Source organism: Schistocerca serialis, chromosome 1, assembly GCF_023864345.2.
Source record: "Schistocerca serialis cubense isolate TAMUIC-IGC-003099 chromosome 1, iqSchSeri2.2, whole genome shotgun sequence".
Taxonomy (NCBI): Eukaryota; Metazoa; Arthropoda; class Insecta; order Orthoptera; family Acrididae; genus Schistocerca; species Schistocerca serialis.
In genome coordinates this window covers 457,115,376-457,187,464 of record NC_064638.1, presented here as the reverse complement: position 1 = coordinate 457,187,464, position 72,089 = coordinate 457,115,376, and positions in this window count along the sequence as shown.

Here is a 72,089-nt window from a genome sequence, read left to right as displayed (position 1 = left end):
ACAATTTTTTAATCACACGGTTAAATTTTGTGTACTTTTTTGTACGTTATGCTGAATTATTTTAATTATAAATAAGTTTATGTTCCTCTTTTAGCCCAGTAGATTCAGGATATGTATGTTATTACTCCCTGAAAATTTGAATAATCTACTCGAAGTGGTATCTGAGATTTTGGGAAAAATGCAACAGTAAATTTTCAGAAATGGCTTCTACAGTTTCAAAAGACTGTAACTCATTTAATATATGCTTATTTTTTTATTTTTAGTGACTCAGAAGCAGCCTGCACAGTACTGTATATCATCCTCTTCACCTTTTTCATGTTTTTCTTCTTTTCTTTTTTCTGCACTCCTTAGTGGCCAACTGTGCTGCATACTCTGCTTTAGTAGTGCTAACCTTGTCCATCCGTTCAAGTTCTCTGATGCTGATTGCTCCTGGATTAATTGCCAATGTTGCCATCATTAAAAGTAATAACAGCATCACTAACCCCACCCCCCTTCACTTTAGTGTCTTCATTCCAACAGAAAACATTTTTGGGTAAGCGAGTCCAAATATGATTATTGAACGACTCATTAGGATTTTGAGTCTGACCATGCAGACACTCCTTCAGTAATTCAGGATTTCCCAGATCTCTATAAACAGGTTTTATGGTATCCATGACGGCTGCTGGGATGGAATGTCTATAGCTGTATGAACTGTTTGAGTACTGGGCATTGCGGTAATTGCACCAAGAATCAGGTCCAGGAGGGCAAAGGTGGTGTACTGATTTTCCATCAGCTGACAGTCTGTGGAAGAAGGTAGCCCGTACTGTCTGCTTCATTTTCAACTAATCCCCAGTATTATTTCTAATGCCCATCCCATAATACTGCTTTAGTTCATCAATTATTTTATCTGTCAGCCAGCCTCTTATGGTTTTACGATCAGAAAGTTTCTTGTCTTTCAAACTTTGTTTCAGCTTTCTCACCTGGTGCCCGTCCTCTTCTGGACATGACCAACACTGATATACTTTATAACACAGCAATCCACAGCATTCTATATAAAAAGTTATCGATTTTACTACATCCTGAAGTAATGCACGTAAAAATGTCAACATTTCCAACTGGTGTAGATTATATTTAAAAAATAAAATAAAATACTTTCCATGTGAGTTTATAAGCGATATATATATATATATATATATATATATATATATATATATATATATATATATATATCATTTGTAGACTTAGAGAAAGCTTTTGACAATGTTGACTGGAATACTCTCTTTCAAATTCTAAAGGTGGCAGGGGTAAAATACAGGGAGCGAAAGGCTATTTACAATTTTTATAGAAACCAGATGGCAGTTATAAGAGTCGAGGGGTATGAAAGGGAAGCAGTGATTGGGAAGGGAGTCAGACAGGGTTGTAGTCTCTCCCCGATGATATTCAATCTGTATATTGAGCAAGCAGTGAAGGAAACAAAAGAAAAATTCGGAGTAGGTATTAAAATCCATGGAGAAGAAATAAAAACTTTGAGGTTCGCCGATGACGTTGTAATTCTGTCAGAGGCAGCAAAGGACTAGGAAGAGCAGTTGAACGGAATGGACAGTGTCTTGAAAGGAGGATATAAGATGAACATCAACAAAAACAAAACGAAGATAATGGAATGTAGTCGAATTAAGTCGGGTGATGCTGAGGGAATTAGATTAGGAAATGAGAAAGTAGTAAAGGAGTTTTGCTATTTTGGGAGCAAAACAACTGATGATGGTCGAAGTAGAGAGGATATAAAATGTAGACTGGCAATGGCAAGGAAAGCGTTTCTGAAGAAGAGAAATTTGTTAACATCGAGTATAGATCTAAGTGTCAGGAAGTGGTTTCTGAAAGTATTGGTATGGAGTGTAGCCATGTATGGAAGTGAAACATGGACGATAAATAGTTTGGACAAGAAGAGAATAGAAGCTTTTGAAATGTGGTGCTACAGAAGAATGCTGAAGATTAGATGTGTAGATCACATAACTAATGAGGAGGCATTCAAATGGTTCAAATGGCTCTGAGCACTATGGGACTTAACATCTATGGTCATCAGTCCCCTAGAACTTAGAACTACTTAAACCGAACTAACCTAAGGACAGCACACAACACCCAACCATCACGAGGCAGAGAAAATCCCTGACCCCGCCGGGAATCGAACCCGGGAACCCGGGCGTGGGAAGCGAGAACGCTACCGCACGACCGCGAGATGCGGGTGAGGAGGCATTGAATAAAATTGGGGAGAAGAGGAGTTTGTGGCACAGGTTGACAAGAAGAAGGGACCGGTTGGTAGGACATGTTCTGAGGCATCAAGGGATCACAAATTTAACGTTGGAGGGCAGCATTGAGGGCAAAAATCGTAGAGGGAGACCAAGAGATGAATACACTAAGCAGATTCGGAAGGATGTAGGTTGCAGTAAGTACTGGGAGATGAAGAAGCTTGCACAGGGTAGAGTAACATGGAGAGCTGCATCAAACCAGTCTCAGGACTGAAGACCACAACAACAACATCATTCGGAAAATTGTAAATTTTATAATGAGATAAAATTCCGAAAATGTGAAAAAAAGTTTTCCCTTTCTCTCTATTTTAAATATTTGTGTTTCTATGTCTCTCAGTGCATATTTTATATATGCCAAGAATTTTGTTTTCCTGCTGAAATTCTGAGACCATATCTATGTCCTGTTTTTACCAGAAGGTGTATTTAACTGTTTCTTTCGGATTTTCTGGAAGTATTGCAAATACATGAGCGAAAACCAGAAAGTTTATCTTAATTCTATTTCTTTTCCTTCCTAGCAATATTGAATCAATATTATGATTATGACTATTATTATCACCATTGTTATCATCAGTAGCGATCCCTCATGTAGTATGCACATTGTAATGTTGATTCATTTAACAAAATCAGGTGAGCCGTTAGAGAACGCGTGAAGGCCCTCATATCGGCAAGTGAACCACATTGACTTGACTGAAGTGTGGGATACCTCTTAATATAGTGTGGGATCTCCTTTCACTCAGCGCAGTGCGGCAGCACGACGTGGCATGAACTCAACATGTTGTTCGAAGTCCACTACAGAAGTAATGAGCCATGCTATTTCTATATCCGTCCTTAATTTCGGAAGTGTTGCCAGTGTAGATTTTGTGAACGAACTGACCTCTCTATTATGATCCATAAATATTCGATGTGATTCATATTGGGTAATCTGGACGTCCAAATCGCTCGTGTAGTCCAGAATGTTTTTCAAACCAATGACAAGCAAATTTCACCCTGTGTCATGGCACATTATCGTCGATGAGAATTCCATTCGTGTTTGGGAACATAAAGTCCGCGAATGGCTTAAAATGGTTTGCAAGTAGCCGAACATAACCATTTCCACCAGATGACCCAGTATAGTCATTGTAAACACACCTCACACCATTATAAAGACACCACCAGCTAGCACAGTGCCTTGTTGATAACTGGAGTCCATGTCTTTGTGGAGTCTGCGCCTCACTAGAACCCCATCATCACCTCTTACCAACTCAAATCAGGACATCTGACCAGGCCACGTTTCTCCAGTCTTCTAGAGTCCAACAGACAAGGTCACCAGCCCAGGAGAGGCGTCACAGGCAATATCTTGCTGTTAGCAAAGGCACTTGTGTCGGTCGTCTGCTGCTATAGCCCACTGACGACAAATGGCCAAACTGTCATAACGGATAAGTTCGTCGCGTGTTCTCCATTGATTTCTGCGGATATTTCACGCAGTGTTGCTTGTCTACCAGCAGTGACAACTCTACACAAACGCCGTTGCTCTTTGTTGTTAACTTAAGGCCCACGGCCACTGCGTTCTCCGTGGTGGGAGATAATGCCTGAAATGTGGTATTCTCTGCACGCTCTTGAGACCATGGATCTCGGAATAATGAATTCCCTAACGATCTCCGAAATGGAAGGTCCCATGTGTCTAGGTCCAACTACCATTTCGTGCTCAAAATGACAGTTCCGCCACAGCACTTTCCCTTCGTACCTTAGGTACTCGATACTACCGCCATCTGTAAATGTGCATGTCGGTATCCCACGACTTTTGTCACCTCAGTGTAAATGCGTCAATAAATTAAGTCAGTAAATAATATTTCAGTTACTGTTGTTGGGAATCGTGTGCGCAAGACCAGCCGGAAGGTACAAAACTGCACAGAATCGACCGGAAAGGGTGCAGCTCGGCGAATAGGCCGTGCTGTGCGGCCTGAGTCGGTAGGTGCGAGTGAAATCAGCGCTGTCCGGATTTATGCCCGGTATTAGCGCGCCGACGCCAGTCGCCAACTTTATCGGCTGCTCTGCGCTCCACTGTGCTGCTGCTTCCCCCGACACCACAGCTCTCCTCCCCCTCTCCCCCCACCCCCGACACTACCCGCCCGCCTACCACCATTGCCCAAATAATCCCAGCATTACCACCGCCCCCGCTAAATCACATTGTCATACTTGTTGTAATTCTCTGGCTACATCGCTGGACGGAGCATCATTTAGGCTCTGTCCGCCGTCCTTATCGCGCCTACGGTGATTATCTCGTCGACTCGCTTGACTAACGCTTAAATGATAGCGAAGCTGCCGCTGGAAAGGGCAACAACGCGTCTGCAGATGCGTACGCATTATGCTGCGAAAGCTGGATACAGCTAAAATAACGCGGTGTTTCAATTCCGAAAGTGACGGCTACTGTACTAGGTCATCATTTAGATTGTTAGACAGTCAGTGCCAAAAAAAAGTAACGTTGTCCGTAGTAAGACATTATTTAAATAGCAACGCCCTGCTCTTCATTCTTCCACTACGCTATCGTAGCTGGTGCATTGGCGGGATAAGAAATACACATAGATGTCACGTGAAAGAACAACTCGTCTAAATGTCCGTAAGGTGGTAAAGCTTTCGGGTTAGTTGCAATGTACTCCTAGAAAACCCTTACTATTCCCTTATTTCTAGTTTCCTTACTCTTACATAATCTAGTATTCTAGTTAGGTTAGTCAATATACAATGGCGGAAAAAAATCACAACACCAAAAAAATAATCAGTGTAGAGCAATGACATTTCTGGGATATATTTGACTATTAACATAGTTAAATAAAAAACACTTCAAGATCACAGGTTAATGTAAATGTGAGATTAGCCATTGCATTGTGAAGTGCTTGTAAATTAACCAACAGATTGTTGAATGTAAGCACACAGTGCCTGCATTCTGCTGCACAGTTTGTGGAATGCAGCTACATTTCAAAAATGGTTCAAATGTTTCGCAGCACTATGAGACATAACATCTGGGGTCAGCAGTCCCCTAGAACTTAGAACTACTTAAATCTAACTAACCTAAGGACATCACACACATCCATGCCCGAGGCAGGATTCGAACCTGCGAGCGTAGCGGTCGCTGGGTTCCAGACTGAAGCGCCTAGAACCGCTCGGTCACACCATCCGGCAGTTGCATTTCGTCGGTGAATACAGGGACGTTTAATGCTAATTGCGGATGTCGCCTGAGTTGTCGTCCGATGATATCCCATATGTGCTCGACTGGAGACAAATCCAGAGATCGAGTTGGCCAAAGCAACAAGCCTACACTCTGTTGTGCATGTTGGGTTACAACAGCGGTATGTTGGCATACCTTATGCTGTTGTAGACACTACCTGGAACGCTGTTCATGAATGGCAGTACAAGAGGTCGAATCATCAGATTTACGTACAAATTTGCAGTGAACGTACGTGGGATAACCAAGAGAGTGTTCCTGCTTTCATACGAACTCGTAACCAACACCAGTACGTCTAGCACGCAGTCAAGTTGGTTGCGGACCTTGATCTGGCCTCCTTCCAACTAACACACTGCCATCATTGGCACCGAGGCAGAACCAGCTTTCAGCAGAAAACACGACCGCGAGCATATTCTCCAACGAACTCTCGCCTGATACGACTGAAGTCGCAGATGGCGGCGGTTTGTGGTCAGTGGAATGCACGCTAAAGGAAGGTGTCCATTAAGTACTCAATTTGTAACAGCTCAGTGTCTCTCTGGTGCCACCTGCTAGAAAAAGGGCCGCTGATGCACTAGGATCTGCCAGAGCCACACCCGAACACGGTCTTCCGTCTTGGTAGCACCACGTGGCCTTCTGTAGCTGGCCGGCCGGTGTCGCTGAGCGGTTCTAGGCGCTTCAGTCTGGAACCGCGCGACCGCTACGGTCGTAGGTTCGAATCCTACCTCGGGCATGAATGTGTGTGATGTCGTTAGGTTAGTTAGGTTTAAGTAGTTCTAAGTTCTAGGGGACTGATGACCTCAGATGTTAAGTCCCATTGTGCTCAGAGCCATTTGAACCTTCTGCAGACCAGTCTTCTTGCGACCTTACGTTTCCGTGACCACCGCAACTAGGAACCATTTACAGTGGCTACATCCCTGCCAAGTCTTTCTGCAACATCGTAGAGAAAACACCCCAGAGTCTCGTAGCCCTATTACACGAACCCATTCAAACTCAGTGAGGTGTTGATTACGGTATCTTCGTCATCTTAAGGACATTCCTGACTCACATCAACACACGAACTCCAATCTCAAAGGTAACTAACGCTCATGACCATTAGAGCGTGTATTTAGAGCAAACCTGATCTTCATCCTCATATTGGCTCTACTCTTATGCGACTGGTACCATCTTTCGGATATAAAAACACGTCTATCAGCGTCGCACAACTATTTCTTGGTGTTGTGACCTTCCTTCAGTGTATAATCCACCTACGCTAAACTATTAATTTACGGGAAATATGTAATATTGGCACCTAGAAAACTGTTGATACTCTCACGGTCAGTTGTTGACGTTTTGCCTGTTGCCTTCAGCCTCGGAATCTTCGAGATACTTCTATTGGACGTTTCATCTGAAAATGTGAATGACATTGTCAGCTGTTGACTTTCCATTACTGTTGATGAATAGTAGTCGAGCCTGCAACAGCAGTGTATTATATAATAGAGCTTTTCGTAGGTGACTTTCTGTAGCTGTTTGATAATGTGCAAAATGCATATTTGTGTCATCAGTTGTTCAGTTGTATGTTCCGATTATTACAATCATCTACACTATTTTTCTCATGAGAAATAATAGAAACCGGTAGAGAATAACCATATAATTGTACAGCTGATGCCACATGAACGGTTTTCTGAAAATCCATTATGTAAGTTACCCGTCGCGCCAATGTCTGAGAGATTTTTCCTGGTCATTACCATCGTCGTTCTCCAATTGGTACCTGCAACGGTCGTCGTCTGCTGCACGGGAACCTAGGAAGTGTTTATTTCGAGACTTTTTTGTTTCCTTTTGAAACCATTGTCATGTTTGAGAATTTCTATGGATTCCCCGAACAACTGGGTGTGGTGCTGTTCTGCACAGCGAGAACCTCTAAGTCGGCGAATTTTATTATGTGGTTGTTTCACACAGCGCATGCTCTCCCACGGATGGTTTCTCTGTCTGTCCCAAATGAGCAGAAGATACGTCAACTTGTAGACCAGAGGAAGTACCAAAAGCTAAGCACAGATCCGATGCAGCGGGTCACACGGAATAGAAGTCGGTTGATCAGGGCGTCTTCTCCCTCTCAGCCTTTGTACTGGGGAATCGGCACATCGTAGAAGCCCCTAGCACCTCGGCTGTATGACACAGCACATGTCAACATTGCGAAAAGAAAAAAAGGCACGTGAGCCTCTATGACTCATATGACATATGCTGGCATGAGACATAGAGGCTCATAGCCTTTTCATTAATTTTATTAATATATTTCTGTGTTTAACAAAATAACTTTTATAAAACAGATCTGAAGACGGTCATTGCTGACCGAAACTGGTAGTCTGAGGACCTACATGTTTGCGGTCATAGACGTGAAATTAAAGAAATTTACTCTACATTTTCGGGTCAATGTTTCAGCTTGTATTTTATTGATGTCGACGACTGCTGTGTCTTCCACAGCTTTTGAACACTTGAAAATGACATAAGGAGAAATTGCAATCTTGGAAATTGTAATAAGTGGCACAGTTAACCGCAAATACTCTGTCATTAAAAAAAAAATTCTTTAAAACTGATTCCACAATAAACACATTGTGTTTTCTACAATAGCTTCCATGTGGTCATTCATATTTACTTCGCTACGGTCTGGTACTGAGAGATATCTTACCGTCTCACCAGCTGAAGACGTTGCCGTGCCGAATCTGCCGTTGCCCTGCGTCACACCGCATTGTTCAAGTCGGCCGCAGTCCAAGTGGGTTACGCTGCTTGGTCTTCCGCAAATCTTTCTTTGAAGCGCCAGATCGTCGTTGAATCCTTTTTCACGGATTCTTGCCATGGTCAATACTGTGTTCAGGTGGTGTGCAACGATTCATCGGAATGGAGCTTCCAATTTAACTGGCACTGCTGGCTGTGAATGTGGAACTGACGAGTAGTTGCCGTGAGAGGTGGACCGAACAGTGTAAAATCACCAACAACTCGTTACCAAAATTTGAATCTAAATCTTCTTGAAAGTCAAAATCTTCAGAGGATTCAGGGGAAGAAAGTTTCCTTTCCCTTCTTCGGTTTTCACGACCTGTACTTTTTCTTTTTGCTGATTCCTGCTTGTTTTGCTTCTTCTGATGTGACTCTACAATAATATCTTAACAAGGCAAGCCCGTATAGGATATCTGAACCTCGACAGGTGGCAATACTTGGTTCTTTGAAAGGTATAGATCGAATTTCCTGATGTGATATGAAACGGTTATCGACCGCAGAAGCAGGGTCACACTGCCTAAATTATGCGTCGAAAATACTTTACCCAATATGGCTCCAGGTCCATAATTAGATCCGGCAAGGAGGCCATACTTGGAAAACAGCATGAATTGTAGTTTCTTTTTTTTGTATGTCGATTCTTCTTATTGGAGGTTTGAGTTACTTCTGCTATTCACTTATGTAATGAAATGGAACATCCGCAGACGTCCTTACGATGTCATTTATTATAAGGCTACCAGTTTCAGTACTTCATTACACCATCAACTACCACCTGACTGGATTAACATTCAAGACAGAATGTTCGAAGGTATGAGTCAGAGTATTCGCTGACTCATATCTTTGGACGTTCTGTTTCGAATATTTCTCCTTTCAGCTGGTAGTTAATGGTTGGGCAACCATCGTTGTTACAGGTAGTCCGCGAAAACAAATGGTTGAAATGGCTCTGTGCACTATGGGACTTAACATCTGAGGTCATCAGTCCCCTAGTACTTAGAACTACTTAAACCTAACTGACCTAAGGACATCACACACATCCATGTCCGAGGCAGGATTCGAACTTGTGACCGTAGCGGTATTGCAGTTCAGACTGAAGCGCGTAGAATCGCTCGACCACATCGGCCGGCCCGCGAAAACAATTTCATAGATGTTGGCCGCTGATGATTAGTGTATACGATTAGATTTAACCACGTCAGTGTCAATTAAGGCCAGAAGATGGTGTACTGAAGCACCGAAACTAGTAGCCATATAATAAATAACATAGCAAGGGCGGTTGTAGGTGTTTCGTTTTATAAAATGAAACACAGACAGTGCTGATTCACAAAGGTACCGAGGATATGTTAAACAAATCCAAGCTAAAGCATAAAATGCCGCCCTTCTGGGACTGAAAAGCTGGTTTCCCAATATTTATAACTCACTGTGAAAATCATTCTGTAACTAAAACGTACCACAAACTCACCTCTGTTCTGAAAGAAAACACGAGATTCAAGACTGTTTTTGTTCCACGACACTGCTTGACTAACCACCGCCTTCTGGAGATGATCGTGCTATTACCATGTGAGTGCGCCACTTGCTGGCGAGTTTAGATACGGTGGCCGTGTTTGGATAAGAAATCTAGTCTGATTTTAGCTATTGAAGAAGAATGGGCTCCTCCACAGATAAACAGACATTTGATTGACAGTATACCCAGCAGAATACAAACCGCCATCAAATGGAATGCTGGGTACTCCACATATTAGTGTCTACTGATAGATTTTCGGATACTTTAGGATAGGTAGCGTATTGTGAAAAGCGAGGATCAATAACAGTCGTTAGCTATAATTTCAAAATTACCTTCACATCCACAGATTTCGTCCCATAAGAACAAAGTAAATTTTAGTAACTTGCTTGTTGGACAGTGCTTCAACGTTATATGGAAACTGGATGTAGCTCCTAACTTCCTTCTTGCAGATCCCTCTGTCCATCTCCTTCTCTCTCCTATATTTACCTCCTCCCCCTCCCCCTCCGTCTATTAGCTCTTCTACCTATTTGTCTCTACCTCCTCCTCCCTCCTCTCTCTATCCATTTCCAGCTTCCACCCCTCTATATTCTTCCACCTAACCTCCCTGACCATTTCCTCTTCACCCTACCATTGACGTCGAAACTCCTTTATTGTTTAAGCCAACGAAACCCTGATTGGGAGTTGAAATCGCTTAAAATAAGTGGATGAATCGGTTAGCATCATAGACATACAGGGTATGAGAGAGACTCTCCTCGTATGTTTATTTATCATATATATTAAAAAATAAGTAGCCTATGTATACATAAAAATTTGAAGTGGATCGGTGAAGAAATTTTTGAGGATATTGTCAACGTTTTCCCGTTATACAGTACACACACACACACACACACATACACACACACACACACACACACACACACACACACACACACACACACATATATATATATATATATATATATATATATATATATATATATATATATATATATATATAAAAAATCGCCTATGTCCATCTGTACGTCTAGATACTAAAAATGTGCTACCTATCTCTGATACAACATTTATTAGGGTATGACGTAAACATCTGAAGGAGATTTTTACTAACAATGTTTCCTCTTTATGTAGTTCACGTATAGCTTTATTCCGTATATATTAAAATACGTATCATTTATCTGTCCTATTACAGTATCGTGAGGAAATTTGAAGTAACTAGCTCAGGAACTTTTCTAAATATCTGCCAATAACCTTTCCCATTTGTATAGTATGAATGGACTATATACCATGTATATTTAAAAAAAGTGTAGCCTATGTCCAAACGAATGTTTATGAGAGTATTGTGTAAAAATCTGAGGGAAATCGGTCATTTATACACTGGTCTCACAAATGTCATGAGATAGCGATCTGCATTTATACACATGGCGGTGGTATCGCCTACACGAAGTATAGAAGACCACTGCATTGGTGGAGGTGACATTTGCGCTCAGATGGTTCATACGCAAAGGTTTCCTTCGTCGTTATGGAAGCGCGACTAAAATTAACAGACTTTGAACCAGTTATGGTAATTCAAACTAGACAAATGGGACAGTCCATTTCGGAAAACGTTAGGGAATTCATTATTCCGAGGTCCAAAGCGTCAAGAATGTGCCGAGAATACCACATTTCAGGCATTACCTCTCACCACGGGCAACACAGTGTTCGACGGCCTTCACTTACCGATTGAGATCAACGCTGTTTGTGTAGATTCGTCAGTGCTAACAGAAAAACAACAATGAGTGAAATACCGCTGAAGACTGTGGGAAGTACGACGAACGCATCCGTTACGACAGTACCGCGAAATCTGAGGTTAGAGGGCTATGGCAGCAGACGACCGATGCGAGTGCCTTTCCTAAAAGCACGACGTCGCCTGCAGCGCCTGTCCTAGGCATCTGACCATTCCGAGTGGGCCACAGACGACTGGAAAACCGTGGCCTCCTAAGATGAGACCCGATTTCAGTTGGTAAGAGTTGATGGTAGGGTTCGAGTGTGACGCAGATCCCACGAAGCCCTGGACCCAGGTTGTCAACAAGGAACTGTGCGTGCTGGTGGCGGCTACATAGTGGTATGTGCTATATTTACATGGGTTGAACTGGGTCCTCTGGTACAGCTGAGCTGATTATTGGCTGGAGAGAGTTCTGTTCAGCTACTTGGAGACCATTTGCAACTACTCAATAACTTCACGCTCCCAAACAAGCATAGAATTATCTCCGGGCCACAATTGTTCGCGATTGGTCTGAAGAACATTCTGGATGACTCGAGCGAATAATTTGGCCACCCGGATCACCCGACGTGAACCTTATCGAACGTTTATTTGTTTATTTATTTACTAAAATCACAGACTGATGATGATGTTTGATTTGTGGGACTCTCACCTGCGCGGTCATCAGCGCTTGTACATGGTCTCAATCTTTACATAATCCAATCAAGCTACATTCACGAATGATGAAGATGAAATGATGAGGACAACACAAACACCCAGTCCCCGAGCAAAGTAAATTCCTAAACCAGCCGGGAATTGAAACCGCAACCCCGTGATCCAGAGGCAGGAAAGCTAGCCACTACACCACGAGCTGCGGACAAAATTACAGTGTGACCCACCACCTTGGTAATTATAGTGGGTCATCTGCTACTACAAACTAGACAATTTTCATAATTTTAGAACATTTGTTTTCTTATGTAATTACATAGTTAATAAAAACACAAGATACATCAAGTACAGTTGCAGAAAAACAGATTTTCCTATACTCTTAAGAAGAAAATAATACACGAAAACAAAGATTTAGATGGCAAAAGAGGTCCCTTTACCCAGCTATTTCAAGTAGGAGGGCTTTGGAAAACACTTAGAGTTTGTCTCTTCTGGGTTAGCATATTCTGTTGTAATGTATCTACTTCTATATTTATGTATGTTGTGGTATTAACTACGTGATATGTTATAAGATATAACAGTAGTATTTGTTACTATAATAGCTTCCTCCCACCCCATAAACCATGGACCTTGCCGTTGGTGGGGAGGCTTGCGTGCCTCAGCGATACCGATAGCCGTACCGTACGTGCAACCACAACTCAAGGGTATCTGTTGAGAGGCCAGACAAACGTGTGGTTCCTGAAAAGGGGCAGCAGCCTTTTCAGTAGTTGCAAGGGCAACAGTCTGGATGATTGATTGATCTGGCATTGTAACACTAACCAAAACGGCCTTGTTGTGCTGGTACTGCGAACGGCTGAAAGCAAGGGGAAACTACGGCCGTAATTTTTCACGAGGGCATGCAGCATTACTGTATGGTTAAATGATGATGGCGTCCTCTTGGGTAAAATATTCCGGAGGTAAAATAGTCCCCCATTCGGATCTCCGGGCGGGGACTACTCAAGAGGATGTCGTTATCAGGAGAAAGAAAACTGGCGTTCTACGGATCGGAGCGTGGAATGTCAGATCCCTTAATCGGGCAGGTAGGTTAGAAAATTTAAAAAGGGAAATGGATAGGTTGAAGTTAGATATAGTGGGAATTAGTGAAGTTCGGTGGCAGGAGGAACAAGACATCTGGTCAGGTGACTACAGGGATATAAACACAAAATCAAATAGGGGTAATGCAGGAGTAGGTTTAATAATGAATATGAAAATTGGAATGCGGGTAAACTACTACAAACAGCATAGTGAACTCATTATTTGGCAAAGATAGATGCGAAGCCCACGCCTACTACAGTAATACAAGTTTACATGCCAACTAGCGCTGCAGATGAAGAAGTTGAAGAAATGTATGATGAAATAAAATAAATTATTTAGATAGTGAAGGGCGACGAAAATTTAATATTCATGGGTGACTAGAATTCGGTAGTAGGAGAAGGGAGAGAAGGAAATGTAGTAGGTGAATAGGGATTGGGGCGATGAAATGAAAGAGGAAGCCGCCTGGTAGAATTTTGCACAGAGCATAACTTAATCATAGCTAACACTTGGTTCAAGAATCATAAAAGAAGGTTGTATACGTGGAAGAATCCTGGAGATACTAAAAGGCATCAGATAGATTATATAATGGTAAGACAGAGATTTAGGAACCAGGTTTTAAATTGTAAGACATTTCCAGGAGCAGATGTGGACTCTGACCACAATCTATCGGCTATGATCTGTAGATTAAAACTGAAGAAACTGCAAAAAGGTGGGAATTTAAGGAGATGGGACCTGGATAAACTGACTAAATCAGAGGTTGTAGAGAGTTTCAGAGAGAGCATAAGGGAACAATTGACAGGAATGGGGGAAAGAAATACAATAGAAGAAGAATGGGTAGCTCCGAGGGATGAAGTAGTGAAGGCAGCAGACGATCAAGTAGATAAAAAGACGAGGGCTAGAGGAAATCCTTGGGTAACAGAAGATATACTGAATTTAATTGATGAAAGGAGAAAATTTAAAAATGCAGTAAGTGAAGCAGGCAAAAAGGAATACAAACGTCTCAAAAATGAGATCGACAGGAAGTGCAAAATTGCTAAGCAGGGATGGCTAGAGGACAAATGTAAGGATGTAGAAGCGAGTATCACTAGGGGTAAGGTAGATACTGCCTACAGGAAAATTAAAGAGAACTTTGGAGCTAAGAGAACCACTTGCATGAATATCAGGAGCTCAGATGGAAACCCAGTTCTAAGCAAAGAAGGGAAAGCAGAAAGGTGGAAGGAGTATATAGAGGGTCTATACAAGGGCGATGTACTTGAGGACAAAATTATGGAAATGGAAGAGGATGTAGATGAAGATGAAATGGGAGATACGATACTGCGTGAAGAGTTTGACAGAGCACTGAAAGACCTGAGTCGAAACAAGGCCCCCGGAGTACGCAACATTCCATTAGAACTACTGACGGCCTTGGGAGAGCCAGTCCTGTCAAAACTCTACCATCTGGTGAGCAAGATGTATGAAACAGGCGAAATTCCCTCAGACTTCAAGAAGAATATAATAGTTCCAATCCCAAAGAAAGCAGGTGTTGACAGATGTGAAACTTACCGAACTATCAGTTTAATAAGTCACAGCTGCAAAATACTAACGCGAATTCTTTACAGACGAATGGAAAAACTAGTAGAAGCCGACTTCGGGGAAGATCAGTTTGGATTCCGTGGAAATGTTGGAACACGTGAGGCAATACTGAACCTACGACTTATCTTAAGGAAGGGCAAACCTACGTTTCTAGCATTTGTAGACATAGAGAAAGCTTTTCACATTGTTGACTGAAATTCTTTCAAATTCTGAAGGTGGCAGGGGTAAAATACAGGGAGCGGAAGGCTATTTACAATTTGTACAGAAACCAGATGGCAGTTATAAGAGTTGAGGGGCATGAAAGGGAAGCAGTAGTTGGGAAGTTAGTCAGACAGGGTTGTAGTCTCTCCCCGATGTCATTCAATCTGTATATTGAGCAAGCAGTGAGGGAAACAAAAGAAAAATTCGGAGTAGGTATTAAATTTCATGGAGAAGAAATAAAAACTTTGAGGTTCGCCGATGAGATTGTAATTCTGTCAGAGACAGCAAAGGGCTTGGAAGAACAGTTGAACGGAATGGATAGTGTCTTGAAAGTAGGATATAAGATGAATATCAACAAAAGGAAAACGAGGATAATGAAATGTAGTCGAATTAAGTCGGGTGATGCTGAGGGAATTAGATTAGGAAATGAGACAGTAGTAAAGGAGTTTTGCTATTTGGGGAGCAAAATAACTGATGATGGTCGAAGTAGAGAGGATATAAAATGTAGACTGGCAATGGCAAGGAAAGCGTTTCTGAAGAAGAGAAATTTGTTAACATCGAGTATAGATTTAATTGTCAGGAAGTCGTTTTTGAAAGTATTTGTATGGAGTGTAGCCATGTATGGAAGTGAAACATGGACGATAAATAGTTTGGACAAGAAGAGAATAGAAGCTTTTGAACTGTGGTGCTGCAGAAGAATGCTGAAGATTAGATGGGTAGATCACATAACTAATGAGGAAGTATTGAATAGGATTGGGGAGAAGAGGAGTTTGTGGCACAACTTGACTAGAAGTAGGGATCGGTTGGTAGGACATGTTCTGAGGCATCAAGGGATCACCAATTTAGTATTGGAGGGCAGCGTGGAGGGTAAAAATCGTAGAGGGAGACCAAGAGACGAATTCACTAAGCAGATTCAGAAGGATGTAGGTTGCGGTAGGTACTGGGAGATGAAGAAGCTTGCACGGGATAGAGTAGCATGGAGAGTTGCATCAAACCAGTCTCAGGACTGAAGACCACAACAACAACAACAACAATAGCTTCCTCTAGTTAAGCGCGCCGTATGCGGTAGAGCAGCCACGAGAGGTGACGGTGAACCTTGTGTCCCAGAAGGGCGCTTCTTATCTATGTTGTGCGCCTAGGTTCGTGTGTTTATGCATAAGTATACTGCATATCTATTTTTATGCACAATTTTATAAAAATCACATTATTTTACAATTCGCATCTTATGCAGTTCACAAATTACACATTTACATCTTTGAAAATAAAGACCCAAAGAAGTAAATAATTATGTAAGTCTGCATGCTTTCGTGGCCGTTGTCATTAAAGTTAAAATCTTCTAGGTAGTCGGGCTACATCATATCTCCTTCTAAAATAATCGACGTTTCGACCCCTCTGCTGGGATCATCTTCAGAATGTTTCGGTGTCCACTACTGCTAGAACACTGTCAGAGACCAGAGACGCGTTCTCTTATAAGAGGTACTTTTCCCGTGTTTGTTTTGGAGAAGGGGGTCTATTGGTTAAAATTGTTGTGGGTACCATTGATGGGCCTTGGTCATAGTCTTCCGTTCCCGCGCTGATGCAGAAGAAGGGACATTATTGGCTAAACTCTTGTGAATACTATTGGTGGCCTATCCTCATTGGATAGAAAGACAGTATTCAGCACTTACGCTGGAGAAGGGTTCACCTCAAAATCAAATTTACCTTGGAGTCTGAGAGCGAGGTCGGTATCCTGTTCCTAGGTGTGTATACCGAAGATCTGGTAAAACACTAGCTCAAAGAGTGTATAGAAAGCCGACCAACGTAAACAGTTAATCTAACTTGATTCTTACAAAGAAGAAGACAGCAACCTGCCACTATTAATAATACTATTTATTTAAATAAATAGCACCGTAATCGCCCAAGTTCATCATTAGATGGCTGATCACAAGATTCACTAGATGCGCTTTACATAATTGTCAGTTTATGATTTTTTTCTCCCACTGTAGCGAAATATTCTTGGTGTGTTGGTGCCCTTCGGTAGAAAACAATGTTAAAATCGCCCTATGTCAACATAACTAACCTCCAAACGATGTAATACTGAGGAAACAGATATGTGAGGTTAAGTACTTACATCGAAAATTCGGCGAAATTTTGTTGCAAAGTTGCAGGATTGTAGTTTTGAAATATTGCAAAGTATATGCAGAACTTATATGATTTGTGTATCACCATATTGTGCAAAGCACCACACACATACACATACAAAAGTATTTGCGACACGTAAAGTTGACACAAAGATGCCAGTTTCACAAGTGCAACAGTGCCAGAGATGTTCTCTCTCAGAAATATTACAAGATATGGATTACTTTGATTTCACAGTATGAATGAATATAAAGAATAAATATAACGTCATGAACAATTAAGACACAGAGATAAACCTTATATTATGAGCATATAATATTACAGATGGAGTTGACAGATGTAGTAACCAGTTTGTGTGAATGATTCTTACATGGTATTAAGTAAATGCTTTGCTGTATACAGGGAACAACATTGAGATGAGATAAAATGAATAATATGACAGTAGAAATTATATTAACATAGTATGGCGCACTGAAATTTTGAATCAGTTTTACAGTTGCTATAATGTATAACTGAGAAAGCACCTATATTTTGGTGTAAAACAGTGCCAAAGAATTTCATGTACTACAATATATATATTGCTTTGATCTGACAGTGGAATTTCTTACAATGAATCACAGTAATATTACAAGCGTTTATATTACAAAGAATAAACGTTACATTGTGAGCATAAAATATTCAGTGAGCATTAATTATGAATAAAGTTGGAAGGTGTAGTGACAAGTTTGTGTGAGTGTTACTTAAATGGTATTGATTCCTTTTTAATCAGTTTTACATATGCAGTAATGTGTGACTGAGCAGGCAGTCATATTATGTTGTAATATTTTGTTTGGATTATTGATTGCATATTGTTGTTAAAACGAGTAGTGTTGATTTATGTTTTAAACTTGAAAATGGGTGAGTGCAATTTTGTAGAAAGGTTGCTTTAGCTAGCTCTGTCTTTTCATCGAGGATATGGTGTGGTGATTTGCTTTTATGTGTATACATTTCTATCTCTTCAAGCAGATTCATGAGGCTACCTTTTTCAGTTTGATGCAATATTTGGATTTGGTCTTCAGTGGTTTTTATTCCATGTTTACTGAGAGTTGTGTGCATTGCAAATGAAGATTTTGAAGAATTGTTGAAACGTATGGCATCTAAATGTTCTTTGAATCGGATCTCAAAGTTTCTCCCACTTTCCAATATAGAAAGAGGGGCAATTTTGGCATCTGAGTTTATATATATCTGATCTTTCCTATCTGGGGTTGTTATTCTTTATGTTATAAATGGTTATGTGCTGAAGTTTATGATTTGCGTGGAAGCTTATGTCTATGTTTGTGTATCTGAAAAGATATTTTATGGGATATGCTCCATAGAAGTGAGACATATTTTTTGCTGCTTTCTACTGTCTTCTGTGTTGACTGCATAGGTGTCTGGTGTAGGGCTTCGTTGTCTGCTTTTTTTTGGATTTTTTGTGATAATTTATCAATCATGTGAGCCTTATATCCATTGTTTAGAGCTATAGCTTTGATGATATTGATTTCTTTATGTTGTTCAACTGGTTCAAGTGGAATTTTTTGCAGGCGATTCAGCATGCACCTGAGGTATGCCATCTTATGTTGATTTGGATGGCAAGATGAACTGTTGATGCACACATCTGTGGCTGTTTGCTTTCTGTAAATTTCAAAGTGATGTTTCTGGTTTTTGCCAGAAATTTTTAAAACTAAGAAATTGATTCTGTTGTTGGATTCATGCTCAACAATGAATCTTCTTTTGCATGCTGCTCAGTTTGGTTCCTAATGTATCGATTTATTGATTGGAGCCATCAAGAAGAATAGTTGTATCATCTAGATACCTTTTATAGTAGATGACTTTGCTGTTGATGTGAGTGTTAGTTTTGGAAAATGTGTGCTCTAAGTGGTTTATGTAAATGTCTGTTAACTTCCTAGCTGGGCTGCTACCCATTGCTAACCAATCATTCTGTCTGTATATTTTGTTATTAAAACTTTTTTAAAAATCTCGTAAACTGATGATTATGTATAGTGCATCCTGTAAATCTTGAGAACAGCCATCTGATGATGAGCTTCTCTGTTTGAAACCAGTTATGACGCTATTTAATTAAATAAATAGCATTATTAATAGTAAACAGTAATAGTATAAGTATTTCTGAACAAAAAATGTTGTATGAACATAGGTCCGCAAATGCTTCGTTAGGGATGTACGGGTGTTGAAATGAACCTTAATTCTACAAAACTGATGTTTTGCACCTAACCAATGATGTCCAACCAATAGCAATTGGAGGAATTCGACCAATAACTCTTCTCCAGCGTAAGTGTGGAATAGTACCTTTCTATCAAATAACAATTGGCCACCAATAGTATCCACAAGAGTGTAGCCAATAACGCCCCTTCTTCGGCATCAGCGTGGGAAGATTAGCTTATAACGATAACCCACCAATGAAACTCATAAGAATTTCAACCATTAGTCCCACTTCTCCAGCGCAAACGCGGGAATAGTCTCCTTTACAAGAGAACGCTTCACTGGGCTCTGACAGTGTTCTAGTAGTAGTGGACACCGAAACATCCTGAAGAAGATCTCAGCAGAGGGGTCGAAACGTCGATTATTTTAGAAGGAAATATGACGCGGCCTAACAATACCGAAGATTTTAACTTTAGCATCTAAATAATTACTTGTTTTTTTGTGAAAACAGGAAAATACGTTGTTTTGCAGTTGTTACAAATTTATTTTTAAATTCCATGTTTGTATTACTTGTAATATTGTTTTAGAATGAAATTTTCTCTCTACAGCGGAGTGTGCGCTGATATGAAACTTCCTGGCAGATTAAAATTGTGTGCCGGACCGAGACTAGAACTCGGGACCTTTGCCTTTCTCGGGCAAGTGCTCTACCAACGGAGCTATCCAAGCTCGACTCACGCCCCGTCCTCACAGCTTTAATTCCGACAGTACCTCGTCTCCTACCTTCCAAACTTCACAGAAGCTCTCCTGCGAACCTTGCAGAACTAGCACTCCTGGAAGAAAGGATATTGCAAAGACATGGCTTAGCCACAGCCTGAGGGTTGTTTCTAGAATGAAATTTTTACTCTACGGCGGAGAGCACTTGCCCGCGAAAGGCAAAGGTACCGAGTTCCAGTCTCGGTCCGGCACACAGTTTTAATCTGCAAGGAAGTTTCTTGTAGTATTGTTGCTGTCGTGTCATCTGCTACTACGCCGTATATGTATCTGATGTTAGTGGAGTGTTTACGTCATCATCTGTGTCTATCTGTTCATCTGTTTCCATAACAGTGTTAGAATATCTGCTGTCCCATGCATCATGCTGTGGTGTAGAGTGTGTTTCGGGTTGCGATCGGTTTGCGATCTTGGATATGGTCGTTGCTGCTTATAAGTCTTGTGCAGGGCTCTTGATATTTCAACATTGATGCAGTTAAGCCTGCTCCAGTTATCTGTATCTCTTAAAGCTTGCGCTATGTCTTCGGTATCTGACGACAGCCTTAGGTATGAGAGTGTGGCTCATTTTAGGGTTATGTTTCCGGGGGATCCATGTTGGCCAGATTCACAAATATCACTTTGGTTGACGCGAAAGCGGTGCAGGTGTGTAGGGTAATGGCCATCTCCCCTCAGGACTCGGGTCAACGTATCTGAGCCTCAATCATTCCGGGATATTCTGGATGAAGGAGAAAACCCTCATTCATGGAACATCAAGAGGTGAGCTCGTGCGCAAAATCCTTCAGCGACACCACTTGAACTGTTATGGATAGGTAAAGTAGCAACATGGCGAAGTATTTCTACAGGGGACTTCCAACAACTTGTTGAGTCCAAGTCAAGTCAAGCTGATGCACTATACTGGGCAAAAGGAGGTCCGACACGATATTAGGAGGCATCCCATGACTTTTGTAACCTGAGTATGTAAGACACGTAATGATGTCATACGGCTAGCATCGGGTTAGCTGTACTAGCTTTGCAATTTCTTAATTACTTCGTGTACCGTTTCCCGAGCTCAGAAGAGAGTGCTGGAATCCTGCTGCCAGGCAGCGGACTTCAGAGGCAGGTTTTTATTTAAGTGAGCTTCCGCGCCGGCTGGCGGGCCGCGCTGCCACGCTTTGGCGCAGCCGGAGGCCGGCTCTGGAGACAGCGGCGTGACGGAGCGTCGCGCCCCGAGCCTCAAAGGCCCGCCACATGAAAGACGCCGCGCTCCTTTTGCCGCCTGCTTCTTGTATTTCTTTTAATCGCGAGTGAATTCGTTAGCAAGTCGGCGAGTGGAGAGAACCTCGCCGCCGCCGAGGAGAGGCGCAGTCTTTATTAAGAGATCCGCGCCAAGTTTCGCTGCACAAACACAGTCGCGACCCCGACCGGGGCATTAGCCCAACTGGCTGCGACGTCGCATTTACATATCTAGCCTCGCACACAAAGAAAATCTGCTCTAATTGCGCAGCTTCTGAGGCTCGGGATCCATTAAGAAAAATAAGATAACGCTTCTTTGAATACCAATCCTGAGTACCAGCGAATGTGTAAAAACGTACGTTTCTCGAGTTTACATTCTGGAAATATTGCATGAATATTCAAAAATGCGGCGTTGAAATTTTCTAGCGATTTATTCAAAGATTTCCGAAGGTTAATATTAATGAATCTCTGCAAACTTTTAATTACGTAAAAAGAACATGGAAATTTTGCAAGGAAAAAGATTTGTAACTTGCATTCATTCTCAGCATGGCACTTTGTGCTTCGATACTCTTTTTCAGTAATGATGGTCTCAGATCTTTGCCTTCGCTTCAGCGTACCTAAAATCAGACTTTAGGATTATTGTCACTCTCATTTAACAACCTGAGGTGAAACAAATACATAAGGATACTGAATGAAAGATCGAAGTAACAACGTTTTCCTATGGTCGTTTGTTTTTGATATTCACTGGTAATGAGGATGCAGAATAAGTAACTCTGCATTTTTGAAACCATTATAAGTGTTTTCATACATTAGCATAAATAGACCAGATGTGTTGCAAACAGACACTATACCCCCTTCCAGTAAATACATAATAGATGAAATAATTTTGAAGCAATAAAAGTACTGTGATATCAAGAACGGTATCCCATTAAAGTAATCGAAGCCGAAGATGATGGCGCCGACTGCTAAGGCGTGAGAGCTGCTAATGGATTAGAGCTTTGACTGCGTGAATCCAGAAACATCATCTTATCGAAACGACGTGGTTGAATAATATCTAAGTTGCGAAAAAGTTAACCTATGTCTCTTAAACGAAGACCAGTCACTAAAACGGTCAAAGTGAACCGTCAAACCCAGTCACGAAAAATGGTTCCCTGTCTCCCACTATATAATTTAATGTGCATCAACCAATGAAAACCGTAGTTTCAGTAATGAGCAGGGGCCGGATGAAGATTCTCAAGGCCAATTCTCCACGGAAGGTGAACCGACAAGATTTCTGAAGAGCTCTTGGGAGAGTAATTCTGGCTTATAAGACGACACCACAAGAGCAAACATGGCAGGCTGTATCCCAGTGAACGGCAAAAACCGCCCTTTGATGGCTTCAATGAGGTCGAGTTTCAAACAGACCACTATGAGGTACCAGTTGTCATTGTACGGAAAGTGCGTTTCAGGTCCGTTTCCCATTGACCAGACGCTACCATCAGGTAATCTACGGGCCGCTGCTAGCCATAGTGCCATTTCCTCGAGAAGGTAGATATTAAGGAAAGCGGCATTTGATGCACCCAACGCTCCGTGGGCCGTGGCAAGATTCCTGTTCCACATATAGGAAATCCCACTTGCCAAGCCAAGATGTGAACAGATAAATCTGAACGTTAACAGAAGTGAGGCTAAATTTCCTTTACTTTACGTCTATGGTCACAAACTTTTCGTCAACAGATAACCGGTTTAGGTCTATAATGACCGATAATGTCGCAGCTTGAGAAGTGAGACTGTTAACAAAACGCAGCTGTATCCTAAACTAGAATTACGCCCTTAAAATTACTAGTAATGCATGGTAATCACAGAGCGATACGGAAATAAAATGAAGTAACGGAAGTTCGATATGCTAATAGAGTGTGAGGTAAGGCTGGGAACAGGTCGCCGCCTCGCAATATTTTCAGCATGCCTCTAAGTTCAAAAAAAGGTTCAAATGCCTCTGAGCACTATGGGACTTAACATCCGAGGTCATCAGTCCCCTAGAACTTAGAACTACTTAAACCTAACTAATCTAAGGACATCACACACCTCCATGCCCGAGGCAGGATTCGAACCTGCGACCGTGGCAGTCGCGTGGTTCCGGACTGAGCGCCTAGAACCGCTAGGCCACCGCGGCCGGTATGCCTCTAGGTAGACGGGGGAAAATTAACACGGAGCTAATTAGACTTAGAAGTTACTGGATGACGATGTGCACCTATAAAGGTGGCGGTAATATCGCATACATAAGGTACAGAAGCGCAGTGCCTTGACGGAGCAGTCATTCGTACTCAGGAAATACATGTGAAAAGGTTTCTGACGCGATTATGGCATCATGACGGGAATTACTAGACTTTGAACACGGAATGGCAGTTGGACCCAGGAGCATGGAACTTTACATTTTGGAAAACGCTAGGGAATTCAATATTCTGAAATCTACAGTCAGAAGTGTGCTGAGAATACCAAATTTCATGCATTGCTTCTCACCAGTGGCAGGCGGCCTCCAGTTAACGACCGAGAGCAGCGGCGTTTGCTGACATCTCTATTGTCAGTGCTAACAGACAAGCAACACTGCGCGAAATAAACGCAGAAATCAATGTGGGACGTACGTCGAATCTATCCTTTAAGACAGTGCGACGAAATTTTCCGTTCGTGAGCTATGGCAGCGACGGGAATGCCTTTGCTAATAGCAGGACATCGGCTGCAGCGCCTCTCCTGGACTCTTGATCACATCGATTGAGCCCTAGACGGCTGGAAAACCGTGGCCTAGTCAGATGCGTCCCGGTTTCAGTTGGTATGAGCTGATGTTAGCGATCAAGTGCGGCGCAGACCCCATGACGCCTAGGACCCATGTTGTCAACAAGTCACTACGTATGCTGGGTGTGACTTCATAAGGGTGTAAGGTGTGGTTGCATGGAATTGATTCGGCCTTTTGGCCCAACTGAATGAGTCATTAACTGAAAATCTTAATGTTCGGCCACTTGTAGACCATTAACAGTCATTTATGTTCTCAAACAAGGAGGGGATTTTTATGGATGACAGTGCCCCATGTCACCGTGGATTACAATTGTTCCCGGTTGGTTTGAAGTATTGGACAGTTCGAGTGAATAATTTGGCCACCCAGGTCCTCATACATGAGTTCCATCGCAAATGTATTGGACATAACAGATCAGTTGGTGCACAAAATCCTACACCGATAACACTTTCTCAATTATGGTTCATTATTTCTGCTGGGGACTTTCAACGACTGGTTAAGTCCATGCAGCGTCGAGCTGTTGCTCTGTGTCGCGCAAAAGGAGGTCCTACACGAAATTAGGAGGTATTCCATGACTTTTGTCACCTCAGTGTAACGTTTTTAACGAAAGTATATCATGTGGAGAAGCAACCGAAGCTTATGATAAGACTAAGCATTTCTTGGTAGGAAGGATTCAGGTTGAATTACATGATGAGTCATTGACAGAGATAGAATTAACATCAGCCAAGCTCCAGAGAAGTGTATTGATACCTTGGCTGTCCATGTTGTATGATAATAAATTGACAGACATTACTAGCTGTAAGCTCTCAGTTTATGAATACAGAGGACTTACCTATACCGAAGTACTACCTGTAAAAAGCTGCACTAATATCAAGGCAGAGCTTGATATGATTTCGTAGTGCCACAATGATTAACTTCTCTTAAAAGTTCAGGATATGTAAAACTGTTTACTATACAAAAGCAGGAACGTAGCACACTATGGGTACATCGTCAATGTCACGATTGCAACTGTTCATCGCAATACAGAGCACTGGGTGTAGCAACTGGCGCTGATGTGAAATGGAATACAGCACAGATATAACAGCACGTAGACTTGTGTTTATTGGTAGGCTACTGGGAAAATTCAGTCTCTCTACAAAGGAGGCTGCTTAGAAAACAGTAGTGCGTCTAACCCTATGATATTGCTTCAGCGTGTGGGATCCATACCAAACAGATGTAAAAAGGAATATGGTGACAGGCTTGTATGACAAACACGAGATCGTCACTAAAATTCTAAAAGATCCCAATTATCAGATCTTTGAAGACAGACTTCAAATAATTGGGGGAAGCCTATTTACCAAGGTTCAAGAACAGTATTAGGAGAAGGTTGCTGTCATTGGGCCGCCTAAGGAAAATATGTAATAAAATCGTGAAATATTCTAATAAGTATTTTATTTTCAGTGTAACTTGAACCTTATATGCAGCATTTCACTATGGTAGACGCATAAATACTCATTGTTAAAGAAATATTTGAAAATTAAAGACGTGTGTCACCTGCCCAATCAAGGCTACTGTTTCCTTCATTGGGTCAGGCAGTTTCCAAGATTGGACTACAGTGTTACAGCCGTTAAGCACTACATACATCTAAATAAGTATCAACATATTTTTCTTTTTTCTTTTAGAAGAATTCTTTGCGTCTGAAATCGTATAACATGTATTTGAAACAAAGGCGACTAAAAAAAGAAATGTCGCCTTCGAAGGTAAAAAAAAGGCACATTTCTTTGATTATCAAAACGCAAACTATTGGAAAACATGTAATAAGAACCATTACTTAAATTTTGTTCATAGTGGTCTACCTAGGCCAAAAAATAGACAGAATTCGAGATGGCTCATTGAAGGCAACTCTCTCAGGATCACTAAATAATACCTAGTCTCCGTCCACAGAACGTGAATTTAAATTGTGAATATGAAAAAATGATCTGAATTGCTCTTACTTTCCAACGAGGGCAGCAGAAATTTAATCATCACAACCATAACCGTACGATATTTCAGTCATCAATACCAGTCAGTTACAAGAACAATATGCAGCTCCTACATTTCTTTAGTGTTGCTTTTAGTCTTCGCGAAACAACCCACAACTAAGATGGAGAATCTATCTCAACATGGGGCACACTTAGTAACTGACTGTCTGCCATGCGCTTCATAGTAGTTTACAGTAGCAGTTATTTCACTCCATTCCCAAACTTTGTGGCATTGGCAATGCAACAACAATAATCTTATAGAAAGAATTAAGTCATGTTTGGAATAAAGATAGTATCACTAGGTTCTCATTTGCGGTCGGTTTCATATACATGGAAAGACGTCTTCAGACAATCTAGGAAAACTACAAAACCCGGTACAAATATAATGGGCATATACAAGAACTCCATGACAACAAAACCAAGTAAAAATTCTGTAACTCTACAACACAAAAGTTACAGGTCCTAAACTGCATTTTTGGGTGAGAGGGTTGTACTTAGTGAGCGTACTAGGTCCCATAATATGAAATATGAAATTTAACAGTGTCTTAACTACGGGTAAATAATAATCTCATGAAATGAGGAGTCAAACGCTAAAAATTGCAACCAGGAAAGATAATGTCAAGTGCATTACGACGCTTAAATACGGATCTGTGTCGCTGGTAGCAATTTATTCTTAAAACAAGGACGACATTAGGTCGTATACAAGATTATTAGCAATGGTCATAAAAGAGAAACAGGCAAATACCTACCTTGTGAAAGTTAACAGTAATGTGGTAACGCACAATAATAAATAATAAAAGAGAACTCTCATATGGTAAGATCAACTGTGACTTCCCTAAATATACAGGCTCTGTCAACCGCATTGAAAAATCGTATGGAGAAGGTACACAACACAGTTAAAATACGTAAAGCGTCGCTTTATATAACAGGAGGAAGAAAATTCTCTGCATGCCGAAAGCGCTAAGACACAGACATTATTTGATTTGACATATGGAGACGACGCCCCTTAAACACAACATAGGGTCTATTTACATCTGTCATATATGAACAACATATTACAACCAAGCCTATGGAGTCATAATACTAGGAAGCTCGCCAAACGTTGACGAAACGGTTTCTGACTATGGAAGGCTGTGTGTATATAATCGGGAAGAACGTCCAGAGTCTGAACTAATACAAATTCATAAACTTATTTGAAGATGCGCATCAGAGCATCGAAAAACGCCTGATTTTTCGACAGTAACTGTTCGTTTAAAAGCCTCGTAAAGGTAATATGTTTCGTAATTTCGAATTCCTCAAGCCAATTTTATTTTCGTCATTTACTTTATACTTGTACGGTTATCAGGTTATCCAGACTGAGGGACTGATGGCCTGAAAGTTTTATATGTTCAGCGAAAGTGGAATGTTCCTCAACTTACCCTTTTGTTTGCTAGCTAGTGTTCGCTGACGCTAATAGTGACTTCTCCATCAGTCCGGTATATTCGTCCGCAAAACGTAGTGCTGTGCATATATGACACATGTAAACGGGCCCTATTTTGCGTTTAAGGTGTGTCGTCTCCATACCCTATGGCAGGTCAAATAATGTCTGTCTCAGCTCTTTCGGCATGCATTAGTTTGCTTCCTCCTGTTATATAATGTTATTTTTCTTCTCCAGCTTACTTTTTATGCAGTCGAAAGGAGCTGTTTCTTAAAAAAAGCCACATTCGAAGTTACCACATGAGAGTTATACTTTATTACCATTATAGGCTTGTTTCTCTTTTATTGCTATAGCTGTTCGTGAATACGACCTAGTGTTCTTGTTTTACATACAAATTTGCGACCTGCGGCATTGTTCCGTATTTTTAGCGTGATAATGCACCTGACCCATTAAATCTTGGGTGTAATTTTAAGGATTTGACTCCTCATTCCATGAGATTATTATTTACCCACAGTTCGGTAAGTGTTAAATTTCATATTTCTTACATGGGAGCTAGTACACTCTTTAGCTACCATCGCCGTTCTCAAACGCAATTTAGGACCTGTAACTTTTATGTTGTAGGGTAAAAGAAATTTTCCATGGTTTTATTGTCTAGCTATTCATAACAAATACTACGCCCTTTACACCATTTTCTGCTGCTGTTGATATTACCCTACACTCATCTGAGCAGCACTCCTTGTCTTTTTTCCATTTCACTTCACTGACCCCGACTATATAAAGATTGAGCATTTGCATTTCGCTTTCTACATTTCCTAGCTTCCCCACCACATTCAGGCTTCCGATATTCCACGCCGCGACTTGTAGAACGTTATCCTTTCGTTGAATTTCAATCTTTTTCTCATGGTCACCTCTCCCTACTTAGTCTCCTCCCAAAGGTCCGAATGGGGGGCTACTCCGTAACCTTTTGCCAATGGTGAGATCATCATGACACTTTTTATTACATGTAACATGCCCTGTTGATACACTTATGTGTCTTTAATGCAGTGGTTTTCATTCCCTTCTGCATCCTTATGCCAATGACCATTCCTGATTCTTCCGCGTTTAGGGGCAGCTCCCCACCCAAGGGAAAGAGAGTGTCCTGAAACTCTGTCCGTTCCTCTGCCCTCTTTCACAAGGCTTTTAGCAGAGTGAGGGTGACATTTTATGCCGATTGTCGTCGACCGACTAATTATTAATCATAATTTAAGCAGTAGCGAGTTTCTATCCCGAGGACCGAGTACGTTTTGATTATGAATCAAAGACGCTACCCCTAGACCCCGGGTATACCTATTACGTTATGGAGCCCAATTATTTTCTTTCGTTGCTGCCTAGACATAGCAAGGCAATACGACCTCCACTGATTAACAGTTTTATTTATTTATTTATTTTGTTTCTCTATGCTCCACTACTTCACATTACCATGAGGATGTTCAGAATTTCCCCTCTGATTGACGACCCTTCTGCTTCCTACTGTTACCTGAAGTGATCTGTATTCCTGTTGCTCACCTCTCCTCTCTTGCCCACGTTCCCAAGCATCCCAAAATTATTCATGAAAAGGAACATGAAGCAATCTCACTTATTTCAGTTGCTGACCCTGGTGAGTGTTCATGCCTGGTAGTGTGAATTAGTGGGTGTGGCAAAGGGCTATCAGTTTTGTGGTCAACTGTATTGCCTATTGGTTGAAGTTCAATGTGCCAGGGGGTGGGGGGGGGGAGGGTGTGGGGGGGGGGGGAGGGCAGGCTTTTTGATCGTCCTGCCAGTCGAATCTTTCTATGGCAAGTATTAGTGTTTCAGAAATGATGTCGTGTCTTAGGAACCGTGACCATTTTGTTTCAACAAATAAACAAACACAGTCTGACTCATAACTTTTTATTACTGAATACCAGTTTCATTCTGCATTTCACATCATAGTCAGGTGTAGGCAGGAACAAAACAGGCAACAAAATAAATTTTCACATATGTGTTTGTAATATTACACTTTTGTAAAAATACGCTATGTGATCAACAGTATCCGGACACCTGGCTGAAAATTACTTACAAGTTCGTGGCGCCCTATTGTGCCCCATCCCGACCTGGAAATTGGCGGGAAAAAGACTCAGCTGATTGACCATAATGCGGGAAATCGATTACAGTGTATGGAATATTGTTTAAGCAATTTAGACAATGTGCGGAATATTGTTTATTCAAACAATTTATGGAATACATGTTTGTGTGTGATACTCAAACGTTGAAAACATGTTTTACTACAAAGAAGGATCATCGTAAGTTGGAGGTGTGCGTTTTAAGTGATCGGTTTGACTCCTGACAACTGTTAAACAATTAATTTTATAGGGTAGTGTAAATGGCTTGTTTCAGTCGATTTTTTATATCTAAATTGAATCAGCTCTCCCTTTGGCTCCAGAATTAGCCAATAGGAACACTGTATTCTGAGGAGAAATGCAAACCTCCACCTGCATATTTCAGGACGTTGGTTCACACAGACAAACAGGGAATGGTCTCTTGAGAAAAACAGCAACAGGGAGCGAGTCTTGAATTTCCCGATCAGCAGAACGCCATCACCTGATGCTTAATTTGGGGGCACGACACCAGAGGAGGTGGATATTTGATATGCGGTTCGCGGTGGCTACTACACTCCTGGAAATGGAAAAAAGAACACATTGACACCGGTGTGTCAGACCCACCATACTTGCTCCGGACACTGCGAGAGGGCTGTACAAGCAATGATCACACGCACGGCACAGCGGACACACCAGGAACCGCGGTGTTGGCCGTCGAATGGCGCTAGCTGCACAGCATTTGTGCACCGCCGCGGTCAGTGTCAGCCAGTTTGCCGTGGCATACGGAGCTCCATCGCAGTCTTTAACACTGGTAGCATGCCGCGACAGCGTGGACGTGAACCGTATGTGCAGTTGACGGACTTTGAGCGAGGGCGTATAGTGGGCATGCGGGAGGCCGGGTGGACGTACCGCCGAATTGCTCAACACGTGGGGCGTGAGGTCTCTACAGTACATCGATGTTGTCGCCAGTGGTCGGCGGAAGGTGCACGTGCCCGTCGACCTGGGACCGGACCGCAGCGACGCACGGATGCACGCCAAGACCGTAGGATCCTATGCAGTGCCGTAGGGGACCGCACCGCCACTTCCCAGCAAATTAGGGACACTGTTGCTCCTGGGGTATCGGCGAGGACCATTCGCAACCGTCTCCATGAAGCTGGGCTACGGTCCCGCACACCGTTAGGCCGTCTTCCGCTCACGCCCCAACATCGTGCAGCCCGCCTCCAGTGGTGTCGCGACAGGCGTGAATGGAGGGACGAATGGAGACGTGTTGTCTTCAGCGATGAGAGTCGCTTCTGCCTTGGTGCCAATGATGGTCGTATGCGTGTTTGGCGCCGTGCAGGTGAGCGCCACAATCAGGACTGCATACGACCGAGGCACACAGGGCCAACACCCGGCATCATGGTGTGGGGAGCGATCTCCTACACTGGCCGTACACCACTGGTGATCGTCGAGGGGACACTGAATAGTGCACGGTACATCCAAACCGTCATCGAACCCATCGTTCTACCATTCCTAGACCGGAAAGGGAACTTGCTGTTCCAACAGGACAATGCACGTCCGCATGTATCCCGTGCCACCCAACGTGCTCTAGAAGGTGTAAGTCAACTACCCTGGCCAGCAAGCTCTCCGGATCTGTCCCCCATTGAGCATGTTTGGTACTGGATGAAGCGTCGTCTCACGCGGTCTGCACGTCCAGCACGAACGCTGGTCCAACTGAGGCGCCAGGTGGAAATGGCATGGCAAGTCGTTCCACAGGACTACATCCAGCATCTCTACGATCGTCTCCATGGGAGAATAGCAGCCTGCATTGCTGCGAAAGGTGGATATACACTGTACTAGTGCCGACATTGTGCATGCTCTGTTGCCTGTGTCTATGTGCCTGTGGTTCTGTCAGTGTGATCATGTGATGTATCTGACCCCAGGAATGTGTCAATAAAGTTTCCCCTTCCTGGGACAATGAATTCACGGTGTTCTTATTTCAATTTCCAGGAGTGTATTTAGTAATGTGATTTGTAAATAGGACATTGGGCGATTTTGACCTTCATGGCGGTGTCCTGATGATAGACGCATACACACAAGGGAGACGACAAACGACGACCACTATACCGCACTTAATTCCATTCGTTATCTATAGATCGTTTTTCCATGGTTTAATTGTCAGTGCAATATGACTGCTGTATGTTTCTCGATCTGTACAAATAGTTTGCCATTGAAATTCTAGTAATTTGTCCATCTGCAGAAAGTGGCAGTGGGTTTCGAAATATGTCATGAACTTTTAGTTATGTAATTGTTCTGATTTTCCTGTCTGTACTTAGGTGCCAGTATGCTTCGTAAAGCGAAGAAAATAAAAAGTAAGAGCCTTAACATCGCTGACTCCAGCAGCAAATATAAACTAAGCCTACTCACCGTTTTCATAAGCTATCAGAAAAAAAGCGTTGCAGTTGTTTAAGTATTCCATACCACAGTCGACCTTCTGAGAAATTATTTAAGTAAAGTATATTCCATACACCACCTTGTCTCCTGTAAATTGTTTAAAAAAATAATATCCCATACACTGAAGTCAATTTCCTGACACAGTCTTTAACTAAATAAATAAGCATCATCTTTTATCACGTAAATTGTTTTAATAAATAATATTTCACAGAGTGTCTAAATTGCTTAAACGATGTTACATACACTTCAATCGATTTCCATACATATTCTTGAACTAATTAGATAAACTGTATTCAATACACCGCCTTGTATCCTTTAAATTGTTTAAATAAAGAATATTCTGCACATTCTCAAAATTGCTTAAACAATATTCCATACACTGTAATCGAGTTCCTGCCAATTGGCCAATCAACTGTGTCTTTTTCCCGCCAATTTCCAAAGGGAAGGAGGAGTACTAGAGGTTTTCTCATTGTGGTGGGGGCTATTTATTTGATCCCATTTCATTAATTAGTCAATCAAATTGATATCAAAAGTGTGCTTGCACCAGAGAGGGGAGCTCTAAGAGGGATGGGGCAGAAGGAGGTGAAGGAGGGTAGATGGGGTTTCATGGAAATTCACTCAACTGAACATTGAAATATGGCATCCCAGCTATTACACAAGTTGAAAATATGGTCACTATTTTTTTTATAAACTTAAATTTGCCATTTTTCGTGACAGTACCTTTTCCATTAGACGTTTGCAAGCAAATATAAGTCATGGCTTCAGTTGTCTAAGTATGATTCCACAATGCATCGTTGTCGGCTGCAGAAAATGACGTGGTTCAACGTGTTTCTCTCATTTTGGTGTTTCAAATACAGTTTCTTCAAATGTAGTTTCTTCTTTTTAGTTAATACAAAAATAATAGTAAAATAATTCAAAATTATTTATGACGGCGACCTTCACATTGTTCTTCTGTCAACACACACCAAGAGTTAGCTTCCAACTCGGACTGACTATAGTCAAAGACTACTCCAACATCAAAGATATTTTACACAATCAGTTTCTTTGCTATTCTTCGATACATTTTCTAATAGTAATCAATATGCTTTTACTCTCAAAAACAGAAGTAAATTAACATATAATAAGACAAATTATAATAAATTCTGACAAAAATATAAGAAAACATTTTCAATTCAGTATCGACAAATATGGTAAAAAAAATAACATCTCCCAGATCCATTACAACTGCTTCCCAGGGCTTTTGTTGTTATGGACATATACAACAAAATCCCGACCGCATTCAGTGATGGATCTGTATTACACAATTAGTACATTAATGATGCAGTCTGATAACCTCTTCCAAATTTGGACTCTTTGAATCTGTGGACTTGTTACTGGCTGTTGTTGCAATGATACTTCCCCATCAATCTCATACACAAAAAAAATTCAAGTAAAGAAATTATTTGACATGACAAATGTACATGGTATAAAACATACATGAGAAATATTCTAACATACAGCAAACAGACTGAAAATAATAGAAAGGTAAAACTCATTTCCTAGAATAAGATTTAATTAATTTTTATTTTATATTAATGTTAATTTCATTATGCTTACATATTGTACAGTAAAAATGATACTGGACATATATAGTGTAATGTGTATTTCTCTATATTTGCCTTTTGTATATATATATTTTAACTTCTGATTTTTTAAATTTTTTTTATTTTTTTTATTAGTCATGGTTTTTTTGTATTTTTTTATGATTTTCCTCTTTTAGTACAGCTAAAGATACATCAGTATTATCTAAATTTTTTGCCATTATTTATGTACACTTTCCTCTCTACTACAATATTACTACAAGTCACATTCTTGTGAAAAGTACTTTTGCTCCCCACAACATCAGTATAAACAACAATAAACTGCTCATATATCATGAGGCTTTATCTAAAATTGGTTTTGAAACTTATACCTTTGCATGCATGTCCTCATATGCATGCCTTCACCCACAGGGAAGACTTAGCTTCCAAAATTAGAAAAATTCAGAAATGCTCACTAGGGAGACTTTTTTTGTAAAAAAGTAAAAATAAATCTTTCTCTCATTCTTTGTTTCATCAGTGTTTTTTCATCAGTTTCAATTAACATGTGACTTCAAATTATTAATTTATACATGCAAATATACATACTTGGTTGTACAGGTAGTTTTGTTCTAACAAGCATATTCCAGTGAAGGACTTTTGTTTTAGATGATAATAGATTATTTAAATTTTTGAAATTATGATTTCTGTTTACACAGTTTTAAAGAGACAACATTCCTGAGACCAAATAATTTCTTTGACTTAGGATACACCAAACGATAAGCATTAGGGTGTGGATTTTCTATGACTTCAAAAGGCCCAATATAGATATCAAAGAATTTTTTAATTTCTGAAGTTAACATTTTTGATTTTTCATGAGATTTGACCAGAACAAGATCCCCAATTTTAAAAGTGGTTAACCTTACCCTATTGTTATGTCTTTTATTCCTCTTTTCCCCTTGTTTCCTCATAGTTTCCCTGACAATATCTTCTCTCTCTTGCATAGTTAAAGGTGTACATTTAGGAAATTCAATAAGTTCTGATATAAGATTTGGAGGTCTAATATTAAACATAATCTCATACGGTGAAAATCCTGTGAAACTATGTTGTAGGCTATTCATAATATCTTCAAAGTTTCGAATGTACTCAAACCAAGTTGGATGTTTATGGCTACAATAGGTTCTACAAAGTCTCCCATTTTCCCTCATATATCTTTCTGCAGGATTCGTCGACAGAGAATAAACAGATATAAGTATATGCTTCAATTTTGATCTTTCAATAAACTTTTTCCAAATTTTTGAGGTGAACTGTGAACCATTATCTGATAATATAGCTTTTGGTTTACCCATCTGTGCGAAATAATCTCTTTCAATTTTTATTATAATTTCATGGCTAGTAGCTTTTTTCACTGGATATAGTTTAATTAATTTTGAAAATACATCTACAATAACAAATATGTAACAGTGACCACCTTTACGCTTTGGTAACATTCCATATAAATTCACTGCAACAAGATCTAAAGGTTTTTCCGGAATAATGTTTTGCATCTCTCCACCATGTCTTTGATTGCTCACTTTAACTCTCTGACATTTGTCACAGGTTGCCAACTCTTTTCTTACCTTCTTTCCAATATTGTAAAAATAAACATTTTCTTGTATCTTTTGAATGCACTTCTGTATCCCATAATGACCAAAACTTTCATGTATGTAAATGATCAGCTTTTCAGCATCTGCCTCTGGCCAACACAGTTTCCAATTATCAGAATCTACATCTGTTCTCCGAAATAAAATCCCCTTATGTAATTTGTAAAATTTATCAAGTTTCTCATAACCCTTCTTGCCTAAACATTCTTTGATTAATTTCCAACTCTGATCCAAATTTTGATTTTTTCAAATTTTGTTACACATAGCTCTAATTGTTTTCTCATTTTCCACCACTTTCAAGTATCTAATTTTAAATTGCTTTGCCTCCTCTTGTTCAAAAATCTCCTTTTCTCCCCCAATTGGTAACCTTGAAAGTGAATCAGCTACTACATTCTCAGAACCTTTTATGTGTTTGATTTCAAAGTCAAACTGTTGCAGAAAAATTGCCCATCTGGCCAATCTACTGTGGTATAATTTGGACTCTTGTAAGTAACTCAAAGCTTTGTGATCCGAAAATACTATGGTTTTATGTCCAATAAGGTAAATTCTAAATTTTGTAAAAGCCCAATGAATTGCCAAAAGTTACTTCTCTGTGACTGTATAATTTTTCTCATGCTTGAGCAACATTCTGCTTGCAAATGCTATGGTACAATGTATCTTAACTCCATTCTCTACTCTTTCTTGAAATAACTCTGCTCCAAGCCCATAATTACTGCTATCAGTGTTCAAACAAAATGGTAAATTAAAATCAGGTCTGTGTAATAAGTGTTGCTTCCTCAACTCTTGCTTAATTTTATCAAACTCTTTCTGACAACTTTTATCCCAAACCCAAACAGTGTTTTTCTTAAGTAACTGACTTAAACATGGTGCATTCAGACTCTGATCACTTATATGTTTTCGGTAATATCTGCATAACCCAAAGAACGACTTTAATTGTTTTTTAGTCTTAGGAATAGGAATTTCTGAAATTGCTTTAATTTTTTCTGGATCTGCCAAAATTCCCTTGTCTGTGACAACATGACCCAAAAATTTTAATTCAGAAACTGCAAATTTACATTTCTCTAATTTCAATGTAATTCCCCCTTTTCTAAGTTTTTCACAAACTGACTTCAAAATCAAAAAATGTTCCTCCCAATTTTTCCCTGTAACCAAAATGTCATCTACATAAATTATCAGTTTAGACGCAAGTTCTTGCCGCAGTATATGATCCAAAGCTCTTATAAATTCGGAAACAGAAGAGTTTAACCAAATGGCACAACGCAATATTGGTAACTCTTACCATTGTACAAGAAAGCAGTATATTTTCTAGAATTAAACGAAAGTGGTACTTGATGAAAACCCGAAGTTAGATCCAAACTTGACATATATTTTATATCTGTAAATTTATAGAGTAACTCATCAATATTTTCAGGATGGTCTGTCTGTCTGAACAAAATTTTGTTTAAGTGTCTAGAGTCCAAAACCAATCTTACTCCACCATATTTTTTCGAAACTACTACTAGAGGATTGTTATATGCACTGATACTCCTTTCTATTATATTACATCCTTCCATCTTTTTCAGCTCTTGTTCAACAGCAGGTCTTTTTGATATTGCAATAGTGTATGGTTTTATGAAAAATGGTTCATGAGGTTTTACCTGAAGCTCACACTGGTAACCCTTTACCCTACCAGGTATGTCACTAAAAACATCACTGTATTCCCACAGCAGATTTTCTAACTGTTGTTTTTGCTCCCCAGATAAATTTTGTTTCTGAAATTTTCAGATTTACTAAATTCCCAAATTCAACCTCATCAGTATCAAATCTATGAATTTCAATATTCTCCAATCTATTTTCTTTTAGTAAATTAATACTGTCAAAATTTCCATTACTCTGATCACCAAGTGTGTTCACAAAATTTGTCTGAATGTATTCCCTTTCACTAGTTTCTATCAAAAGTTTTCTTCCAACCCAATCAAATGCTGTATTTACTTTTACTACCCAATTCATACCCAAAAGAAAATCCTCATTAAATTCCTGAATTACAAAACATCCATGTGTGAACAACTTGCCTTCAATTAAAAATGTCACTAAAGCCTGGCTTTTTACCAATTTACTGCTCTTCCCAGTAGCACCTTTTATCTTTACCCCAACAACTGGCAGTTCAACATAATCTTTCCCCACTTTCAATTTCTTGCTTAACCTTTCAGATATTCCCGAGATCTCACTTCCTGTATCGATTAAATATTTACCAATCCATGACCCAATTTGAACTTTTATATAAGGACTGCAAAATTGATCACTTTTCTCAGAACCTGTATCCTCATGTAATAAATCACTTTCAATTTCCCCAAACCTATACTTATCAGAATCATATGGTATACCATTATATGTATTATTTGTCACAGTTATAAAATTTGCACAAGATACAAAATTGTCATTACTACTCTCTATTATCTCAAATAGCCAAGAATTTTCATCCAAATCACATTGTATACTACTGAAGTACTTATCCTTCAGCTTTTCAAAAATAAAATATCTCATCTTTTTCCACCACTCAGGACATACAGTTTCACATACATTAATAAGCATCTTTCTAAAGTTCTTGTCAAAAGAAATAGTTTCACTGTTCAGCCATATATTCATCAGAAATGTGTGTGTATCATTAGTATCTATAAAAGTTTCACTTAGGTAAGAGGTTATACATGTGTCATCGTTATTTGTGTAGTAAGATTCTTGACCAGCAACATCAAAATTCACACTTTCACATACACCCAAATTGCGAGTATTATTCATCCTGGTAACATCCCTGGGAATTTCTATAATATTCTCACTATTTAATCCATATTCAACCATGTGTATACCCAACTCCCTATTTAAACTAATAAAATACCTTTCCTCAACATCATCATGAATACCATTACCATCATTATCAACTTTATCAACAACATCATTATCATTACACATATTCAGGTCATACACATTCAAATTATCCCCCAAAATATTATTTCCCCTTTCTAAAGTTACCAGATCCCTTTCACCAACATTTTCATTCTCACAGCATGCATTCTCTCTTTCATTCACACACATCTCTGAACTACTGCAAATTACATCATCCGACAAAGTGTTTTTCTTTTCTGCCCAAGTGTAAAACTCTGTTAAATTAAATGAATCACAGTTACTTTTATCTACTGTATGTTCTTGTGTATTGAAAATGTTATTTTTATCATTATTATTTTCCTCTTGAAATTTCTTCAATAAGTAACAACTAATGACCTCATGTGATAGCTTAGGTTTGGAACTGACCTGTTTGGGTTTATGATAGTTACATCCATTGGTCCTTTCATCATGCTCACCTTCTGCCTCAACCTTGCGGACCTTCAAGGGGGCGTCTACTCGTTTTTTTATTTCCGGTTCCTGTTTGAACTGCTGATTATGGTTCTGCCAATGTCTCTGATCAACATTTCTGATCCCATTCCTATGCCAAACATTACCTGATTGTTGGTAGTTTCTATTGTACAGACCTCTATCAAAATTTCTGTGATTTTGATCCCTAAAGTATTCTCTATTTTGTTGATTATTAATGCGAAAATGTTGTTCTTGTTCTGGATAAAAATTATGGTCCTTCTTTACAAAATTGTTATATCCCCCTGAATTTTGATTGACACCATGATAATTGTTTTGTTCTCTTTTTTGAAAGTTGTCATTTCCCCAATTTTGACCATTACCTTTCTGAGTAAACCCACTGTGTGTTCTTGTTGTTACCCTATTCAACTTTTCAATATAATTGAGAAACTGCTCTACATTACTATCAGGACAATGAACTAAACTCAACTACATTGCTGATGGCAATGTTCTCTTTAAGGTATCAATTTTGATCAAGTCATCCAAAGGTTTTGGTAAATGAATAAGTTTTTGAAGTTCACTTTTGCAAAATTGTTTCATGTTCCCATCTGATTCCCTATAGTTTCGCCCATTCAAAAATTCACTTTTGATTCTAGTTTGTTTAAGATCATCCCAAAATTTTTCCAAAAATTTTGATTCAAATTCTGAAAAGGTCATCCCCAAAGTTACAATCTGGTTTGCCCAAGTCAAAGCTTCCCCTTCCAAGAATTTTTTCACAAATTTCATTTTTATTTCATCTGGTGAGTGAGGTAAAAACAATCCTTACAATACTGCATAAAATCAGCGGGATGTAAGGGTCCATCTACCGAAAAGTGCTTCACTGGAATATTAGATATAAGATTACACGTGTTGACATTGTAATTTTTGCTTTGAAATTCAATGTCAAAACTTCCAATTTTTTCGTTAAGTTCTTTGACAGATTTTTTGTTTTCCAAATCATTGCATTATACTTTTTCTTCTAGAGTAACCAAACGATTGTCAGTTTCTTGTTGTACATTTTTAAGTAAAACTTTTGTATTCTCATCCAAATTTTTAATTTCCCCTTTTATCTCATTAAAATCAATTAAATTTCTTTCCCTATCTACCAGTAACTCATATTTTACAGTATTAATTTCACCGCTCCATTTAGCATCAATTTCATTAACTTTTGCTTCCACAGATTCAATTTTTTCCTCAACACTGCCAACTCTGTTCGAAAGCTCACCCACTTGGGTATTGACTGCTTGGACTTGCGACAAAATGTTATCAATTTTTTCATCCCAGTATGTCTTATTGTCGTCAACTGATTGTTTAATTTCTTTCGTGAAATTTACAAGAAAACTTTTTAAATAACATTGATCGGTTCTTTCTCTTTCATTTGACCTGTCCTGATGTTCGAAGTCTATTAAATTACTACTTTCTACTTTAGGCACAATACTCTCGAAAATCTCATAAGTCATTGTGAAGAACAAAAATTTATACACAACAATATAAAACAAGATAAAAATATTGTTTTAACAAAATACGAGGGTTTCGTGAGTTATCTGGAACACTCTTCTACTGTTGCAAAACCACGTTTTCCATCCATGTGATTGTTGACCAAAATTCTTGAAGTATTTTCTTCTGTCGAAAATTATATTTTTTTGCCAAAACATTTCTTCTCCAAAACTTTCACTTCCCGATGAACACAAACACTGTAACACACATTCTGAAGAAACTGGTATTAACACACAAAAATTTTCTTCCTCGTAGCACTGTTGAAAATCTCGTGAACACAATATCCCGGCTGAGCCCCCAGTTGAAATATGGCATCCCGGTTATTACACAAGTTGAAAATATGGTCACTATTTTTTTTATAAACTTAAATTTGCCATATTTCGTGACAGTACCTTTTCCATTAGACGTTTGCAAGCAAATATAAGTCTTGGCTTCAGTTGTCTGATTCCACAATGCATCACTGTCGGCTGCAGAAAATGACGTGGTTCAACGTGTTTCTCTCATTTTGGTGTTTCAAATACAGTTTCTTCAAATGTAGTTTCTTCTTTTTAGTTAATACAAAAATAATAGTAACATAATTCAAAATTATTTATGACGGCGACCTTCACATTGTTCTTCCGTCAACACACACCAAGAGTTAGCTTCCAACTCGGACTGACTATAGTCAAAGACTACTCCAACGTCAAAGATATTTTACACAATCAGTTTCTTTGCTATTCTTCGATACATTTTCTAATAGTAATCAATATGCTTTTACTCTCAAAAACAGAAGTAAATTAACATATAATAAGACAAATTATAATAAATTCTGACAAAAATATAAGAAAACATTTTCAATTCAGTATCGACAAATACGGTAAAAAAAATAACATCTCCCAGATCCATTACAACATTCAGTTAGGAACCTGTCGATCAAAAGGACAGGTTATCCCCACAGGGTCATAATCCTCTTAGCAGAACAGTAGTTTAAGGACCTATCAATTAAAGGAGAACAATAGGGTTGCCCCTGAATGAATTCTTGCCCCTAATGTAGGCTATCCGCAATGTGGGACGATGCCCCTTGTCCCACCACTATTGTCTGAGTGCTGGTCATACCAGACACACATGTGAGGTACTTCTCAAGGTGCTCCTGGCTCATACGAAACCGACCAACCCTATTAGCTCTGCAGCACATGTCCCCATACTTCTGCTCCCCTACCATTCGTAAAGTAAACACCCTCTCTGCTGCTTCAGAAGCTAACCTAGACAGACGCCTCACTTCCTTGATCCCTGCATTCACATCTAATAACTTCCAGTACTTGTCAGTTTTTTTACTTACCTTCGTGGATTCTCATAAATCACAACAAGAAACATAGTCTATGCATCCACATACGTGAGGGTCACAAAGTAATACTCACCATTTTATATCTTAAAACTCTAAGAAGATTAGGAAGTCTGCTGGGAATTCAAGAACACAATGACAACAATACTTGAAAAAGACAATTGAGTGTAACTCTAAAAAGGTGAAGGTAATAGCTGACAAATGGCTTAATATTTACTAATCGTTTGTATGCTTTTTTGTGCCTCACCATCTGGGTCGCTGGCTATGCCGCGTGAATATTAATGAAATCGAAAAACCGCAGGGACGGATTCCTGATGGCAATGGAGGGAAAAAGTCCTCTGAGCATGTGAAGGGAAATGCATCGTTACCATGGTAGATAGCGCTGAAGAATGAAAGTTCTCTTACCATATGCCGTGTAGTCCTTTGTTTTGCAAGCTGTGTGGCGGGCGAAGCGTGCTGTTGGCAGCAGAATAGCCTGGTATTCATGTTGGGAATAAGCCTAGATGGGGTCTGTGTACAGCCAAACAGATGGAATCGGTCGGAAGGTAGAATGGATATACCAAAATAAGTACCCCCACAGACACCAAACTCACCACAGAACATTTGAAGCCCTTTTTGGGTGTTTGTGTGACCATGCGTCTTTTCAAACGGACGAACGTGCAGGGAGGCGGCGAACTGTGTGAACACCGGATTTGAAGGACCGGATTCTGCAGGATACTGAGAGATAGCGCAAGCTCCAGGCAAGTGGCCAGCCAAAATACGTAACCCATGATCACACAAACGCCCAAAAAGGGCTTCAAATACTTGGTCACGTGCTTGGTGTCTGTGAGGATGCTTGTATTGGTATAGCCATGCTGCCTTTCAACAGTTACCACCTGCTTTGCAGTACAAAAACACCATCTCGCCTTGATTCCGACATGAATACCGGACCAATCTGCTACTAACAGTACGCTGCGTCAGTCACGCACCCTGCAACACACAAGGAACTTGCATTCGTCAGCAACATCTACCGTGGCAATGGGGCATTTCTAGATACAGTCAGAAGTCCGTCCCTGCAGTTTGTCGGTTTTATTAATGTTCACCATGTGTAGGACTGACAGTTCAGTATCTACTTATAGCAAAGGTCATACAGTAGTTAAAAGTATTAAATTTTCTTTCGAGTCATGTCTGATTTGTGGTGGTTTCTTACTAGCACTAAATCTCCCTCCTTAACTGAAGGTTTCATGTCAGTTCTTTTGTGTGTCACCTTCCTCAAACCATCCATCCTTTTCCCTACTCTTTCTTAAAGCCACCATTAGTTTGGTTTCAAGATCTTCTTCTGGCAAAGGGATTGGTCTCACTTGTGCTCTGATAGACGTAACTACCGATCTTTCCCACATTATTTCGGCCAGGTATAACCGGTGGAGCCGTGGTTTATACTGTTGTGATTGTGATGATTACTAGAATCTGATAGGAGCAGCTATACGGTACAGTCAGATTTATGACCTGTCTAGTTTGATCTTAAATTATATCATCATACAATACAGAGGAGAGAAGCGTACAGCATGTGTAACTTAACTGGTGAGTGAAAGTTCCACAGTGCAAGTGTACCAGGCTTGTAAGTGTTACGAACCTAAACTGTGTTAATGTGTGATTTTGTGGGCGAATGTATGTAAAATACCTTATTAGCAGTTTATTTCTTCACCTGCTTAGTGTGTTATGAACAAAGAAAAGGCTTCTGGGATCCCAGTTAACACCTGACTTTCTTTTAGTAACACTGAGAGCCTTAGCCTGACCACTAGATTCGAGAAGAGGTGCTGCGCTTGTGCAGAGCCAGGGACGTCTTTGGAAGACACCAGGTGGATGGACAGTTACATAACATCAATCTTCTCCTTAGAAGTGGCGGACTACAATATGATCCTCGCACTTACATTATTTGTTATCTGTGGTAACAACGAGGAGGGAATAAATAAATGAATGTGGAGAGCGTGTCTTGCACACGACGCTGTAGTTATTGCATGCCATTGTTACAGTGGTTCGGTCACTCTGACTGCCGTATTTCGCTCATTTCACTGCTGTACACGGCATCCCTTGGAGCCAATGCCATATGTCGCACAATCATTTCCAAAGTCAACGCTGTTTATCGACATGTTCCCGACACAACGGAAGCCTTGCGAAGTGGCTCCTTTCAAATTTACATCACACTGTCTAACTAATTTATTAATTAATTAGGATGAGATTCTAGGATTCTTCCTGTCATAATACATTACTGCGTCAAACACACTAACAGAACGAATTGTTCCTCATCAGATGTAGCATGTGGAGGGCTACGTTGACCATATCGTAAAGAGAAAGTCCAGCACACCTGCAAGTTTCCTAATTCACCATTAAGCATTCTCTTACCTTGTACCTTGTAAAATTGACTCCTTGTCCCAAATGATCTTCGGCTCCACGAGTTGAAGATTTTGACAAGCATACAATAAACTGTAAATGACGGAACGGTAAGTGTGAAAATCTCAACGCTGTTTCAACGAAAGTTTCGAAGTAAATGGGTGCCACCATGGTTTTAACAAAATAAGGAAAAAATAAAATTCTTCATAGCCAGTGTGACGGCAATACTTGAATCTAAGTTCACGGAGTATATCTGCATTTATCGAGCTCTGTGGCAAGCTAACAAAAATCTCCACATGACTTCAATCACCGCGCGAAATTCCACACTCGCGAAATCGTACATAAATATTTTCCGATTCCAAATGATGCTTTCGATTGAGCTGAAGAACATGGAGCATTCATTTGCAGTAAATACATGTTGTTGGCCACAATGCTAATCAAAGACTGCTTCACAGTATACTGCTCGAAAGTTTGTTCTAAAATGCCTGAAGAGCGCTTCAGTATTTCCCGCCTGTCTGCACAGGGCACTCTTTTGATTGGTGAGTTTAGTTGGCCAGTGATGATATTTTTGCATAAAATTTTAATTAAACTCTTACCTTAAATGTGGAGTTACTGAAGTTATAGTTAAGAAGCTGCCAGTGCGTATTATGTCAAAAGCCTAGTTTGAGTCGTATATAAACATTCAAACAGTTAATAAAGAAGGTTATGTGTTTGCGGCCAAGCATTGCAGTCTGAATCACTACATTCTCTGTCCACTCCAGGGCGACATGGCCCCTGCTCACTCTTCTACTCTCACACTCTTTGAGCTTATGGGATGCGGACCGCTACCAGATTTAGCTACTCTCTGGCGTACAGCAGCGTAATGTAATGAAATGTGGGCCGACGTGGGGAATAAGTGTTAGACCCTGGTTCCTTTCGGTTAGTCTGAGTGATGGTAGTGGCCGTTACTGGTGGAGTACTTACACCTCTTCTGCGGAGATGCACAAAGCTTTGGGCTTCTGGCTTTCAATACTCGAAAACTGTCTCTCGCCCTAATGTCGACATCTTGCACAGAAACAATTCACGGCGCTAGGACGATACAACAGGCCCGTCATCAAAAAGTGCCTAACGGTTTTCTAACATTCCCAGTTCCAATACTGGCTCAAAAATTCCCTTCTCAGTTGGGCGAAGCCTGGACATAAAGGCTTGCATAAATTGATGGTCAGTGATAAAGATTCGTACCAATTTCCTGTTTACAGGCGAAAATTGGGTGGGACGGTGCCAAGGTTGTAAATAGTTCCCAGATACTTGATTTAACTGCTACCGTCCGACAAATTTTGAGGGGTAGTTCCTGCAGGAACCACTGTTGCCCCGTCTGATGTGGTGAATGCCTCTGCTTAATTTTCTTTCCCCATGCGTGGAGCGATTACAGATGGATACAGTGTAAAACTGCGCTGCCGGGGGTGTGGGCCGTAGCTGAGCTGCACGCTTGCCAGCATCTGTCAAAGACACAACCTGAGGTGCTGCTAGTTCCAGTGCACTACTTGCCCTTGTGATGTTGCTACCTGAAACGACTCTTGGGGAAGCAGGATACTATCCGAGAATCTGTCAACAAAGATGTTCCCACACCAGAAATAGAATCCTGGCCTTTTCGCAGTGTCACTTACCACTGATCTTAATTTCTATATTTCTTCATAGTGTGCCGCGATCCTTTGAACAACCCCAGGTTGAAATTGCTTTAATTTTCCCTCTTTAACTCCATCCTTGTCCCTATAACGGAAAGCAGTTTATTTAAAATGAATAGGCCTACTCGTCTCTCCCACTATTTCGTTCAGCAAATCAAGTGTACTTTTTTTGTCCATCTGTTTGGTGAACTATGGTGCTCACTTGCTTGTCAATTCCCTGAAATTTCTTGTCTATCGAACTTAATTTTTATTCGAAATTTTCCCATGTCTCCTCGTTTTCTATAAGCACCTTGTCCAGAACCTCTATCTGTTTCTGATGCTTAAGGGTCTGAGCGTATAGGTGGGAGAAAAATTCATGACCTTTGCCTGAAGGGTTTCAATAAATGAGTTTTTCACGGCTTCGAGAGCTCCTGACTGCTGATCGAGCATGGTATCCAGTTCGGAAATTCATATCTTACTTTCCACTTTCAGTAATGTGTGAAACTTTGCACTTTGAGAAACTAATTTTTTATCTAATGATGTCATAACTCCTCATTTTTGGAAACTCACTTTGCACTTACAGCTATCATGGCGACTGAGCCAACATATGTAAGTATGTAGGCTTTCGTGGTTGTTGTCACTATGTTCAGTCACCACAAGATCCTGAAGAAGATCCGAGCAGAAAAGTTGACACTTCGATTGTGCAGAAGAAATATAGCTTTGCCAAACAACCCAAAAAATTTTACATTCAATCATCATTGGAGGCACTTGCCTTGTATGTAGTAGTTTGTGTAGCTGGTGGTATCGGTGGCTGTGTGTCGGTTCTCTTGCCGTCTAGTTGCTGTGATGCAACGGGGTCGAATTCGGTGTAGTCGACATTGGCAGGTCGGAGATTATGGCAGTGTCGATATCTTTATCGGCTACCTCGGCAGCGCCGGGGGCGCAATCGGCACTCGACTCGGGGTCGGCCACGAAATGTGCGGGAATGGCGCCCAGGCTTGCCGGGACCTCGTCGATGCCTGTCCAACACTTTTCACACATAGTGGTATACACCACCTCGATAACGCCAGCTTCTTAGAAGACCGAGGAGGGTGACCGGACAGTCTCTTCGTCAGACAAGCCTCCCGCCCCGCCCTACTTCATAACGTCTCCCCCGTTGCCGCCCGATTGCACACAGTTGTGAAAGAAAAGGAAACTCTTTCCAAAAAAGGTACATTGGTCTGAAAAATATGGTCACCAGCAACAATATGGTTAGCGTGAAATTGATTCTTTCGCCGTCAACGCTGCTGACTCGCCTAACAGAAGTGACAAATGCAGGTCACTGGAATATGTTGGCTGTTAAATACGCCATACTGGGTGTTCCTGGTTTTCCACTGTCATAATGTCGACCATATTATGCATCTTCGATACGTACTCATATCCTGTAATATGACAACTGTTCAGTAAGATCAGAAATATGCATTTTCGACAATGACTTATCACATATAGGTCAGACATATTTTAACATTTCAAAAACCACTTGAAAATGGCTATAAAGCCGAAATTGTGATTGCGTAAAATAAATGAACAGTCAACTAGCAAATGGTGGAAATTTCTTTAAACTCTACGTGACGGCGGTTCTCCACGAAGGAAAGATGATTAATAACAAACTTGACACCTGATAAATCTGGCGGATAGCGCTTGCGCAGGACAATGCAGCATCTTTAGCAATAGGAAACATAGGCAACAACCGTCATTTTAGTAGCACCTCCTGCAGATAACCGACACGACACAACACAAATATGACTTAATGTAGCACGAAATTATCACACTCCACTTTCCACGGATTTAAATATAATTTATTGGCTTCTAGTGAACCTTACCAAGCCCGTCTCGTTCACTAAAACACTGCTTCTCAGAGAACTGTTGGCTCCGTGATCTGATGCAAGGACTCTGCCGACCTAGCTCATGCACGCTCACTTAAAGGCAACACTCGCACTAAAACAGCGGAAAGTTCTACACGAAATCCACGGCCGCGTACAGCATCGTACTTTTGGGACCTCTCAGTTTCCTACGCTGCAAGAAATAATTCGGTTGTTTACGAAAGGTCACCCTCTTCCAGTGTCTGAAATACGTTACGAGAATACCACCTCCGACCCCAAAGGTCATTTCCCTATTCCGCTTAAAGTGCTTCTGTAAGGAGAAACTCCTCGCAAAGAATGTCGGCAACGACGGCAGTAATGAAACACATTTTAGAAAATCAAATGTTCAAATGTGTGTGAATTCCTAAGGGACCAAACTGCTAAGGTCATCGGTCCCATGACTTACACACTACTTAAGCTAACTTATGCTAAGAACAAAACACACACACATGCCCGAGGGAGGACTCGAACCTCCTGCCGGAGCGGTTGCGCAACCCGTGACATGGCGCCTTTAACCACGATTCCACTCCGCGCGTCCAAAAACATTTTAGTTATTTAAATCTACATAGTTGGCTTAATTATGGGAGTTAGTTAGTTACACGTTCCATAGATCATCTGAATGGTCCTTTTATCGAAATGATGTGGAGCGAGTCAGTTTACAGGATATGTATAGGTGATTAACATTAATGAACACATAACTATTTCATACATGCTCATGTATCTACACTTTTCTTTTTACTGGCTACCAGTTTGTAAGGAGAAGTTCGTCAATGGAAGATAAATGATTAACTGATCTTAAATTAGATTTGCAGCTTACTTCGTTATCTGCCAAACATTTTATGTTATTAGACAAGTGACAAAAATTTTTTATAGTTGCATATTGAACTCCTCTGTGAGCCACTAGCAGCTTAAACAATGAGCAATAAAGGTCGTTTTCCACTCTGGTGTTGTAGGTTGTATGATACTGTTCTCAAACTTTGATGGATGATTCATGACGAATTTCATTAGCGAGTATCTGTATTGTGAGGTAGCACTTGGTGAACACAACGTATTGTTCTCACTGTTCGCTTTTGTGAAATCAGTACTTTCTTCCTAAGTGATGAGTTACCCCAAAAAATTATTCTGAACGACATTATTAAGTGGAAACGTGCAAAGATATTAGCAGATTATTTCCAATATTAGCATTACACGATGAGCAAATGTAGTTGAATCTCCGCAACATGCTTCTTCCAGTTCAAATTTTCATCAATATGTACATCCAAAACTTTCCACATTCCTCTCTAAGTAACGACTCCGGCTCTTGTGCCACATCAATTGTTGGTATGACTATTTATTGTAAAGTAATTAATGTATCATGTACCTTTTTTTCAAAATTTGTGGAGAGTACATTTTCAGAGAGCCACTTATAATTATTTGTGAAGTACCATTTACTAACTCTTCTGTTGCTTCCGCTCTAACAGGATTTGTTATAACACTAATATCGTCTGCAAAAGGCACCAATTTTACTTTTTGAATGTTGAGCTGGAGGTCATTTACAAAGAATATGAGTGGACCTAAATAAGAACCCTGTGGGACTCTCTTTGTAATTTTACTCCAGTCACTAAAATTTTCTACTTTTTCGACATTGTTGAAACTATTCCGTGTAACCTTTTGCGTTCTGCTTGTCAAGTATGATTAAACGATCACCCCATCACGTTCTGTCTGAACAGAAACCCTTTCGCTTTGTAACAGTACACTGACCGAAGCGAGCAAGTTTATTAACACATACAACGAATAGCAGTGGACCCAAAATTGAACCTTCTGAATATTCCTTCCTGATTTAATTCCAGTCATTAATATTTGCTACGTTTGTGTCATTGTCTGAATTATTCAGCATTGCCTTTAGAATTCTGTTTACCAAGTATGGTTCAACGATCAGCTCATCATCTTCGATCGGAACAAAAGCCCCTTCTCTTTGTAATAGGATACAGGCCAAGGAAACCAAGTTGCAGTGCACCCAGAATTGAATCCTGTGGGATTCGCTTTGCAGTTTTACCCCAGTCATTAAAATTTTCTGCCATTCTGACATTCTCTGAATTATTCAGCCCAGCATTTTGCATTCTTTTGTCAAGTATCATTCAACGATCAGCCCATCGTATTCAATTTGTAGCACGGGCGATCACAATAGCGAACAGCACTAGTACACACGGCCGGCCGGGAAACGATACGTTACAGTAGGACTAAGCGACCGCGTCTTTGGGGCAGGGTCTACCTGACTGACAGAGACATCGGAACTGCATACAGTAGCATCAGGGGCAACTATCCTGGCACGCAGTATGAAAGGCAACGGCCATCGGCACGTGGGCTACAGATATGTGAAATGTCGAATTGGCGGCCGGCAGGGGAGAACGCATAGCGAGGGAGGCTGTTAATGGCAGAGCAGTGCTGCACTGAGGACCTGGAATTCCCAGTACCGCAAATAACGCCGCTGCCGGTCAGGTAATTCAATGAGTTAATAATTTTCGGCCTGGCTGAGCCCACAAAGCGGCGGCCAATCCAATCACGCGGCCTTGCCGGTAGCGCACCGGGTCCGCGTGCGCTCGTTGTCGCCGCCGTAATTGAGTACAGCCCACTGGCCGGGCGGCGTGGCGGGCTCACTGCCGCGCCAGTTTGTCGCCGATATTAGCGACTATCGCCACCCCCGCCCGTCTCTGAGGCGCGCCCTACCTGCTGTGACAGACGAGCACCTTTGTATTTGCCTCTGTGTGCATCCATGGTAATTTGCGTGTGTGTGTGTGTGGGTGTGTGTATGTCTGAGTGAGTGTGTACACGTGGGTTTGGGATGGGAAGGGTACTTACGTGGCAGATATATAGAAGAGGCGCGGCATGGAGGGGAAGCGCATGAGGCAGGAGATATTATTCAACGCTCATAATAGCGTTTCATAAAACAGTACTGCCACATCAATTTTTCGACAAGAATAAAATTCATCCACGTGTGTGGCCCCTTTTACTGTGTAACTTAATGGGTCGACATACTGTCACGAGAGTAGCGGAGACTCATAAAACGAAAATCTATGGTAGGTCACATACCTCAAATATGGCTCTGCCTTTCAAATGTTCCTGTATTGCAGGTGGTCAACAAAAATTCGGGAACACCAAAAGCACAAAACATTACCATGAATAATACGGTGTAGGAAAACTGTTGGCATGCTGTTAAGACCATCTCATATTAACAAGAAAAAAGGGAATTCAGAGGATGAGGACAAAAGACTAGAAAATAGCACTTTGCAAACTAGGTAAAGGTCCACAGACTTGTTATCATTTTTACACAGCATGAATACACAACTAATAGCACAAAGTGAAAATTCCTAAAATTCTGAGTGAATAAATGCAAACACGGTCTAGAAACACTGAAAGTATAAACGAGAACTCTAAAACCAAATTAAAATTAATCAGAAACAGACCGAAGTTACCAAAAGAACTAAGTGAACACATGGAAAAAATAGCCACAAGTTACAGAAGTAAACAACAAAGTAGGTCTCCTAACTGAGGAACTCATTAATATGAAGAAAGATGTAAAAAGTTTGAATGAAACTGTTAGTACAAGTCAGGCAGTACTTGTTGACATTAATGATAGGTTGGAAGCTGAAATAGAGAAACAGGTCGAAATTATGCTGGAATCGAAGGTTGAGGAAAAGGCTTCCCAGATAAAGAGAGTAATGTTTAACTTAAACGTAAAAAGAACGGATGCCTCAAATGAGAATAATTGTTCAAGAGACTAAGAAAATTCAACACAAGGAAATATAACACTCTGAAGAATAGTGCAGTAGTTACTTCCAGAACACAGGAGAAAGAAAGATCAAGGTAGTAGTATGTTGGTGCGGTAGCGTTCTCGCTTCCCACGCCCGGGTTCCCGGGTTCGATTCCTGGCGGGGTCAGGGATTTTCTCTGCCTGACTGGGTGTTGTGTGATGTCGTTAGGTTTAAGTAGTTCTAAGTTCTAGGGGACTGATGACCATAGGTGTTAAGTCCCATCGTGGTGGTGGTGGTTTTTGGGGGAAGGAGACCAGACAGCGAAGTCATCGGTCTCATCGGATTAGGGAAGAACGGGGAAGGAAGTCGGCCGTGCCCTTTGAAAAGAACCATCCCGGCATTTGCCTGGAGCGATTTAGGGAAATCACGGAAAACCTAAATCAGGATGGCCGGACGCGGGATTGAACCGTCGTCCTCCCGAATGCGAGTCCAGTGTCTAACCACTGCGCCACCTCGCTCGGTAGTCCCATCGTGCTCAGAGCCATTAGCCAATAGTATGTTGTAGACAGAACCGCATATAACAAGGTACTTGAGGGCCAAGAAAAACTCCACCCTTACCGAAAATATAGTGCATTATCCCCTGTGGACTTTATTAAGAACTGCAAAAGGTTATTTGCTGAAAACCTTACAGGTCAGGAAAAAATAAACATTGTAATTAGTGGTTTAGTAGGGGAATCTAAACTATGGGGGCTTAAACAAAGTGCTGAAGCAATGACCTGCAATGAATTTACACAAAAGTTATTGGACGAATGTTGGTCCGAGCAAATACAAAACAGTCTTTGGCGTGAATTTGTAGTGGTTAGAATGTTCGGAGGCAAAAGCCGAATGACTATGAAAGAATTTTGTGACTCATTGCATAGGAAGCTGGCTCACTTAAGGAACTGTAGGAATGATTCCGAAATTGTATGGCAACTCTGGAAGAAATTACCAGAAGATTCCAAGAAATATGGGTAGAAATGTGGCTTGTAACAACCAAACTCTTTCTTCGACTTTAGAAAAAATAATTGACGAAGACCGCTGGCGAGAAAATCACAATTTCCGTTAGAATGACAACAGTAAGGACAGTCGAAATAACAACAATTGCGAGCGGAATGATAACCAATATCTGTTTAATACCGTACAGAGAAGAAGAGGTAATGGAAGATTTTCCTCTAACAATCGTGGAAGGGGTAATAGGCCACGAAATAATTACAGTGGAGAGGAGGAGAACTAATAACCACAAAAATAGCGGTTAGAGGAGCGTGGGAACACGATACAGTATGCCAAAACGTAGGAAGAATTCTCACCACACACAGCGAAGCTTTATTATACCGTCATACTGTACGAATAACTGATGATGGTCGAAGTAGAGAGGATATAAAATATAGACTGGCAATGGCAAGGAAAACGTTTCTGAATAAGAGAAATTTGTTAACACCGAGTATAGATTTTACTGTCAGGAAGTCATTTCTGAAAGTATTTGTATGGAGTGTAGCCATGTATGGAAGTGAAACATGGACGATAAATAGTTTGGACAAGAAGAGAATAGAAGCTTTTGAAATGTGGTGCTACAGAAGAATGCTGAAGATTAGATGGGTAGACCACATAACTAATGAGGAAGTATTGAATAGGATTGGGGACAAGAGAAGTTTGTGACACAACTTGACTAGAAGAAGGGATCGGTTGGTAGGACATGTGTTGAGGCATCAAGGGATCACCAATTTAGTATTGGAGGGCAGCGTGGAGGGTAAAAATCGTAGAGGGAGACCAAGAGATGAATACACTAAGCAGATTCAGAAGGATGTAGGTTGCAGTAGGTACTGGGAGACGAAGAAGCTTGCTAAGGATAGGGTAGCATGGAGATCTGCATCAAACCAGTCTCAGGACTGAAGACAACAACAACAACTGTACGAATACGACTCAAGGCGGTAGACCCGCCGCAACAGATGATACAGAGCGTGAATCACAGTCGGCTAGGAAGAGGCGCATTTCGTGCGCTGAGGACCAGTTGTCGCAAACAGCCATTGAGAGAATAATTTCTATAGCAGTGCACACAAAGTGAGATCACAGAAGCGGTCACTGAACTGGAACCCCAATTAGCTGACACAGTAAGTGAGCGAGTAAATGGTGATTCATTCTCTACAACGAGTTCAGAGGCAGTTGACAGACAACTTGTAGTAAACAAAAAGGAAGATAACGTTACTACGACAGGAAATGTGGCTAGAAATAGCAACGAAGTGGAGGAGTAAGTTTTATTTAATCGATCTGCGCAGAGTTCGCGAGCTCCCAACGCACGTGAATTCAAAAGCATCGTGAAAAGAACGCATGCAGCTGTCGTTAGAGTAAATGATGAGGTCATTAGTGGAGACGAAATGGAAGATAAAAATGTACACGTCACCGAAGAATCATTCCATGACAACGCCATTGCGAAAACTGTCATTCACAAGCCTGTCTTAGAAGAAAACGAATTTGTTCGATTGACAGAAGTCCACCAAGATTATAATGTATATGAAATTCAAACAGAAGACATCAGGGAAGCCGAAGAAGACAGATCGGATGAAGATGAACGAAAGCTCATGCAAAATAATCTGACTTCTAATCAAGGTAAGCAAGAGCAACTCGTTACAATCGCACAAGTTCAGAAGTGCGTGAACTAAGAGACCAGCAATGATCTAGAACTGTCAAAGAAATTGAGAAGGGCTTTCATGTTGGAACCCGACAGTAATACTGAAGATACCGACGTATTGGAAAACGAAGATTTCATTCGATCAGGTGATTCAGAATGAGAAGAAAAGAAGCTTTCTGAAAACTTCTCTCTTATAGAAACAATGAAGCCAGGAAATGAGAATATTCTGTGCGAAAAGTTGCCAAAACGAAGTATCAGACAGGAAGAACAAGTTATTGAAGATCAGAAGACGTAACGGAACTAAAGTAAAAGGAACCACGAACGAAATTAACCGTAACAAACAAAATCTGAAGATCGTGAAGGAATTTGCGATCAGAAAGAAGAAAGGATCACCTGACTCGGAATTGAAAGAAACGAACACCATTTCATGGGGAGGTACAATGGTAGATCAAGACCTACTGTGGAAAGAGCAAGAGGACACGGAGGTGTATTGTGTATTGAACCGGGGACCTAGAAACGTCCCCACCTTAGCCGTCAGTGGTTCACAACCCCACAACAGGCCACAGCAGTCCACTCGACACACGCCGAATCCAAGGTTGTTGTGCGGTTCGGCCCCCAGTGGACCCTCCCCCCCCCCCCCCCCCACCTCCCACTCCCGCGAACTTCTCCACGAGACAAGTGCAACCTCAGATGTTTGCGTGGTAGAGTAATTATGGTGTACGCGTACGTAGAGACAGCAATCGCCGACATAGTGTAACTGAGGCGGAATAAGGTGAAGCAGCCCTCATTCGCCAAGGCAGACGGAAAACCGCCTTTAAAACCATCCACAGACTGGCCGGCACATCGGACACGGACACTAACCTGCTGGGCGGATTCGTCCCGGGGACCGGCAGCCTTCCGGCTCGGGAAGCAGCGCGTTAGACCGCCCGGCTAGCCGGGCGTGCTCGGTGGGTAGTGGTCGTAATGATCCCATGTTGTGATAAATTTGTGCTTAAATCGAAAAAAAAGCATAATCGATTTCATTTCTGTAAGTTTTGATCGAAGGGACGTCGAAATAGGTCATTTGTATGGAGGTGTTGTACGCTCATATATTTTGAAGAAAATGTTTTTATTCAGAAGTTTCCCAGGTCAAGTAATGTAAAAATTCCTGCAGAGGTGCTTCCAGCGGTGGTAATTGAATTTTTCAATTCATTCCACAGAATCCTTATGTTTCTCTGCTGAAGGTTTTCGCATTGCAAAACTGACAGATGTTATCCATTTTTCTGTCTACGATGTGTTTGTGTTTGTTATATTCTTCCGCTGGGGCGCAGTGGAATGCGTCATTTGTTAGGTTTTACTGTTTAATTGTCCTCGCCTCCACTTCTCGTTGGTTGAGATTATCATGGCTGGCTTGAGTTTAGAGTCTTTCATTAATGTCTATAACGTGTGTCGCATTTCTTGATTCTTTAATGCCTTCATTTCGTTATTCTTCGCTTTCTCTGCTTCTCACACTGCTCATCGTCGGTCTTTAGAACTTAAACGTGCTTCGCGCTCTACGTTTGTTTTATTTCTTCGCTGTTCTTACCGTTTACGCCGTTTTGCTCCAGAAATGACAACGTTTGGACATTGTCTAAAATATAAATCGAATCAATTTCTTATTCACAAATATATTAACTACTTTTACGTTAATTTCGATTTTTGTTAGTCACTGTATCACCCTGACTACTCGCACAGTTTGTTCTTTCACTCACTGCCTTACTTTTCTGGTTCCTCCCTTCGTCATTTATAAGAAGCTGACGTCTCGATTTGTATACCTCTACCAAAGAGTAGCCCCATTAGTGGCGAATTCCAGAATGTACCAAGAAGGCACACAATATTCACAATATCCAAGAACGTTCCACAATATTCGTGAGTGTTCTGGAATGTTCCTCAACGATCTGGGACATTCCGGGATGTTCTCGAACATTCTGGAATGTTCCCAAACGTTCCATATTATTCCTGAACATTCGAGAACACCCCGGATCATTGTGGAACATCCCGGAATGTTGTGGAAAGTTCTAGAATAATCTCTAATTTTCTGGAATGTTCTTGAATACTGTCCAATGTTCTTGAAAGATCTAGAAATTTCTAGAGTGCGAAACTTCCCAAACCTTATATCTGCAAAAGCACACCCATCAAGTAGAAATAGGAAACTTCTTCAAGAAAGCTGGATGGAGGACTACCATACCATATAACTCCTTTAATCTTGGCGGGACTCGTTTGTGAGTCTTAGAGACACACATATTGTACATTTACTTTTATTAAATATATAAACTGTTTTTTGTTGTTGTTTTTTTTTACCATCCCAGCAGTAGCCAAATATTAACTAATGTAGCACAGGAAACAGAACCTTCCGTATACGGATGACGACACTGTCTTTCTGATCATGAATGTCGGATGTTACATCCGTGGTGCACAACTCTGCTTCTCATTCTTTCCATTGTAATGCAAGTGACCTTTTCTAGTCTTACTCCTCCAACATAGATCTTGAGTCTACGTGTGCATTAAGAGTCTTAAAGATTCCATACAACATCGACACTCCATGCAGATTGTGAATTCCATACTTGCAGTACCTACCGCGCTGTGTTCGAACAACGGCACCTGCTGTTTAATAAAAACAGCTGTATTATATCGAATTTTCTGAAAACTAAGATGTCAATTTATCTTAGGCCCTCCTCTCTCTGTGTCTAATCTTTGGATATCAACCCCTTCCCTCTCTTTCTGTCATTATAATTACGCTTCACTTTCCAGTACATCTAATTGCATCGCTGAGTCCCCAAATATATTATTTTGTATGTTTTATACGTCAGTTGGAATGAAATCAATGAAAAACATTTTTAAAATAGGAGGAAACGGTTTCACCAAAAGAATGAGAACTGCTTCTGCAGATTTCAGATTTTATTCCGAAACTTCTGTTAATTTCACTGCTGCGAACCAACTATCATTCACTTCTAAGAAACAAAATAAGCCTTTTTTTGGCGTATTGTTAATACAGACAAAAATCTGTTAGAGTTGGAGGTTGTGCATGAGATTAAATAACGTGTGGTAACCTATTAATGCATGATAGAAGCTCGAATTTTTATCTCCATTTACTACCTGTAGCTAAAATTTCAATAATAATGTACGCTGAATGGGTGAGTGGCGTACAGTAATTAATAAAGGATTCTAAACTGTCATTTTTTTCTGTTTTCGTCTTTCTCTTAGTTGCTTTAAATTCGTGGAGGTATGAACCGTCTATGCAACTAAGGCTGTTTGTTTAGTTCCCATATGTGTTTCGCTTCTTGTATTTGGGAAGCATCATCAGTGGCGATTTCCAGCGCTGTCAACTCATGTGTGTGGTCCTGGTGATGTATTCAGTATTTTCCATACTCCATTTGGCCGATTTCTGGCGTTCTTTAATCCACATTTGTCACACCGCAGAGATCACCTTGCACTTCCCATTTTTGTGATGAACATATGTCAAATTTACTTTAAAACTGACTGAAACGCTCGAGACGTAGTCTTCCACGGCATAAGTAAATTGGTGTAAAAGTTTCCGAGTTTTAGAGCCACATCATGTAAAATAACTGCCTATAAATGTATAAAACTGCTTTCCTAGAGAAATACCAATGAACCGTGGTGGAAAAACAGGTTTTACTGACAGTTGTTTCATATCATGGTGCAGTTCTACATCGAGAAAACTCTTATGTTAAATGGGACAGGTTAATAACAATTCGTAGTTTCACATTTAGGTTCTTCAAAGATTTCTAAATAAATGTTTTGGTTGAAACCACTGTGCTCACAAGAACACGATCACGATGCTGACTCTTAATGCCGAAAAATTTTCGAGTTCCTCCCAAAAGTAAATGCCTAACCATTTTGGAGAAACTTCACATTTTTGGCGTCTAGAGGTAGCATTCTGATCGCTATGTTAAAGAGTAAAAAGTTTTTATTTTTCCTGTTTCAAGACCTCCCTCCCCCCTCCCTCCCCCCCCCCCCCTTGCCCGCACCACGCACCCTTGGTGGGTAGCGAGTGATTTGACAGCGATACAGTCAACCCGATCTTTAACCAGTAGACGTTATCCTTGGCGAATACAGAACGTGATAGGAAAGACACTGACCATCAAAAACGGACCGCTGTACGCTTTCATTAAACCGGGAAAGGACCTGCCCTGGCATGGTAGATTGTGGATGAAAAGAAAGGTTGGTATGTAGGGAGACAGGAGAGTGGCGATGAAAGGTCTGAGGACTGGTAAGAGGTGGTGGCGAATCAGGGGTGTCCGGTACTGGGATCAATAAATTTGCAAGGAGAGGGCGGCGAACAATGTTATTTCAACGAAATATTTTATATTAACAGAATCTTCCGTCGGTTGTTGGTAGAACAACATAATAATAAATGAAAAGCACCAGTTTGCTTTTGTTCTACAATATTGTAGAACAAAAGCAAATTGGTGCTTTTATTCAAACATTTTATTCCAAAATCGTTGTCGAACTTACTTGAGTTCCTAGTGTGAAGTGTAATCGTGCGTCGTCGAAGGTTTGCAGAGGTCAGCCCTACCACTGTCAACTACAGATCTTTGTGACGCTTGGCAGCGCGCCGATCCCAGGGGGGATGTCCGCTACCTTGAACAGCTTAAGAAGCATCGCATCCACGATCACATTACATGATACTATGAGTACCGTGCGCCGTCTACCGACACCGCTGCACTTCTTTTTTCGTTACTTCGCGTTCGTTTACTTTCGATTTTCATTTCGTATTACTTACTTTTCCAATAATAATATATACTGGAACATGTTCTCATAACGTATTAAATCCGAGAATGATTCCTGTTATCCCCTTTTATTCTTGAACGTTTCGTTAAATTCTGACCATCTTTAAGCTGTCAGAAGACAAATAAGTTTTTCAGATATTAAGCACAAAGGGTTTATGCTCACTAAAATGTAGCGAAGCTTGCTACAAAGAAGGGTACTCACTGATTCAATTGTAGGACCAAAAAAACTTTAATCTTACCTCACTGCGATCCTTTCCACTTGCGTTGCTGTCTGCCTTAAAGATGTGTCAGTGACTTCAGTGACGGCGTATCATTTCGGTTTCGTCTGGAAACATTATTTGCTTTTCCCAGCACTGAGTCACAAAAGTGCCGTGCGCACTGGGCGAAATCTGAACCGACAGTACGTTCCATTTGCTCGTCCGCGCCGTCGATTTTCAACAACACGAAGACGACGCAGCAGCAACAACGATGGCGGCAGAATACGTGAAACCGGTCGCCGTCGCAAATTCCTGCAGAGCAATAATGCTTTCTCTCCGGCGGCCGTCGATGTTAAAACCCTCCGCAGGGAACGCTCCGACCGAATGCACTCCACCCGAGGGGGCTCCGGCACCGCGTAGCTCGCCTTGGCGCCAGCATCTAATCAGTGTAGATAAGAAGAAAGGTGCAGCGATTGGGAAATGGCAAATCCCGGCAGAGAGGACTGTTAGGTGGGCTCGCAAATTCGCGGTGAAAGGAGATGGCCCCCGCTGGCTGGGAGGGAATGAGGAGCCAGCCGTAACGACCGAACCCTGCCCACCCGCCCCGCCCCCTAACGACGCTTGGGAGCGCTCAGGCATTAGCGGCCAGCCAGACCGGGGCAAACCCCGGGGGCGCGGCGTGCGCCACAGGCAAACCCGCGGCGCAGTGCCGCCGCTGCTTCTGCTGCTGCACTTACTGCCCCGCCGAATTGTTCGGTTCCGCGCTAGCTTTCCTTTAGAGACAATTGCAGCCTTTGTTTCTTTACATGCCTCGAATCTTAGAAGTACTGGTATTTAAACGTACTTCTCAGCGGCGACGCACGGCTCTTTTATTCCATCTTATAAATAAACGATTTAGAGACAAACAGTACTGTAAAATCCCTTGTATAATACAGCTTCAAAAGTGTGATCGCCTTAAAAATCTCTTAATTACTCTTTATAAAAAAATCTCGGTGCCAAAGCATAATTAGCAAAGAAAACGACATTTCGGGAATTAGTTTGTCTATGTGACATAATTAAGAGATGAACATTGCAAGGTCACAAGTTAATGTAGGAGCTAGAGAAGCCATTGCAAATGTGAAATGCTGGTACATTAATAACCAGTGTAACCGCCAGGCATTGTGTTGTACAGGTGCCGGATGTCAGTTTGTTTGTGCTACATTTGGCCGTCAATACAGGGCCGGTTAATGCTGTTTCTGGATGAGGCTGGAGTTGTCGGCCGATGATGTTCCATATGTGCTCGACTGGAGACAGACCTGATGATCGAACAGGCCAAGCCAACATGTACACACGCTGCAGAGAGTTTTGGGTTACGACAGCGGAATGTGCGAGAGAGTTATCCCGTTCGAAAACACCCCCTGGAGCGCTGTTCATGAATGATTTGATTTAAAAAATAAAATTAAACCAATAACAGCCCTCGCTCGCAAAAAATATGTCTACTACGAGTGCCTTCATCAGAAATAAAACACTCTAGCTGGCATGTCACGTATAAAATTGATATCAAGCAATAAAGCTTTAGTCACCAAATTTTTAAAACTGAATTATGGAAGGCAAGCCACTACGGGGTGCTCACATATGTCGAGCTACAGATAGCATCAGATTGAGGTGTCCTCGTTACCAATTGCTGGCGGGTAAACGTTATACCAAGACTGACATCTTGTAGCCGCAAACACAAACAGGCTAATTAACATTTAAAATACAGACAGAAGAATATTGTGATGAAACATTATGTAATACATCAGGTAAAAGGAAGTATTTTATCTGACAGCAGCAGACATAGTAACATTTTGTCTACATAAAAGCTTAGAAGTACAGTTTAAGGACTGAAACCGCCAGTATATAAGTCTAAGCTCTTATTTAGCATTAGGTACCTGCATATCTCTGAGTCTTGCAGACTTTCCTGGCCACCAGATATTATCAAATGTGCCTGAAACGTCTATAAGAATGTTGTTGTTGTCGTCTTCCGTCCTGAGACTGGTTTGATACAGCTCTCCATGCTACCCTACCCTGTGCAAGCTTCTTCATCTCCCAGTACTTACTGCAACCTACATCCTTCTGAATCTGCTTAGTGTATTCATCTCTTGGTCTCCCTCTACGATTTTTGCCCTCCATGTTGCCCTCCAACGATAAATTTGTGATCCCTTGATGCCTCAGAACATGTCCTACCAACCGGTGCCTTCTTCTTGTCAAGTTGTGCCACAAACTCCTCTTCTCTCCAATTCTATTCAATGCCTCCTCATTAGTTATGTGATCTACCCATCTAATCTTCAGCATTCTTCGGCAGCACCAGATTTCGAAAGCTTCTATTCTCTTCTTGTCCAAACTATTTATCGTCCATGTTTCACTTCCACACATGGCTACGCTCCATACAAATACTTTCAGAAACCACTTCCTGACACTTAAATCAATACTCAATGTTAACAAATTTCTCTTCTTCAGAAACGCTTTCCTTGCCATTGCCGGTCTACATTTTATATCCCCTCTATTCGATCATCATAAGTTATTTTGCTCCTTTGCTCCCAAAATAGCAAAACTAAGTGTCTCATTTCCTAACCTAATTCCCTCAGCATCACCCGACTGGATTCGACTACATTCCATTATCCTCGTTTTGCTTCTGCTGATGTTCATCTTCCTTTCAAGACGCTGTGCATTCCGTTCAACTGCTGTTCCAAGTCCTTTGCTGTCTCTGACAGAATTACAATGTCATCGGCGAACCTCAAAGTTTTTATTTCTTCTCCATGGAAATTCTACTCCGAATTTTTCTTTTTTTCCTTTACTGCTTGCTCAATATACAGCTTGAATAACAATGGGGAGAGGCTACAACCCTGTCTCACTCAATTTCCAACCACTGCTTCCCTTCCATGCCCCTCGACTCTTATAACTGCCATCTGGTTTCTGTACAAATTGTAAATAGCCTTTCGCTCCCTGTATTTTACCCCTGCCACCTTTAGAATTTGAAAGAGAGTTTTCCAGTCAACATTGTCAAAAGTTTTCTCTAAGTCTACAAATGCTAGAAACGTGGGTTTGCCAATCCTTAATCTTTAAGATAAGTCGTAAGGTCAGTATTGCCTCACGTGTTCCAATATTTCTACGGAATCCAAACTGATCTTCCCCGAGGTCGGCTTCTACCAGTTTTTCCATTCATCTGTAAAGAATTCGTGTCAGTATTTTGCAGCTGTGACTTATTAAACTGATAGTTCGGTAATTTTCACATCGGTCAACACCTGCTTTCTTTGGAATTGGAATTATTACATTCTTCTTGAAGTCTGAGGGTATTTCGCCTGTCTGATACATCTTGCTCACCAGATGGTAGAGCTTTGTCAGGACTGGTTCTCCCAAGGCCGTCAGTAGTTCCAATGGAATGTTGTCTACTCCGGGGGCCTTCTTTCGACTCAGATCTTTAAGTGCTCTGTCAAACACTTCACGCAGTATCGTGTCTTTCATTTCATCTTCATCTACATCCCCTTCCATTTCCATAATTTTGTCTTCATGTATATCGCCCTTGTATAGGCCCTCTATGTACTCCTTCCACCTTTCTGCTTTCCCTTCTTTGCTTAGAACTGGGTTTCCATCAGAGCTCTTGATATTCATACAAGTGGTCCTCTTTTCTCCAAAGGTCTCTTTAATTTTCCTGTAGGCAATATCTATCTTATCCCGAGTGAGATAAGCCTCTACATCCTTACATTTGTTCTCTAGCCAACCCTGCTTAGCCATTTTGCACTTCTTGTCGATCTCATTTTTGAGATGTTTGTATTCCTTTTTTCCTGCTTCATTTACTTCATTTTTATATTTTCTACTTTCATCAATTAAATTCAATATTTCTTCTGTTACCCAAGGATTTCTACTGTCCCTTGTCTTCATATGCCAACTAGCTCTATAAGAATAGCAACTGCGCATTTACTTTCTATTTTATTAATAGTGGTTACTACATTATTGGTATCTTATTTAGTGCGCCATCTATAGATTTTGCCGCCCTGAAACCGAATTGGTGTGGACTGAGCGCAGGAGCCCACAGACGTCGTTTCTGGACGTTGGTCAAAATGTTAATTAAGCATTTAGACCCATATGTTTTTGTTTCCGAGGGATGCTTGTCCTGTGATTTTTTTTAATTATGGTGATATTTGCTGTTTTCCAGACCGCAGGTACCCGTCCCAGCCACAGATGAGTGGATCCATCAGGTATGGAACACTCTGTGGAACGACAGTTTTTAGTATCTGGGAATGGATACCATCTGGTCCGAGGGTTTCTTTGTTCTTTAGTTTGGCAATCGCAAGAGTGACCTCCTCATATGTAAAGGGAATAATGACCGCACCATTTTCATAGCAAGTGTTCATTAAGGTTCGCTGACCAGTATGAATCTGTTCATCCGATTGTTGCTCGTCATCGGAGATTGTTTAGCAGGAATTCCGCAAAACGTCTCCATCCGTCTGTTATGGTACCGTCGTCTCGTCTCAGCCTTGCTAAGACTTGTGGCCTCCTCAGACGCTCAGTTTGTGTATTGAAGGCCCCCCTCCCCTCCCCCAAACGTTTATTTGGAACTGTTTCTGCACATGTATGTTCTAATGTTCCTCTCGTGTTTTTTGTAACTCTTGTTTCTAGCGTTATTCTGCTTCCCTAAACTGTATGAGTCTAATATCTCTGCCCCTTGCCGTTGTTGCTTTTTGATACAATTTCCGTTTGTTTCTTGCTTCTTTCCCGAACTTTGTTAGTCTTCTAATCCGTGGTATGTTTAGCTTTCATCCTGTGTCATCGGTCGGAATTCTAGCCATTTGGGCTTTTTGTAGTAAGTCAAAATATATGCTTTATAATCCACAGACCCTCAACTGCTTTTAGGATGACGGCCTCAGTCATCTGTCTTAGTTTTGCCCAGTCAACCTTATGAAATAACAATCGCTGATGTCTGTCTTGTGTAGGTGTTCATCTCTGTGCGTCTACGTTCATGATGATAAGAGTTGTGGTCGCTGTGAGTAGCGCCATCCGTGACCTCCCACCCCGCTATAAATGGCAGTGCATTTGCTTTTGCAGTATGTATATCAATCCTGCTGCTGGCTCCCGATGGCGCTATGTAAGTAGTTGGCTGAGTCGAACTTTTGACGACATAGAGGTTGTGTTCCTTTAGCACTTCTGGACTTGGTACCCCGGTCGTCCATTGTGCCAGAGTGCCCATAGTCGGCCCAGCATTTACGTCTGCAGCTATTAGTAAGCTTCTGTTATTGGTATATTCGACAACGTCTCTGATGTAACTGAGATATGATTCTATGTCGTGCGAGTACTGCGCGTACAACGACGCAATAATCCACGTCTTGTCTTCGTGCACTATTTCCATTGCTGCGAGGTGTTAGGTACATAATGAGCTATGTGTGCGACTGTAAAGTTACGACTTGCGACAACAATCGCTGCCTTCGCATTCGATGTACCTGTTACAATGATTTGTTTGCACTTAAAACCTACTAGTTTTTCATTCGTGATGTAGGGTGTTTTGCAAGCAGACCATATTGGCGTGCACTTCACCCACTATTTTAGGTAGCTTCATACTAACTAATGTCTGGTTGTTTGTACTCAGTTGCAAGAGTTTCATAAATGTGGGGTGTATATAAAGCATTTAGATCCCTCTTCATTGTAATCGAAGTATAATCGTCCGAGGGCCCTAGCAAGGTCCTTGTATACATTTTCTAGAACGAGCTTTTCGTCCCTTCTAATGGAGGCTTTATGGAGTAGCGCAGTCAGGTCTTTAATGACTGTGCGTATATTAACTGATTTCAGCAAAAGTCTGTCTGTCTGCTCGGTCGTCGGATAGCAGATTGTGCCACCTTCTGAGGTGCCAGTTCTAGCCACAAGTCGCAATGCTGTTTGGAAGGTGTCTGTTCTCTAGCCTCGAAAGGCGTATATTTTATTTCAGCTTTAAAATGTCGTCTGTTTTCCAACTTTTGTGTTCTTTATGTGGATCTGATCGTTCTCTCGCTGTCTGCTCTGGCTGCAAGTGTTGTGGGTGTCTGTATTTCTTGTTTTGTGTCTTATTCTTCTTTACTTTCGAGCTTATGTGATTGAAATTGGTGGGCTTGTCTGTTTGTTTGTGTTCTTTTGGAATCCTCAAGTTTTCACTTTGTTTTCCTTCCATGCTGACCATCATCATGTATTTTGATGTTGCTTGCTGTGTTATTTGTGTGTGTAACACCTGAGATGAACGTCACTGGTTTGATGTAGGTTTTGCACTTTTCGCTGTTGTATACCCTGTTGTGTTTCAGTGTGCCGTGTCTTGTAATGTCATGGTGCTTTTTCCTATCTCTGTATTTAGAGCGTACAATTGGATGTCTGTGCAAGTTTCGTGAGCTGTGTTGTTGTTGGTACAAGTGTCATAATTAATTTGTGTTGTTCTTGTTTGTGACGTCACGCTTCCCATAATCATTACTCTCTAATTCTATTTCTCATTCTTATTTTCTTAGCAAGAAGCCATGGCAGCCCATTGGTACGTTTCACGTTTTAGGTGCCTCGTTACCTCAAATATTGTAACACCTTCCATGCACAGTAGGTCGATGTGTTCGGTTGTCTGTAAATAATGACGCTCAACCGCGTCGCTGGCACCCACTGCCGGGTGGATTTCAGAATCATCGAACGTCTTTGGGAGGAAGCCCATTTGTTGGCGCCATGCAGTTGCGCCGTGCCACGATATCGCCCTGGTAGCTGCGGACTTGTGTGTCCGGTATTGAATGTCTCCATATGCGCCGTCGAGATGTGTGGAATGAAGGTGGTCTTGACATGTCGTGGTGTTAGTAGACACAGTGTAAGTAACCTGTTTGTATGTTGGCAGCGCTATAGAGTGTGTTAATATCTCTGACAGCGCTCTGCGCCCTCGGCAAGAGATTCTGTGGCTGGACGGACTAGACGTTAGCGAGTGGATAGGGATCTGTATGGACATGGTATTCTTAGTTGTGTTGATAGGACATGCATTGTAAAGTGAGATGAAGTGATGTGTTTATAAGAAAATATGCAAGGAAGTGTATGAAGATGGATGTATGATTGTTAATATTTGTCCAGTGGAGTTACTGACAACTATATAATTTTTAGAACTGGATGTCACATGAATAAGGTAAAATTTTCTAAATACATTGTTTGCTCTTCAACAAAATCTTTATTTTTGCTAAGCATATGCCTCCTAGTAGTTAGAGTCTATAGTAGTTAGAAGCTTTTTATTTAGCTGTAATCTTCTGATTTCCTTGTAGTTTGAATAATTAGTGCATGATCAGAAATTACTTATTCTTTACTGCTAACGCGTAATTGTCTGTATGGAATTTTCTTTGTATTTGTAGTTTCATGTTTTTGTACTGCACTGTCATGAGGAAAGTATCTGTGGCATGCATGTGGATTTGCACCAAGTATCTCGCAGTCGCTTTTGCAACTAATTAGATATTTATTATTTTCAATGCTGTTTAGAGTTTGTTCCTATTTTTGCTTTTCGTATTGTATTTTGGGTGTTGTTGTATTAAACAGCTTGATAATCATGGTGTGTGAAAAGCGTAACACTAGGCTGGAAAGTAAATTGAGGAGTAACAGTGATGACGACCGTAGCTTGTCAGTACCATCTAGTAACGAATTGTCAAATGTTCCTGACAATAATTTGATAACAGTGCATAGGGACATGGACCAGACGGTAGAAAAAGGGGTAGAAATTTAAACAGGGAACTGTTGACGATAGATCGGTCGGTAACAGTTCGCCTCAGGAATGCGAAGTAACGGGACAAAGTCTTGCAAATACCGTAGATTCAGGTTTTGCATCAATACACTTTTCTCAGTTAAGTCAAGACACACTCTCTGCTTTTAAAAATATTAATACTGCCGGTGTAAACGCACTGACGAAAAACACAAAGGAACATGTTTCAGTTGCTAACGCATTGTTATTCCAATTAATTCAAAAATTTGATCAAACAGCTAGACACAATTGACGAAATTAAACAAACACTTGAACAAACAGGTGAAGATTTAACCGCTGAGATACACAACATCGAATCGAAATACCAAAACATTTCTGAAGACGTTAAAACACAAATTTGTGAGCATTTTCAGCCTATCTTTTCGCGACATGAAGACACATTACTGAACCATAACGCAGCAGTAAAAGAACTGCAGACCATTGTACACGAAGACAAATGCAAAGAAACTACACATTGGACAAAAAGTTCTTATTAAAGCCCATTCATTATCACGTAAGAAGAAACATTTGAGTCACAAATTCTTTCTGATGTACAATGGACCTTACAGGATCCGACGGATGCCGCATGAGAATTGCGTTGAAGTTGAAACTTTGCGTACTAAGAGAAGTAGTGGACTACATCACATTTCTCACGTAAAACGGTTTATGGAGAAATAATTTGCTTTCTGACTCAGTCCTTGCTATAAAATTTTTCGCCTCAAGTTACTATTACTCTTTGTCACATTTAGAAACTGTTAACATGCAACGGTGTTTTGTTGTTAGCTATCCAGTTAAGAACCTATGGAACATTTTCAGACAGTAATTTACGGGTACACTTTTATAGTGGACAGATGATACAGTCTTATTGTGAGTACATTTTCCTTGTCAGTTGCACGATGACATCACGACTGTAATGCTTAAATCCTTGGATCATATACTGAAATTGAAATTTTTTTGCTTAAAGTACTTTCTGGGAGGTCACAGATGATACAGTATTTGGTTTGTTTGACAGCTACACGATTATATTACGACGCTACTAATGAGTGACACACTTTTCATTATTGCTTTTACTCTGTATCTGTCTTATGTCTGCACAGTTTTTTTACGTTCGTCTGGAAAGTAAATCACGTTTTGGTATTGACTTTTGTGGCATGGCTGCAATGAGACAGTTATTTTCTTAACGCAACTATACGTTACAGTACAGTACTTTCAAGGTCACGGCAATGAACGTCATAACTACGTCATTTATACGCATAGCGCTTTTTTTGTATATGACAAGGTAAGCACATTGATTTTTGGAGAACTTGGTTAAGAACGACGATAACTACGACACTTGGCACATTTTTACCGTTATGCGATGACAGAAATTTTCTTACAGCAAGAAGTACAGTTTAGCGCTACAGGACACGCATTTGAGTGATTACTTTTTGTAATTGAAACATTATTACAAATATTTTTGAACTAAAATGATACAGAGAAGTTTTTCGGTCATACATTTCATTCCGCAGTTTTAACCCGTAAGATCTGAGGTATAATTACATTATCCTTCAAGGGTATAAGTCTACTTTGTGTACCATTCGTGTGGCAAGTGCAAGAAGCCCGAACTAATATGGATTTTGCTTATACAGTTTTACACATCGTTACAATATTTATCTAACACAGTATTACGCAGCTCTCTGGCCAATTAACAGAGAGATATGAACATTTTTATTACGTCACTGACACATCTCTACATAATTACACAGTTGGATTACTTTGCATTTACGAAATTGTACTTTGTCTGCATTTTGTGAACTGTTCACATATATTTTCGAAACCATTGTGATACTGGCAGAGCTTTGAGTTACGTATTTTGTATGAGATCATGATTTTTTAAGTACATTTGAGGTAGATGACACTATTGAAACCATCATAGAACATTTTCCATAGAGGTTTTGAGATTATTGAAGGAAGCAAAGACGATTTTGAGATTTGATTGATGTATTATGATGATATTATGACGACGACGATGTGTATTATGATGTTGAGATATAGTTATGATCAATAAGGTGGTGTTATATGAGAAATATAATTGTGCTACATGTTTATTATGATGAAATATTGAAGAAGTATCGAGAAAAATGTATATTTGTAATAAGGAGATGAATAATGAGTAGGGATTAGGGACTCTGGTTAGTAGGAAAGAATGTTGGAAACTAAGAATTGTACTTTAACAGTTATTAAAAGTGAATATATACGTGAATGTGAGTACCAGAATTCCGACATAAATTTCTGGACACCATTATTGATGAGATTTCGTTTCTATACACTTCTGTGATTTTTCAACTTGAAAATTTTTTTATTTGTATAAAACTGCCATTGTAGCTGAAACAGCTGTTATAAACATTTTGGTAAAGAGTATATGTGACCTTGACATAATGCTCTGCTATGCTGGGCTGCGCGCTAGCCGTCTTGAAATATACCCATTCTTGTGTTGAGTTTCAACTTTACTGGTACCGCTTCAGCCGCTTTGAAACTCGCTACACTCCCACAAGTGTTCGCATACCTAGAAAAGAGATGCTATTGACCTCGATATCGACATTTCTTTGCAGAACACCATAAACACGACATATACTACTACTTGTAAACATATATTGCACTTTGGAGTTTGAACTTGTGCTACCTACTGAAACGCTTGTGAATTGATGAGATATATTCTTACCTTTACACACCTGGTTATGACAAGTATCTCTTTACGAGAGTTGAGGTTACTAACTTTTGAAATGCCATATGTCTACTGAATGATGTTTTTATGCTTTACTTTGTACATGTTTGCTTATTTTATTTGATATCTGGATTTTAGCTGCGCTGCAGCATTGCTTTTATAAAATAAAATTTAACACATATGCTAATGTGAACACTTTCTGTCAGTAGATCCATTAAATAATAATTTTATGATCCACATTCTTAAAAAATAGCACTTGGAAAGGAAGAGCAATAAGAAGGAGAAGGGACTAGTAGCAGGAACTGTGAACATAATTTTCTTTTCAAGAACTTGGTAATTCTTTAACGTAGAATAAGATGTTGTGGTGCACCACCGCCGCGTGGGATTAGCCCAGCGGTCTAGGGCGCGGCAGTCATGGACTGTGCGGCTGGTCCCACTGGAGGTTCGAGTCCTCCCATGGGCATGGGTGTTTGTGTTTGTCCTTAGGATAATTTAGGCTAAGTAGTTCAAAAATGGTTCAAATGGCTCTGAGCACTATGGGACTCAACTGCTGAGGTCATTAGTTCCCTAAAACTTAGAACTAATTAATCCTAACTAACCTAAGGACATCACACACATCCGTGCCCGAGGCAGGATTCGAATCTGCGACCGTAGCGGTCACGCGGTTCCAGACTGCAGCGCCTAGAACCGCACGGCCACTTCGGCCGGCGGCTAAATAGTGTGTAAGCGTAGGGACTGATGACCTTAGCAGTTAAGTCCCATAAGATTTCACACACACATTTGGTGCACCACATCAATATTAAGATGTGACATCGAAACATTGCATTTCAATGGGAGATTATAGATCTTGTTCCTCATACTGACGCTTTGCATATTTTTGATGATCTCAGATGCACATGTGCTACTGTAAGCACATATACTTCCCTCATCTGCATTGCTGTCTTTATTGTATATTTTTTCTGCTTGTGCTTTGTCATGTTTAGGTATAAGTTATTGCATTTGCTGCCATTTATCAGGCAGTGTCCTACTGAATTTTACTTTGTATTACTGTGCTCTGCCAGTTTTATATCTGATTTATTTTTCTTGTTTGCTGACTTTTGCCTTGTATTAGCTGCAATGTTACATTTGCTTTGATAATTTAGATATGCTGCTGCTTGCTTTGCCAAATTATATTTGTGTCGTTGTTGTTTGTGTTAAGGTTTTGTGCTGCAGCATTGCTCGTTCTCTAGTTTATGTATCCGAGCTCAGTAGATTTATCTTACGAGGGGGTATGCTGTATAAGAAAATGAGTTGTGGTGAGGTGGGAAGAAATGCATAGAGGAACTATAAGAAAACGGTCTGGCCAAAGACTTTTTATAATGACAAACAATGATTTTGAGAGGGGAAAGGAACAGATATAATTAAGGTATAGTGACAACAGGTTTAGGTAGGTTTTTCTTGGAAACGAATGACGAGGTAAGAAAAATATGGAAGTATAAGCACTCATTGAATGTATAAACACAGACAAAATTCTTAGACAGGATTTTTTGTAGAAACAAAATTTGAAGTCAGAGAGGTATGCAAGAACTAAACGAAGTTTTGTTTGGAAATTAAGTAGTTTTGTTTGAAAGTAAATGAGGTATGAGCATGAAGTATATTATTGAAGAGAGGAAAATCAAACAAAGGTATAAAATGCGTACCACAAGTACTGCAGTATCAAATGTTAAAATTACACTTTGACACATTTACTCTAGGAAACAGATCCTGTCCTTTCCTTTTGTGTTATTCTGATATGTTTATGTGTACCATTGTGTCTCTGTGTTCTTCTTATCTTTTAGTGTTTACCTGATAAGATAAATTGGGTGGAATTTTTATCCTTCTAATACTAGGGTGCATTCACTAAGATGAGCAATATTGTTATCCTCAAACCATATCTCTGTTTTTGTACCATGTTCTTTACTTTAGGAAGATATTCAGACATTATTTATTCTGTCCATGAAAGTTAATGTTTCTACTGATATTCTCATTTTTTCTCCTATTTACTTATGTCATAGTTCGTGCAGTACTAAAGTATATGCTTATTTTCATTCATTTTGTAAGGCCTATATTACTACAAATGTTATTTGTGTTATCATGTTCTTTACTAAAGTTATGGTTTCTTTACATTTGTAATTGTATTCTTATGCTGTAAAGTTGTAATTCTATAGACACCAGCTCTCCAAGGTAGGTAAATATTAGGGATTCTTTTTACTCCACATATTTGTCTGTTGGTCATACTATATGTATCAAATCTCAGAGATTATATGCCTCTATTAGTACTTGCACATGTGTTGATAACTCAGCAAGGAACTGGTTAAAAGCATTGCTGGTTGTAACGATATTGCTAAAAAAAATGGTGGGTGCACAAGTGGTGGCTCAGGGACTTATAATATGCAGCAACACTGACTACACAGTGGTGGTTCATGGGCTTGCTATATTATCCTAAAGACTCTTCAGTTGTGAATCTGCACCCACACAGTCGCAATGGAAGGCTCCTGGCCGCCTCTACAAGGACTTCAGTGGGTCTTCACATTTACAGGGCATTCAGCTTTGAGCAGCTCACCCATGGAGTAACGTGTTTTCAGGGAACTTACAGATATGAGACTGACAATTGTTCTGGGCATACAGTCCGGGTACTGCAAATACGAAGAACAATAGGAATTTTATATTGCGCATATGGAACTTTGAAGATGTGAGGAAGATCTTATTGAGTGAGATAGGAAAACGTTAATTCTTTCGTGAGTCTGCTTTAACAAAGTTATGTGAAAAGCGTTATTTTGTCTTGTGTTTTGGTTATAGGAAGCAAGGCATCTTTGCCGAGTAGCTCAGCATTTCTGAAATGTTTTCAGTCTTTGATGTGTACTAAGGTGAAGGAACACGTTTCAGAATAAATCTTGGAGTGAAGGCTAACGTATTTCTGTGTGAAGGATATACATTTTCTACAAATTTTGTGATTTACATCAAGCACTGAAATAAGTATGAGAGTGACAATGCTACATTCAATTAAATGTCCGTTGATTAAGC